This window comes from Diceros bicornis, chromosome 14 (genome assembly GCF_020826845.1).
Source record: "Diceros bicornis minor isolate mBicDic1 chromosome 14, mDicBic1.mat.cur, whole genome shotgun sequence".
NCBI lineage: Eukaryota > Metazoa > Chordata > Mammalia > Perissodactyla > Rhinocerotidae > Diceros > Diceros bicornis.
Genome location: NC_080753.1, coordinates 32005069 through 32077157, shown reverse-complemented (window position 1 = coordinate 32077157; position 72089 = coordinate 32005069). Strand labels below are relative to the sequence as shown.

Sequence of the window (72089 nt, the reverse complement as noted above, 5' to 3'; positions counted from 1 at the left end):
ATCTGGTCTTGCATGTTGTCTACTTTTTTCCATTGGAGCCCTTACCGTGTTAATCATAGTTATTTTAAATAACTGATAATTGCAACATCTGTGTCATATCTTTGTCTCATTCTGATGCTGACTTTGTCTCTTCAGACTGTGTTTTTTCTTGCCTTTTGGCATGCCGTGTAATTTCTTGCTGAAAACCAGACATGTTGGATCAGGTAATAGGAACTAAAGCAATTGGGCCTTTAATGGGAGGATTTGTATTAATTTGGTAGGAGGTGGACTGAATTTAATGTTTGCTGTAGCATAGGCAGTAGGGGCTTTAACTTCCTCTACTATCCTTGTATTTTTCTCCCCTCTTGGCTTTGGGGCTTCCCTATATACAAGTCTTCACATTGAGTCTGTGTCATGAAGCTCTGTCAGGTGTAATCCACTGTTACTACACTGGAAACTTGCTGCTATGTAGTAGCATCTAAGGATGGTACAGAATTCTGGAATCTTCTCATTAAGACTCTTAGTGGGACTGTATCTCGAGGTTGTGGACTTCAAAAGTGTTTTTTCCTCAAGTGGCATAATGTTTTTTCCCCTCACTCCCTTCTTCTTTCCCTGGCTGCAGTGTTCCTAATCTATTTTCTTGAAACTCTGTCTCCTATTGGCTATATTTCACTCTCGCTCACCCTCAGGTGAGATAGGAAGGATAGAGAGGACTGGAGTGGGGAGGAATCCCTTCTACCAGCTGGGATAAGGTTTCGGAATTATGGTCTGATGAAGTCCATTCCCCTGAAGAGTAGATCTTTGGTATGAAGTAGGATCTGGATGTGTTTCAAAGATTACACCTCCCCTCTCCCCTCCAGGAATATGAAGTGATCCTTCTCTAATACTTATCATGAAAACCAGGTGAAGTTACTAGAGGGAAGGCCCACAAAAGTGTGGGGGCTCCCATAAGACTGAAACCCCCTGGAGTTTCTTACTCACAATTTAGCCCATGCTCCAAAAATTCATCAAAATTGCAACTTAAATGTTCCTACCAGTTTATGGCTCCAGTGGCTTATCCTCCAGGTAAGCAAATCTCAGATGCTGTGTCTCTCTGGATGCACATGTCTCTCCAGATCTCAAGGTGGTGGTTGTTCCTTAAGACCTCAGTTCTCCAATTGGTCCAAGAAATGTCATTGATTTTGGTTTGCTCATATTTTATTGTTGGAAGGGTGGTAATGATGATTTCCAAGCTCTTTACATGTTTTTGATGAAAGTCTATCTATAGACTATAGATGAAGTCTATCTATATATTTTTAAAATAATTATTATAAATCATCTAAATTAAGAACTAAAATCACTTGAGAAGCTTCCACTGTGTCCCTCTCTGAATGTATCCCCTTCACTCTTCCCAAAAGTACCCACTCTTTTCACTTGTGTGTTAATTTTTATCTTACTTTATTTTATTTTATTTTTTTTTTGTAGCTGTATCATCTGTTCCTAGGGTGACCAATCATTTCAGTTTTCCCAGGACTGAGGAGTTTCCCAGATGTAGGACTTTCAGTGATAAAACTGAGAAAATCCCAGGCAAACTAGAATGAGTTGTTCACCCAAGGTCTTTAAACAGTCTAAATTTAGTTTGAAAAACCAAGTAGCAGGCTTAAGCCTACTTTTAGAAAGAAAGGACAATATTGTAACTGTTACATGAAAGCTCTGAAGATAGAATAAAATGAACAGAATTTATTGGCCATAGTATAGTAAAATGCTCTCTGACAGTTTACAAAAACACTTTGTGGAGAAGTCAGTGAGCAAGATAATTTATAGAACAATGGAAACATCAAGATAGGCATCTTGCAGGCCTTAAAATGTTTTTATTCGACTCTAATACTTGATTTATTATTTGGCTGGCAATAGAAGCTTGGGTAAGAAATTATTTTCCTTCACTGTTATTTTCTTTCCAGTGGTTCTGTTGTGAGGTCTAAATCCTCAGTGATGTGTCTTCATATGAATATATTTTCAGTCATTGTGCCAATAATTTGGTGTGCTATTTTATATTGGATATTTATGTTTTTCTGAACTGGAAAATTTTGTCTAATTATTTCATTTATGATTTTTTTCTCTTCTACTTTTTCAGTTCTTTCTTTCTGTCACACCTATCATTCACGTGTTAGAACCCCAGGACTGAGCCACTGATTGTACAATTTTCTTATCTTTTCCTGTTATTTTCTATTTTTTCTTTTTTTGTTCTCTAATATCTGGGAGAAGCTCAATTTTATTTTCTGTACCTTCTGTTGGGTTATTCATATCTATTGCCAATTTTAAAACTTCTCGCTTTATATGATTGACCTATTTTTATAGTACCTTGCTCTTGCTTAGTGGATGCAATATCTTTTGGATCACTCTGGTAATATTGATAATAATTTCTTTAAAAATTTCTTTTCCATGAATAGCCTCTGTTTCCTTCAAGTTTTTCTATATGTTGATGTCTCTATTTTCCATGATGGAAATTTTCCTCTGATACCTGTTAGTCTTTTGAATTTTTCACACTGATTCAGAGCAGGGGGATTATGCTAATTAGAAAGTCTGAGTACACAGGTGGATCTTGTTGACATTGAACTTCAATGTACGGTGATTTTTGACAAATCTTTTGTTGGATGTCAGTATCTTTAGGTGTTTCCTCTTAGGAAAATCAGATTCCCCAGAAAAGGGGCTTCCAAATTGTTACATGGAGTTTACAAATCTGGAATATGGAATTCTTGAACATATTGGCATTTTATTACCCTATTATCTGTTTCTATCTAGTTGATTGTCTGTTTTCTCCCTCACCAAAATGATCAGTTTATCCTCTCCAGACAATATACTCCAGATTTCTGCCAGTATGGAAATAAGGGTGTAGTGAGTGTGGGGGGGAATCTAGGCATCTAGCTCCTTAATCCAATTAATCAATTAAAAAAAAATTTATGGAAGGTGCTTAAGGTGTTTTATTTAAGAAATTTTTACCTAACACAATGCCATAAATATTTTCACCTATTTGTTTCTAAAAGTTTTATAGTTTTAGGTTTTATAATTAGGTTTATTATCCATTTGAGTTAATTATTTTTATAGCTGAGCTATGGACCCATTCTTTTTCCTTTTGTATATGGATAGTTCTAGAACAATTTGTTGAAAAGATGATCCTTTCCACACTGGTTGTCTTTGCATCTTTTTGGAAAATCAGTTTTACATATGAGTGTGAGTATATTTCTAGACTTTCTGTTCTGTTTCATAGATCTATTTATACTCATACATCACTGTCTTGATTACTGTAGCTTTACAATCAGCTTATATTAGTCCTCCAAATTTTTTCTTCTTTTTCAAAGTTGTTTTGGCTATTCTAGAGCCTTTACATTTCCATATGAATATTAGAATATACATGCCAATTTATTTTTTTTAAAGCCAACAGATTTTTTATTGGTATTGTATTGAACCTATAGATAAAATTGGGGAGAATCAGAAACTTAATAATATTTAATTTCTCTCAGCAAAGTTTTGTAGTTTTTAGTGTACAAGTATGTACAACGCTATTTTAATGATATTGCTTTATATTTCAATTTCTGATTATTTGATGCTAGGAATACCATTGCTTTTTGCATATTGGTCTGTATTCCACAACTTTTTAAAACTCACTTATTAGTTCCAGTAGCTTTTTGGTAGAGTTCATAGAAATTTTTAACTAGAGGATCATGTCATCTGAAAATAAGGACAGTTTTCTTTCTTTCTTTCCCATCTGGTTGCCTCTTAATTATATTTATCACCTTATTACACTGGCTAGAACCTCCAGCTTAATGTTGAAGCATAGCAAAAGAGAACATAACTGTTTTTGATCTTCTGTTACAGAAAAAAAAATCAGAATTTCACCATTAAGTATAGTAGTACTATAGATTTTCCATAGTTGTCCACTATCAGGGTGAGGAAGGTCTCTTGTTTGCTGAGCTTTTTTTGTGCGTGTGTGCAGAAGATCAGCCCTGCCAATCCTCCTCTTTTTTGTTTTTTTGTTGAGGAAGACTGGCCCTGGGCTAACATCCGTGCCCATCTTCCTCCACTTTATATGGGACGCCACCGCAGCGTGGCTTTCCAAGCAGTGCGTCGGTGTGCGCCCAGGATGCCAACCAGCGAACCCCAGGCCACCCCAGTGGACCGCGTGCACTTAACTGCTTGTGCCACCAGGCCGGCCCCTGCTTAGCTTTTTATTGGAAATGGATGTGGATTTTGTGAAACACTTTTTCCGCAGTCTATTTTTTTTTTTTAGTTTGCTATCATGGTGAATTACATTGATTAATTTTTTATTGATTTGCATTCCTGGCATAAACACTACTTGGTCATGCCTATTTCTCATGTTGGTATACTCTTGAATTTGATTTGCTAATATTATGTGAGACATTTTGCAGCTATGTTCATGAGGGATATTAGTCTGTAATTTTCTCTCCTTGTGATGTCTTTGTCTAGTTTTGGTATCAGGGTAATTATGTCCTCATAGAATGAATTTGGAAATATTCCACCATGTTCAAATTTCTATTATATATTTTGTATTATATTTTACTTAAACGTTTTGTAGAATTCACCGGTGAAGCCATCCAGGCCTAGATTATTCTTTGTAGGCAGGCCTTTAACTGCAAATTTAATTTCCTTGGTAGATATAGGGCTAATCAGGTTATCCAGTTCTTCTTGAATACACTTTGGGAGTTTGTCTTTGAAGTAATTTATTCATCTACATCATCTAATTTATTGGCATAAAGTTGTTCAGAATGTCCTTGTACTATCCTTTTAATATCTGTAGAATATGTAGAGATGTCATCTCTCTACCCGTTATATTGGTAATTTGTGTCTTCTCTCTTTTTTCTTAATCAATCTAGCTAGAAGGTCATCAAATCTATTGCTCTTCTCAAAGGAATAGCCTTAAGTTTCATTGATTTTCTCTATTATTTTTCTATTTTCTATTTCATTTATTTCAACTTTCAACTTTATTATTTCCCTCCTGTGCTTTCTTGGGTTTAATTTGGCCTTCTTTTCGTAGTTTCTTAAAGTACAAGCTAAGGTTATTAATTTAAAGCCTTTTTGTTTTATAATATAGACATTTAGTGCTATAAATTTCCCCTAAAATATTGCTTGAGCAACATGCTACAAATTTTAATATGCTGTGTTTTTATCTTCATTCAGTTTAAAATGCATTCTAATTTCCTTTTTTGTTTCTTCTTTGACCCAAGGTTTATTTAGAAGTAAGTTCTTTAGTTTCCAGATATGTGGGGATTTTTCCAGATATCTTGCTGGGTTGGTTTCTAATTTAATTTCACTGTGAATAGAGAAGATACTTTCTACCATGTGAATCTTTTTAAATTTATTGAGATATATTTTATGCCTCAGAATGTGGTCTATCTTGGTAAATATTCTGTGTAAACTTGAAAAGAATGTGCTTTCTCTTGTTGAGTGGAGTGTTCTGTAAATGTCAATTAGGTTATGTTTGTTGACAGTCATGTTCAAATCTTCTATATCCTCATGATCTACTTGTTCCATCAATTATCAAGAGAAAAGTATTGTAACCTCTGACTGTATTTGTGGATTTCTCGGTTTCTCCTAATTTTATCAGATTTTTGTTTATGAATTTTGAAGGTCTGTTAGGTAACATTCAGTATTTATTGTTTATATTTATTGTAAATGTTTTAGTATTGTAATGTTCTCTTGATGAATTGACCCCTTTATCAATATAGAATGACCTTCTTCATCCCAGGTAATAGTCTTTGTTCTGTAATCTACTTTGATATTAATAGAGCCACTCTAGCTATCTTTTCATTAATGTATGTATGATATTTTTTTTCTATCCTTTTACTTTTATCCTATTTTTACCTTTATTTAAAGTATATTTCTTGCAGGCAGCATATATTTGGATATTTACTTTCTTAAACAACTCAACAATCTCTACCTTTGCATTTAAGGTCATTATTGATATAGTTTAAGTCTATCATCTATTTATTTTTTTGTTTGTCCCATCTGTACTTTGTTACTTTTTCATCTTTCTCTGCTTTTGTTTTGATTATTTTTTATGAGCCATTTTATTTCCTTTTTTTGGCTTAATAGCTATAATTCTTTTTGTTATTTTAATGGTTGTTTGTAGTTTATAACATTCACATTTAACTTATAACATTCTAGCTTCAAGTGATATTATACTACCTTATGTCTAGTATAAGACTTACAGCAGTGTATTTTCATGTCTTCCTTCCCGGCCTGTGTGCTGTTGTTATACATTTAAATTTTTCCTCTGTTATAAATCTCATACTTCATTGTTATTATTTTTGTTTAAAGAGTCTATTATCTTTTAAATTTTTAAAAAAATAAGAAGAAACCATTCTATAATTACCCATGCAGACACTATTTCCAGTGCTCTTCATTCCTTTGTATAGATCTCAATTTCCATTGGTTATCCTTTTCCTTCTGCCTAAAAGGACTGCTTTTAGCATTTCTTATGTTTTGGGTCTGCTAGTGATGATTTTTTTTCTGCTTGTCTATAAATGAAAACGTCTTTATTTTCACTGGGTATTAAATTCTATTCTGACAATATATTTTTTCAGTACTTTAAGGTGTTCCTCCACTGTTTTCTCACTTGCATTGTTTATGATGAGAAATAAGCTGTCACCCTTATCTTTGTTCTTCTGTACATAATATGTTTTTTTACTCTGGCGTCTTTAAATCTCTGGTTTTGAGAAATTTGATTTTTGTGTCCCATGGTATTTTCTTCATTTTTGTGCTTTAAGTTCATTGAACTTTGCTATAGACTGAATGTTTGTGTACCCCTAAAATTCATATGTTGAACCCTAATCCCCAGAATGATGGTATTTGGAGATGCGGCCTTTGAGAGTTGCTTAAGTCATAAGGGTGGAGCCCTCATAAATGGTTTTAGTACTCTTATTAAAGAGACCCCAAAGAGCTCCATCACCCCTTCAGCCATGTGAGGACATAGCAAGAAGGCAGTTACCTATGAACCAGGAAGCTGACTCTCATCAGACACCAAATCTGAAGGCAACTTGATCTTGGACTTCTCAACCTCCACAACTGTAAGAAATAGATTTCTGTTGTTTATAAGCCCCTGAGCCTGTGGTATTTTTGTTAGAGCATCCCAAGCAGACTAAGACAGTTTTTTGGATTTGGAATTTATAATAATCAAAATTGGAATATATTTTTGCTCTTATTTTCTGAAATCTTTTTTCTGTTTACCTTATCCTCTCTTCAAGGACTCCAATTACTTTTGTATTAGGCCCTTTTAAGTTTTCCCACAACTCATTGATACTCTTCATTTTTTTTAATTCTTTTTTTCCCCATGTGTTTTGTTTTGGATAGTTTCCATTTCTATGTCTTCAAGTTCACTAATCGTTTATTTCTCCAATGGCTAACCTGCTGTTAATCTTATTCAATATAATTTTCATCTCATACATCATTGTTTCCATCTCTAGAAGTTCAATTTGGGTCTTGCTTTTAAATGTGTATTTCTAGTGAATTTTTTGAACATCTGGAATATAGTTATAACTTCTGTTTTAATGTCCTTGTCTGTTAATTCTAACACCTGTATCAGTTCTGTGTCACATTTAATTTATTGATTTTCTTTTCATTATGAGTTGTATTTTCCTGCTTCTTTCTGTGCCTCGTATTTTTTGATTGGATGTCAGACATTGTGAATTTTACCTTGCTGAGCTTTGCTTTGGGATGAAGTTAAGACACTTGTAAGCAATTTGATCCTTTCAAGTTTTGCTTTTTTTTTTTTCTTTTTGATGGGGAAGATTGGCCCTGAGCTAACACCTGTTGCCAATCTTCATCTGTTTTCTTGAGAAAGAATGGCTCTGAACTAACATCTGTGCCCATATTCCTCTATTTTGTGTGTGGGACGCCTCCACAGCATGGCTTGATGAGTGGTATAGGTCTGCATCAGGGATCTGAACCTGCAAACTCGGGCTGTCAAAGTGGAGTGCACTGAACTTAACTACTACACCACTGGGCCAGCCCCAAGTTTTGCTTTTAAGATTTGTTCATCAGTACTGGATCAGTTTTTAATCTAGAGCTAATTATTCCCTGCTACTGGAGTAAGACTCTTCCAGGTACCCTACCCAGTGTCCACTGAATTTACAAGGTTTTCCAGTCTGGCTGGTAGGCACACACTCTCTTCTTACCCCTTTGAGCACTGGGTACTGTTTCCTGTAACATTTCATTTTAACGTAATAGATAGTTTTGATTGGAGAGAGAAGAAGAAGGGCCCTTCCTTACCTCTGCTAGTCTGCACACTTAGAATTTCCAAGAATATAAAATAGTCATTTCCCTCATTAATGTCTTAGGCAAAGCAATAAAATGTCTCTCTCTTCCTTCAGTAAGAGCAATACCTCAATAGGCTCTCACTTCATTCTGGTTCCCCTAGACCTTTATCATGTTGACATCATCACATTTGTTAGAATTGGATTGTGATTGGTATTTATTTTTTCTTTCCTCAAATTATCCTTGCATTTAAGATATAGCTTAACTTGTTATCAAATTATGGTTTAACTTTTCTCCTTCAACATTTGAAAATAGCACTCTTGTCATTTTTTTTCACTGTTGCTGCTGAGAAATGTGAGGAGGTTTATCTAATTTTTATTCCTTTGAATATTGCTTTAGCAGTACTACTCAAAGTGTGGTCCGCAGGCCAGTACCTATATATAAACTGTTTCTTGCCAGTTCTTTATGAGGCAAATACAGACATAGAGTATTAAAAAGCTTTTAGAGAAAATTGACAAAATAATTTTAGGCATATTGAATCAAATCATAAAATAACTACCACTTGTAATTGTATATCTTTGTCTTTTATTCACTTCATTTTTCCAGTAATTCATTTAAGAAAATCATCAGTCTGTGATATATCAGATATAAAGCAAGAAACATCATTTATAACAATAACAAAAAAAATGATTCTTCTCTGCAGAACATTTAAGAAACACTGCCTGACATGGTCAGAAACTCAGGTCATGGAGACCCTTGGAGCCTTAGACCAAGAGGCCTCATAATCAGTGGGTCTGAGGCCACCCATCAGGACTGAAGTCCTACGGTTTACAAAGAATGGGCTACTGTCTTCATGGTATAGGTACTTCCTCTAAGTTACTTAATATTGTGAGGATGAAGAGATTTCCATAGATTTAAATTTGAAGTAAGGATAGAGAGACCCAGAGAATCTTGCCTGGGTGAAGGAGAAAATGTGGGTACCATCAGTCATGTTGTAGAAAGAAATGTCACTGTCCTCATAATCCAAGAAAATCACAATCTTTTGTGGACACTTTTCTATCAGGAGAGTCTTTTCTAGAGAAATGTCTTGGAGACAACAGGCAAGAGCCCTGTATTCACATCCCTTCTTCTCTAAGACTCTGAATGTCTTCTTTTGGGGATCTTTGATCTTCTCTGTGGGCTCCTCATAAATGCCTAGAGTCCACTCCTCAGTGTCCTCAACATCCTCCTCCCAATAATGTTTCCCTGAAGTGAAGTTTTCCTGATTAAGTGTGATAAGGTTGCAGTCTTCTTGCTTATTACTAAGAGATAGATACTGTGTTCCGTCCCTTAAGTTCTCTTTTCTCCCTGGGTCAGAATTGTTCTGGTGAAAGATTTCATGATTGAGAGTCACAACTGCTGTAAGGGAAAAAAAAAAGGAAAGGACCAAGAAAGCTGTTGTACAGGAGAAACCTTAAGGAAACAGGGCAAATGTGGATCGAGTGGTGAAAGAACACCTCTCCCCTGAATATGTGTGTTGAGGGAGGTGAAGTCGGGGGGTTAGATGTGCTCTCACCATGGGTTCTATGCTACTTATCTCATCTGATCTTGTCTATGCTACTATCAGTTTCTTTGCAGAGTGCCAGAGTGAGTAAAGGACTTGCAATATTTACTTGAGAATAGTGTTCTTTTCATGTTCTCTACAAATTGGACGTATATTCCTCAATTAGTAATGGGCTCCATGTGAGCCGAGCTCTTTAAAAAGAGAAGCTGAGTTACTCTTGCCACTTTGAGCATTTTTTACTAGTTGAGGGTCTCCTCAGCTGAAGGGCTATGAATTCCTGTTTCAGAACCAAGTGGACTCCACAGACAAAAAAGCTGGGCCAATATATAAAGGCGGGAATACAACCAGAGGAGCTAATCCTAGCAGCAATTTCAGTTCAGGCTATCATTTAATGATCTTCATGTTCTTCCTTCTCTTTACCCAAATAATGGTGCCTCTGGATCTTCAATGGGATATCACAGGGCAGGTTGGAGGGAAGCCAAAATGATAAAGAACCACTCACCAGGCTGGAACTGTTCCTTCCTCCAGTCTGAAAAAGAGCAATATAAATTGAGACCTCGATGGAAGTATATCCAGGGAATGAAAAGGAGGCAAAATGATTCCTTCCTTGGCTCATTGCTTTCTCCTCTCAACTCTCCTCACTTCCTCCTCTAAGTCCCTCAAACTCTGGTAGTGTCCAGAAACTACAGGACACGTGGCATGCTTTCTGTGCTCATTCTCAGGTTAGGAACTATCCCAAAATTCAGCCTGATGCTGGGGGAATAACCTTCTCCCGCCTGAGCCGGGTTTGGAGAATACCTGGAGCGGGGTCTGGTTAGCGTTCCAGGTGCTCATGCTTTTAAGACTGTTATGGCCCTCCTCATTGAAGATGAGTGCTGTGAAATGTCCTTTCATTTTACTTTATTTTGGGGTTTTTCCAGCCTATGACCTCCTCAGAGTAGAGCTTAAGCTTGCGGCTAAGGTCTTTAAACTGACTCCTGTTATTTTGATCCCTGTAGTTAGATTTTTCATATTTTTCTCCAGAGACAGATTCCTCATGAGGAATAGGACTGCATCTGTTTCTGCCTGCAGCCACTTCTGTTATGGTAAGACTTGTGATTTTATTTAAAGATTGGATATTCTCATAGAGTCTTGAGGCAATAGGCAGATAAGAACATATCCGTAATTCTGAACAGAAACAGCACTGTGATCTCTCACTGAACTGCCCTCCTGTAAGAAGTGTAGCCCTCTGATGTATAGAATCTATGAATATATGAGTCAAGAAGGACATCTCAGATCATGTATTCCCATCTCTCTCTCTTAGAGATAAAGAGACTAAGGTCAAGAAAGAGAAAATGACTTGGTTTCTCAGCTGTAATTGGTAGACTTGGAACTAAAACTCAAACATTCTCATCCTTAGTACTTTGCTCTCTCTTCACGAATCACGGGAACATTTTTAAGCAGCTCATGAAGAAAACTATTAATAGAAACTGCTTAACCAACTTTACACTTTGGGAGGGGCTCCTCTGATCTCCTCTTATCAAAGCAGTTATCAGACTATGTGTAGTTGCCTGGTTCCTAGCTTACATCCCCCAATGGACTTTAAGTTTCACAGGGTCAGAGATAATGGCTTATGCTACCAATATCTAGCACAATGTCTGGCATATTAAAGTTGCACAAATATATATTCAAGAAATGACATAGTAATTCTAAAATCTATATGGAGCAACAAAAGACCTCAAATGGCCAAAGCAATTCTGAGAAAAAAGAACAAAGCTGGAGGCATCACAATACCTGACTTCAAAATATACTACAAAGCTATAGTAATCAAAACAGCATGGTAATGGCACAAAAATAAACAAACAGATCAATGGAACAGAATTGAAAGCCCAGAAATAAAACCACATATCTCTGGACAGTTAGTCTTTGACAAAGGAGCCAAGAACATAAAATGGAGAAAGGAAAGTTTTTTCAATAAATGGTATTGGGAAAACTAGACAGCTACATGCAAAAGAATGAGAGTAGACCATTATCTTGCACCATACCCAAAAATTAACTCCAAATGGATTAAAGACTTGAATGTAAGACCTGAAACCATAAAACTCCTAGAAGAAAATATAGGCAGTACACTTTCACATCTGTCATAGCAGTATCTTTTCAAATACCATGTCTACTAAGGCAAGGGAAACAAAAGAAAAAATTAACAAATGGAACTACATCAGACTAAAAAGCTTCCACAAGGCAAAGGAAACCATGAACAAAACAAAAAGACAACTCACCAACTAGGAGAAAATATTTGCAAATCATATATCTAACAAGGGGTTAATATCCAAAATATATAAAGAACTCATACAATTCAACAATAAAAAAACAAACAACCCAATCAAAAAATGGGCAGAGGATATGAATAGACATTTTTACAAAGAAGATATACAGATGGCCAACAGACACATGAAAAGATGTTCAACATCACTAATCATTAGGGAAATGCAAATCAAAACTACAATGAGATATCATCTTACACCAGTCAGAACGGCTATAATCACCGAGACAAAACATAACAAATGTTGGAGAGGATGTGGAGAAAAAGGAACCTTCATACACTGCTGTTAGAATGCAAACTCGTTGCAGCCGCTATGGAAAACAGTATGGAGATGTCTCAAAAAATTAAAAATAGAAATACCATTCAATCCAGCTGTCCCACCACTGGCTATTTATCCAAAGAACTTGAAATCAACAATCCAAAGATTATGCACCCCTATGTTCATTGCAGCATTACTCACAATAGCAAAGATGTGTAAACAACCGAAATGTCCATCAATTGATGAATGGATAAAGAAGATGTGGTATATATATACAATGGAATACTACTCATCCACAAAAAAAACCAAAATGGTCCCATTTGCAACAACATGGATGGACCTTAAGGGTATTATGTTAAGCGAAATAAGCGAGACAGAGAAAGACAAACACCACAAGATCTCACTCATATGTGGAAGATAAACAAACATATGGACAAAGAGAACAGATCAGTGGTTACCAGAGTGGAAGGGGGTCAGGGGGTGGGCAAAAGGGGTAAAGGGGCACATATATATGGTGATGGATAAAAACTAGACTATTGGTGGTGAGCACAAGGCAGTATATACAGAAACTGATAAGTAATAATGTCCACCTGAAATTTCACAATGTTGTAAACCATTATGACCTCAATAAAAAAAAATGACCTAGTATGTTTTTGAGGTCCAACTCTATATTACACATGCACACGGGCAGGCGTGCGTGCGCGCACACACACACACACTTGTAAACCCACACAATACATAGAGACAGACATTAAAATGTATAAAAATAGCCAATTTCCTCTACCACCAGATAAACATATTTTTACAAATGATATAAAAATATTTTAAAAGATTGTTTTTCAAACATAAATCTTTGTGCCTGTATATTGAACTTTACTTTTTTATTTCAAATAGGTAAAATAAGTAAAAACATAGTTAAAATATCTTTTTTCCAAATATAAAATATAATACAGTATCTGCTCTTTTTTTTTTTTAAAGATGAGATGTTTTGGTTTTCTTTCTTTCCTTCTTTCTTTTTTTATTTTTTTTTGAGGAAGATCGGCCCTGCACTAACATCTGTTGCAAATCTTCCTCTTTTTTCTCCCCAATGCCCCAGTATATAGTTGTGTATCATAGCTGTAGAGTTGTGGCTCTTCTATATGGGACACCACCTCAGCTGACTTGATGAGCAGTGAGTAGGTCTGCGCCCAAGATCCAAACCAGCGAACCCTGGGCCACTGAAGTGGAATGCGTGAACTTCATTGCCGCGCCACCAGGTCGGCCCCAGTATCTGCTCTTTTAAAAGTTACTTTCAGTATAGAAATGCTGACACAATATAGGGTATTCTTTATTCTTCCAAAATCTCATCAAAATCACTCTGAGTTCTGTCCTTTCCTTCTACATAGTGGATGGGCTCCCATTTCATGTTGAGTTCTACCCTAGCCACGTTGTGGAATTTACCAGTTAGCAATTATATCTCCTTTATCCTTAGCTCTGGAAAACAATTTATTATTTGAGCCTCCAAATACAAAATACTACATATTGATACCAAATAAATTTTCACACCCTGTGGTTGGATGTGTGTGTGTGTGTGTGTCTCTGCTTATTATACTCAGTATACCAGAGGCACATGGCAGAATCTAAGGCCAGAGAGTTACTTACCAGGATATAGCAGGGCCTTCTTCCAATCTAAAAGAGAGGAAATCCAGGTAAAACAAGGTAAAACACTAATCTGTGGCCTCGCATTCCTCTCCCTTCCCCTTATTTTTCTTCCACTAATCATCACTAAACCTTTTAGTCATTTCCTCTAAGAGGTGGAAGCTGAGAAAGTGTTGAGCATCGGGACATCGGGTGGCGAGGGAAACCCGGAGTCTCTTCCCTTCATCATATGATGCCTTTCGCTGCTCTGCAAGAAAGAACACTCAGTGAGAGACCCAGAACAGGTGTGAAAAGGGAAACAAATTCTACACAGGGCATGAGAAAAGCAAGACTCACCAAGCTCTGCCTTGAGGTTTGCTGAAAGAGGAGGAGATATAAAATTCATCAACTTGGGTTTTAGCTGCTCCTGAGTTCGGGGAGTAGCTAAATGAATTCAATTTGGCCTTCCCTTAAAAGCCTCATAGTTAAGTAGGCAAGAAAGATTAGCAAACGTGCATGTCAAATCTAAAATGACAAGTGCTAAGAAAAGTTATATGGGAAGCGTCATGGGGTCACAGAGGAAGGAGTGCCCACGCTTCACAGGAGCTAAGATTTTTTTAGGTGTTTCTGAAGCTTATTTTTGAAGGACGAATAGGAAGAGAAAATTAGGAAGACAGTTCCATGAGGAGAAACAGCAGCACAGGTTGGGGCACAGAGGCATGAAAGGGCCTGGTGTGGTTTGAGGAGTCCCACTTTAGAGGCCTCATGACCACTGCCCACACATCTCCAAGCTTCCCACACGGTTTTCTCCTTTCCATAGGACTTCCAACTCTGTGGAATTCCTGGTACCCTGTGTTTTCCTTGGGGTCCTTGAGGCAACTTGTCATTTCCCCATCTGTCCTACACTAGCTGCATCCCCAGTTTTTCCGTGAACCTCTGATTTTCCCTGCTGCCCTGATTTACCTTTGGAAGTAAGCGCCGTTTCCTTTTCCTTCCTCATCTGCTCTCTTTCGTGAGATTCTTTCTTCCTTTTCTTTTCTTCTCTCTCTTTGGCTTGATGTTCTCTCCAGCCAGTGTAGCTGATCCCGATGAGGAGGAGCCCCAGCACAGGGAGTGTCCCAGCCAGGGCTGCCTTCCATGGACACGTCCTGGGGAAGAAAGGCTCTGACACGAGCATGTGGAGACATAGTGAGGACTGGCCTAGAGGAAGCCCTGCCCTCTCTCCAAGATTTCCCCCAGCCCTCCTTCCCTCCTCTTTGCCCTTACCACACTCCCAATTCTGCCTTGGGGTTTGTGCCTCACTGACCTGGAAGGAAGATGGCTGACACTTTTTCTCCGTCAGACAAAGGATTCTGGATGGAGCAGGTCACATTGCCCAGGGAGCTGTCTGTGACCACAAGAGATGCCTCCACATGGAAGAGCCCATCTCCATCTTGGGTTTGAGACTCAGAGAAGGATGGTAGCTTCACTCCCGCCGTGTTGCTCTACTGCACCCTGGGTTTTGGGAACCAGCCACCTGAGGAGCACAGCACTCGGATCCCGCCATCCTCAGGCCCCATCATGTGAACATGAGGGGCAGAGCCCAAACCTGAGGAGAAAAGACATGTGTTTGAAGCCTGTCATCCTCGGGGCTTAGGAGTCCTTAAGTCTGAAGGCTGAACTACCCTTCTCTAGACTGACTAATGAGTAAACTAAAGCTCAGAGGTCAAGAAACCACTCACAGCCAGTGTTAGGCTAATCTGTGCGTCAGTGTTGAAATTAGCTTAATGCATTTGCATTATATTAGGACTAAGAGAGCTTTGGAGTCATTCCAAAGAGAGAAAAAAACATGCACAATTAAAGTTAAAAAAGGAATTTAATTTTGTTGGTTGTCTTTCTCTCCTGATTGGGTAAAAACTAATGTTTGGAGGTGTCAGTACCTATCTGAATTAATACTAGGCAATTAATTTCCCAGAGTTTTTAGGATACCAAAACACCTTCGGAAATATTGCCTTCTTTGGTCTTTAAAAGCAAATAGAGTATGCAGTCTTATCCTCACTGTACAGTTAAGGAAATTGACATTCTGCAAGACAAAGTAGCATCAACAGATGGAAGATCACAAGAAATTCTGGTTAGGAATCCAGACGTCCTCATCTTTCTCTTTGCCTTACACCATGACATGTACACTCTGTGTCAAGTTAACATACCTGTAACATGCAGCTCCACAATGGCCTCTTGGGACATGTGACCATCCTCAAAACGACACTGGTACTGGCCATTGTCAGAGGCACAGACCTGTTGGATCAGCAGGGCCACAGCCCCCTTGTGGATGGAGTCCCCCACCAACTCCGTCCTTCCGCGGTACTCCAGCATTTGCTCCCCGCCTTGTTCCTGTCCATTCTGGTACACGAGCACAGCAGGGGAGAGCTGGGCTCGGTACCACCGGATATGCATGTGGGCTGCACTCTGCTCAGGGGACAGCTGGCAAGGCAGGGTGGCATCTTCCCCTAGCAGGACATTGATGGGCTCAGCTGGTCCTTTCACAGAAAACTCAGACACTACATGAAAATCAGAAACAGGTTAGGGGGAATGAGTGAGGGGAGATGAGACAGAAGACCCATCTACATTTCTTTATTTAGGGACCCAAACATATTTCTTTCTTATTTGTATTATTATCTAAAAAATTAATATATATTTTAAAATTTACTTATATATAAAAATCTAACTTCCTCAACTCTATTCCTCAGAAGTAACAACCGTTGATAGTTTGGCATTTGAGAAGACATATTTTTTCCATGCACTTACAAATAGTATTTATATGTAAGTTACGTAAAACCTATGAAAAAGAGATTTATTGAGAATTAAATATGGCAAAGTAACATTAAGCAATTATCTTTTTTTGTGTGGTGGCAGGAGTAGGGCTATTGGAAGGTACTTCTTTCCTCACTCATCCCTTTGTCTCTGGTCCTAGGAGGGTAAGTAGATGTTTATGACCTTGAGATTTAGGTTACCGTGTGTTAGGGCAGGAGGAGGATTAATAGTGTTTTATCCCAAGGTGAAAAGTAGAATTTATAAGGTGAGGTAGGCCTTTTTGGTTTTTAAAATAACTATGAAGGCTAAGAATCACAGAGAAATGTTTTTCATAAAAATCATTTTCCTGAGAGGGGTGCAAGACTTGGAGGACAGTGGCTCCAGATGTTAAGAGGCAGAGCAGTCCTTACCAGAGAGGATGGTTGGATTCCCCAAGGGAGGGAAGGAGGATGCTGTGGGCTAAAATGGGAACTTAGTCTGAATTATAAAATATGCTCTTTCATCAAGTCACTCACAGCCATCTGCTTGAAAATTATTTTACTGTAGAGATCTGTGATGACTAAAAAAACTGACTGGTACCCCCTGGGGAAAACTGCTTAGCAGAGGACCAGAATATTGTGGATCCTGTGAATGATGAGGACTTAGGTCCTGCAAATGCAGTGACTCTGTGGGGCGGGAAGAGTTCACAAAGGCATGGCTGTGTGGATGTCCAGGAGGGGTGAGCACAAATGTCGAGGATGTATGAGCTTAGAGGACGGAGCCCATGGCCGGTCTGTCTCAGGGAGTGTGGATCAGGCAGTTCTGGGCAAGGAGCATCACATTGGCTATTAGGCTGTACTGAGTCTGTGGTCCCTCCTTCATTTCCATTCCTGTGTAAAACCCAGGGTACTGGTATAACTCAATAGATGTATGTCCTTAGCTAACTGATACTGGGCTGTTGGCCATACCTGTTACACAAGACATGGAAGCAACCCAAATGTCCCTTGACTGATGACTGGGTAAAGAAGATGTGGTATATATAGATCATGGAATACTACTCAGCCATAAAAAAAGCCAAAATCACCCCATTTGCAACAACATGGATGGACCTGCAGGGTATTATGTTAAGTGAAATAAGCTAGAAAGAGAAAGACAAACAGTGCATTATTTCACCCATATGTGGAAGATAAACCAACACACAGACAGATAGAACTCTTTGGTGGTTACCAGGGGCAAGGGGGGGTGGGGGCTGGGCACAAGGGGCGGAGGGATGCACTTATATGGTGACTGATAAACAATAATGTACAACAAAAATTTCACAATAAAAAAAATGCAAAAAGGAGAAAGAAAAGGTATTTGACATTACTTATAGCCACAGTGTAGTGGAAAATATCATTCTGTTTCACATAAATGTGATTATTATATACAAATTTCCACAATAAAGAACATCCAAACATTTTAGTACATATAGTCAGCTCTACCTGATTATATGCATGGGAGAACTTTCCTTTAGGACAAATTCTTGCAGAACTGCTGATTCAACATCTATGGGAATTAAACATTTTATACTCACTGCCTAATTGTCCTCAAATTAAAGAGACAATAACAAAAAAAGTCATTATTGTGATCTCATACTAGTCTCTCTCCAAATCTGAAGTCTGAAAACTTCATACTGAGGGGTCCTTTCATTTTATGAAAGAAGAATTCATATCCCAGAAAGAATCAATGATTTGTCCAAGATCATAACAAGATAGAGTTCAGGGATCCTGCGTCCAAATTCCTTGTACTCAGACCTGGGTTTTCTTGGCAGTGTGAACATTACAAAGTATATTTTAACCAATAGTTACATCAAAATCAAACAGGCTAAAATCTCCCATACTCAATCAAGATTTGTAAATATTACAGCTATGAGTTTTATGAGGTCTCCCCAAAGGAGGAAGGGGCATTGATATGAAGGAGAACACTCCCATTCTTGGCCTGACACTTCAAGCGTCCTGTTAGTAGCAGACACAGCCACAGAGTCTCCAGGATATAACTGCTTTTGAGAGGGGGTAGGGTTGTGGCTGACGGATGACTCAGTTTTTTCATTATATGAGAAGGACCATTGAAAACAAGCCAATAAATAAAAAGCATGAGACAGAATACTGACGTGCTGAGCACCATGTAGACACCTGGAGGAGAAGAGGGAGGAGGAAGCCAGCAGGAGAGTAGCCAGGAAAACTCACCATCTTCTTCAGAGCAGACAGTGGAGCATGCTGGAAACACGAACTGTTCCCTCTGACAATGAGGTCCATGTCGGAGAAGGTGGTGAGAAAGCCAGCAGAGTGAAAGTTCTTAGGAAAAAACAATCTCCTCTTCAAAGATTTACTTTTATACACAGATTTTTGGCTGTTTTCCCTCATAGACCTTAAGACAAACACCCACCAACTCCCACCCCACCCTCAATGGGTTTTCCTTCCCTCTCTTCTTTCTGAAAGCTGCTGTGTCCCCAGCAGGTGTAGAAAACTGTAAACCATTCTCTTGTGTCCTGTGCACTGCCTTGCTTATCCATGGATTCACTCTCCCACCAGAGCTCTCTTGAAATTGAAAACCCTGAGTTCAATGTTGAGAAATAAAGTCAGACACAAAATTGTCCACTCCTCTCAGCTAATCTGTCGTCCTCCTTCCTTCATTCATTCATTCATACATACATTTGTTTATTTATTTTGACCACAAATTGTCTTGTGGCTTAACTTCCAAAAAGGAAAGGAGTTTTCTCACCATGGGACCCAGAGCTCAAGCTCTTCTTTTTTTCAGAACCCACATCTCCCACAGACACACCTGCACATCACCACACATGTCTCTCTCACCATCCAGATTGAGCCGAGGGGTTTCCAGGAAGCTCCTGGAGTCCTCAGTGCACCTACAAGGCCCAGTTCCAGAGACAGTTTGCACCTAGTTGTTCTTGTGGTCAGCATCCAAGCCTGTGGCGGCAGGGGCTGGGAGCAGCAAGTTTCTCACCCATCTCTGGAATGGAAAAATATTATTCATAAGAGGGGAAAATAGGGCTGCCAAGAGGCACTGGCATTTGAATGCCTCTCCTGGAATGGGTCTAACGAGAAAGTCACAGCCTGCCTCCAGTTCTTCTAGTTACTTTAGAAGTGGAAGTAGTAAAGGTCATCCCAAGGGACTTTGGACTGGGCTGAGTTACAGAATGATAGGAAATCTAAAGTTGCTTTTCTTGAAAATGCTCAGTGGAGCTCTCTCCTCTCACCTGCAAAGGGCTGAAATCACATTATTGAGGGAGAGAGAATCATCTTCCTATATGATATTCAGGTCTTCTGGTCATCCCAATGTTCAACTCACAAAGTTAACTGATGTAGAGAATAAAACTGAGAGAAGCACACTTCCTCTTCCCACACAATAATTGACATTGGAAGCCATGGGCAGAACTGTGCAGAGGAAAAGAGACGTCGGAGATGGAGGGCTCCGGGCTCCAAGAACCTTAGGGCTATATTTCCAAGAACCTTAGGGCTCCCAATAGTAGAATAGAAATAACAACACAATTGTACAGTTCCAGACGTAGAATGTGCTCAAAAGGCATTTTCTTTCCATTTCACATGATTTCCTAGTTTAATTCATGTTTCTTCATGTCAGACAAGGTTTACAGATAATCAAGGAAACAAACAGTAATTGCATAAATATTAGTATGAGAGCCACTAACAATCTGGCCAAAGGGATACCAAGATCCTAAATAAATATTCTTTAGAGACAGTGAGGTGCATTCAGCTTTTTAAGAAATTAAATTTATTGAGATATAATTTGCATACAGTGGGGCACATGGTTTTGAAATGTACCTTTCAAGGAGGTTTCACAAATGCTTACTCTCACGTCATCACCACCTAAAACAAAATATGGAATATTTCGTTCTTTTGAAAATTTCCCTCATGTTCATTGTCAGTCCATTCATTCCAGGAAAAATAAATAGCATCTGATATAAATCATGATAGTTAATCTTGCCTATTCTAAAATTTTAAAAACAACAAATAAGGAATTATACAGTATGTATGCTTTTGTGTTTGGCTTCTTCAGCTAAACAAAATGTTTTTTGAGATTCAACCACGCTGTATGTATCTGTACTTTTAAATTTTTATTGCTACATAATATTTCATTGTTTTAATATAGTACAATATATTCTTCCGCAGTTCTCTTCAGGACTACCTCTCACCTCATGCTTGCCCTCCTTTTTCCACTCAAGCTCTTTCACACCATGCTGGGCAGCCCTCCTCCCTGAGGTTCTCCTGTCTCACTTGGGCTGACACCTACCTAATGGTTTTGTTCTGGAATGTTGGGGACTGGGAAGGGAAAACTGACGGGGAAAAGAGAAGATTTGAAAACACTACTTGCCTCTTTTGTTTACTTTGAAATTTGTGATATATGTTTGTGTGTGTATTCTACTACAAAATGTAAATGGATTAATATACATTTCCAGCAATACTGAAAAACTAAATTTGAAAAGTTCATATACGTATCTTACATATTTTCCTCAATGATAGAGAATTGTCTGAGTAAAGCCAACTAATCTGTGGAGAATATTTTGAGAGAGTTACATTAAGCACATAACAATGTTTGTGTGTTTAGGAGAGAAAGGTGAGGCGGGAGAGAGAGTGAGAAAGAGAGAGAGAGAAAAAAACTACAAGATATTATTGATTTCAAAAGGCAGTTTTTAAAATAGAGTGCACAGTATGGTCCTATTTGTTTAAGAAATATGGAAGGATAGGCTTCAAAATCACAAAAAATAATGATAGGGTATCTATTTCTGAGTGGTACAAATATGGGTGTTTCTATGTATTACTTTTGCTTATCTCTAATTTTCAGATTTCTTTAACATGAAGAAATAAAGAATAATGTGTGGATAGAGATCTTTTTTTTAATAAAAATTTGAAGTATAATAGGAAGGATTCATTCATAGGAGATGCCAGATTGGAGAAACAATCAGCATTCTTGGGAATGAAAAACTAGCTTACAATAGAAACCAAATGGAAGGGTCAATTATCAGAGTAGACACTGCTGAAGATCAAAATATTGGGCTAGAAAAATGAAGTTACTGGATTCTCCCAGAATATGGTGCATTAAATCAAAGATATAAAATTCAGGAAACATAGGTTGAATTAATCACAATAGATCCATAACTTCAACATTCATCTGACAGGATTTCCACAATGGAAAGAAGGAAATTAGCGGCAAGAATCAGGTCTCTGGATTGAAAGCACACTTCAAAAAAAGCTGGATTATTGGAGGAAAAAAATGAGTTATTTATACATGAATTCTTGTAAAGTTTTAGAGCTCCAAACAAACAAATAAATAAACAAAAACCTCAAAGACTCCAGGGTCCAAAAAATGTGTTATGTATAAAACAAAAAGAATCAGATTCCATCATATGTCTGTCATTCAACATTCATTGCTAGAAAACAATTGAATGTAGTCTTTACCACCCTGAATGGAAACTAGGATTATCTAAGCAACAAAACTAGTATTTAAGCGTAAGGTCAAAAGAAAGAAAGTTCTGGACAAGCAAGGAATCAGAAGTTTTCTCCTCACAAAACTTCTCTTACATGAAGAGTGGAGGTTACAGGTTTTGAACGCGGGGACTTGGAGCAGGGAGAAGGTACAGACACTTCTGGGATCCATCCCATGCTCTGTTTACTTCTACCCTGGTGGCCACTGTTATTCGTGTTGGGGTAAGGTGGAAAATAGGAGATTCTGCAGATGTTGTCTGTTGAAGTTAACCACCTAGGAATGGAGGAGTCATCTGCTGACTTGATTTGTTTTCTTCTTTTTCTGGTAGCCTCTTCCAATAGAGTAGTTGTCTCCAGAGAGACTGTGTGGGTGTCCTGTGGTGGTGACAGATATTTTGGTATTTGTTTATATAGGCAGACCTGGGAAAGGTTTGGCACTTCAAGCCCAGTGGAGGAAGGGGTTAGATAAGTGTCACATTGAGTCATTCTTCTAATCCATCTTAATTGCCTGATGTGGATTTATATTAATGAAAATTAAGAGAAAGTGTTGGATCTCACTGAGTCATAAGGTAAAAGATTTGATATAGCATAGTTGTTATGTTCTTTAAAACCTCTATGGAACAAGCCCTGATGGCCTAGTGGTTAAAGTTTGACACTGTCACCGCTTAGGCAGCATGGGTTTGGTTCCCAGTCACAGAACCACACCACTCTTCTGTCAGTAGCCATGCTGTGGCAGCTGCTCACATAGAAGAACTAGAAGGACTTAATGACTGTGATATACAACCACACACTAGGGCTTCAGGGAAGGGAAAAAAAAGAAGAAAAAAGAGGAAGATTGACAACAGATGTTAGCTCAGAGCAAATCATTCCCTGCAAAAAAAAAAAAAATTATTTCTCGATTTCTGTCCTTACTTTAAACTAAATTTTTAAAAAGCCTCTATAACTTCATTTGTATGTTTCATAATGGTTCTGTTCATTTCTGATTAATTATGACTGTAAACTTCTTTTTGAATTCAAATTTATTTTGCATTTTTTAATTCTATTGTATGTTGTTAGCACTACGAAATCCTTGAAAGTTATATGTTCTTAATGAATGTCTCTATTTGAAAGGGCGATCTTATTTCTTTGAATGATTTCTCTCTGAAAGTTATTTTTATTTTAAAAGTAATATTGCCATATTTACAATTTTGTTAGACTATGTCTGGTTTATATTTATTTCTTGTTTTCCTAAGTTTCTTATAAACCATATATAGATACTCAATCTTAGATCCAGAATTTCAAAAATGTGTAAATTAGAGCTTTCTTAATTATTTCAGGCTCTAACTCAGAATTTCTTTCTGTCATTCTAAGTGAGAAAAACAATTATTCTGGGATTCATAGGACTTGAAGGATCTTTAAAACAAAAATGAATTACTTCTTCTCACTATTTGCAGCATGGAAGGAAGATGAAAGATTCCAGAGAACAATCTTGGAATTTTAAACTATTTGTCTTTCATCGTGGTTGAGATGGATATCACATCAGTGGAGGAAATTTCTACGTCTGGGAAAAAGAGAATCAGAAAGTATGAATGTCTTTTCAATTCCCTGTCTAATGGAATGAGGGGCCTAACTGGCAGATGAAAACTTATCATCAGAATGGCAGATATATTGAGATGAATTGAACAAGACATTAAAATAAAAATTGCTAACAGAAGTTATGATGTTACTGACACTCTTCTAAGTGTTTTACATATATTAATTCATGTAATCCCCACACAAAACTTAGGGTAGGTACTATTATTAAACTCACTGTCAGATGAGGGAACTGAGGCACAGAGAGGTCGAGTAACTTGCTCAAAATCATGAGCTTGTAAATAGCCTCACCAGGATTATAACTCAGGCAGTCAAGTTCAAATGTCTATGCTATGAACCTGGATAATACATTTCCCAGAAAGAAAGAAACCACACTTGTTTTTGATCCTCTCTGTAACTTGTAAGTATGTAATTATTAGATTTATTATCCATGCCAAGTCAAAGTTCTCTCTCCTTATCTTATTTTACTTTCGGGTTTGAGTACGTTAGTGTGGCTGAAGATAAGCACACTCCTGAGAGCTTCCTGTGTAGGGGCCATCTTTCTTTCTGTTTTCCGAAATCCTTTAAGGGACCACCCAAGGCCTCCTCCCTGGCCAAGAGTTTTCTAACATCTGATATCCCCTTGATATCTTGGAGCAAGTCTCACAGGAGAGACCTGTGGGCAGCCGAGAGCCATGGTAACTGGCAGAAAGGGCAGAGAGTATTCCTGGTGCCTGCAGCAGTGAAGGTGAGGAGTTCCAGGATGCCTTCGTCTCTGTAAAAGACGTGAGTGCTGCATTTGCGGCTGATGGGCAAGAGGGAGGGAAATGAGAGAATCTGGACAAGGATCCCAGGGGATTGATGGAGGACAGCCAAGTTATATCTGTGCCTTCATCATATGGAAATGTGTAGGGAGAAAATTTGTTGAGGCCAGAGAAATGTTCATGTTAAAGCCATCTCAGCGGCTGCTCATTGCCTCCTCTCTATCTCTCTGTCCATTGGATAAAATGTTCTTGAATAAGAGAAGAGTTTAGAGAGACTGTGGACAGATTTATCACTGCAGAACATGGCTGTTGAGATGAAGACTGTTTTCTTGGAAAAAGGAAACAAAAGGTCTTTTTTTGTGTGAGTGTCAAAGGCTTCCCTGATGTTCCCTGAGAGACGCTATAGTTATTTGAGAGCTTCAGGAGGCCATTTCTTTAGAAGTACTGAGAACCACCTTAGCTATGACTTCTTTACCTTATGGGTTCCATTTTTATCTTTACTCCAGCTGTTTTCAGGACCCTCCTCTGTGTCATACTGTTCTTTGCTCTGGGAAAGATGGTGGGTTCTCTGGACTTCCCTCTGCCAAGAGACCTCTTCTCTATCCTGCTTCTCCAGGTGTCTATGTGGGGCTCAGGTTAGAATATTTTATATTTTCTATACCTGGTTTCTCTTGTTCTCTGAAGAAAAGGATTAAATCACTCCATCACTTTTCATACATACCTGGGTTAATTTTAAATCCTTTATTTTTATATAATGATTTATTTACCCATACATGAGGGCAAATAAATCATTATATGATTATTTTAGAGAGAAAGACCAGGTAGAATTACTTTACTAATGCCTTCTAATTCATTCAGGTGTCAGCTTCATGAGGAATGCATTTTCTGATGCCTAAGCCCTGATTAAAAACTCTAATTTTATGATTTCTCAGCCCTCTTCTCTCCTCCTTCATAGAATTTGCTACCATTGCAATTAAAAAATCATTTGTTTAATATGAGATTAACGTTGTTTGTAAGCTCTGCAAGGGTAGAAATCTGCTTTGCCTTGTCCACTACCACATCTTCAGTCTGAATGTGTGTTGCAAATCATTGGTGTACGAATGAGAGAATGTCTATGGGGCTCTACTGGGCCAGTAATGATGCCGTGTTCTGATAGTCTTTTCACTTATGGCTCTATTCCAGATTCATTCTCGGTGATTGGCCCTTCGGAGCCCATTGTGGCCATGCTGGGGGCAGACACAGTGCTGCACTGTCGTGTGACCCCAGCCATGAGCGTGGAGAACACGGAGTTGCGGTGGTTCCGCTCCGAGTTCTCAGAGGCTGTGTATGTGTATCAGGATGGAATGGAGCAGGTGGGAGAATAGCTGGTAGATTTCAAAGGGAGTGCAGAGTTGGTGAAAGATTACATCACTGAGGGAAGAGTAGCTGTGAGAATCCACAGTTTCCGGGTCTCAGACAATAGGATGTACAAGTGTTTTTTTAAAAAAGGCAGTGATGGGCCAGCCCTGTGGCTTAGCGGTTAAGTGCTCGAACCCGATGCTGGGGGCCGGGGTTCTGATCCCGGGGGTGCATTGACACACCGCTTCTCCGGCCATGCTGAGGCCGCGTCCCACATACAGCAACTAGAAGGATGTGCAACTATGACATACAACTATCTACTGGGGCTTTGGGGGGAAAAATAAATAAATAAATAAATAGTTAAAAAAAAAAAAAAGGCAGTGATTATGAAGAAGCCATTTTGGAGCTAAAGGTGATAGGGAAGTAATTACCTGAGAACACAGACCACTCTAAGGGAAATCTAAGTGTTCTGTAGTTGATTTGGGGGGAGGATGGTGAACAGGACAGAGACAAAAAAGGCAAGTATGCTTGAAGCTGGTCAACATCCTAGACACCCCAAATGCTCTTAATCTACTTATACATTTATTGTGCTATACTTTAAAATTAAACAAATCCCATAAATATCTACCATAACAATAAATTATTTGTGTCCCTCTTATGTCTGTCTTCACACATTTTGAAGGAAGACACCATGATTACAATAATGTACCATTGCTCTCAGAGACCAGGATCCCAGTTGGCTACTGTGATGGAAGGAGACTCAACCAGCAGTGACAGTGGTTGAGTCTTGAATGCACTGTTTGGAGGAAGTGACTCTGAGGATTATGACAGGATGGATTGGTATTGTAGAAAAAAAAAGTTGTCATCAGAGGATTGAGGTCAGAAAATAATCAACATTCAGTAACTAAATGAAGCAGAAGTAGAGAAAACCATTAACTGAGTGGCTTTTGGGGAAAGAAAAAGGCCCTGAAGAGAGGGGTCGGTGTGAAAGGCTGGAATGGACTGAACGTTGATCCATAGAGCACTGAATTGAGCACTGTGAGTTTTATCATCATTGGTGCTCTTTCATTTTTATTTACAATAAAATTATAACTCATTGTATCCAATTCAAACAGTTCAGAAAGGTATAAAATATAAATTGATAATCCTCCCTTTCCCTTCAATATTCCTTTTTCTCTTCTAAAGTAGCTTTTATACCAGATTGTTCTATGCCCTTTCAGTTATCTCTCTTTCTTTATATAATATATTTATATATAATTAAAATTATTAACTATTACATATAATAAAATATATAATATTATAATTATATAATATTATATGTTTATGTAGCAGATCTTAATCTCTGTTCATAGACTAATCTTCAAAAATGTTCATGTTAATTTATTTAAAAACAAAATTAAATCTATCTTTGAGCCCTGGGCCCATAAGGCTGGTGTGAAGTTATGTGTTAGTTCTTATTGGAGCTTCCTGACCCACAATCCCTACAGTGATAATTGTGCAAAGTTCCTTGGTGTCTAATGCAGCCTATAGCATTTGGGATTCAGCAAATGCCCTGCAGTCTTGGTCCCTCACTGGTTAGTGCTAGGGTGCTTATCTTTCCAGGCTTTGTTCCATCTCTCCATGTTGATTCCAGAAGATAAGTCAAGAATATTATTAAAGACTTTTGATGCAACTCTTCAAGAGGCACCTGAAGATCTCTGTCTCTTCCTTAGGTTTTAAGAAACCTCCCCTCCACTCTGTCAAAGCTTCTTTCTATTTCCCTTAAGGACACTAGCTCATCAACATTCTTTTTCCCACCCATGTTACACGATTGCTTTCACTAACTTATACATTCAACAATATAGGAAGAAGGACCTTCTTCATGCAGTTACTGCTTCATGCCAAACAAATAGCCCTGAAGCCAAAATACTATAAATGGAATCAGGAGAGGGAAAACTTTAGAGGAAAACTCAAGTACCAGTTATCTAAGCAGAATTAACAACATATTAAAATGTTAAATAATTTTCTGCTCCATATACATATACTCATATTTTTATTTAAAATATCTCACAATATCTTTTTTCTGTAAATTGCCTTTTCCTCCTTAACAATATATAATACACAAATTACAAAAGATTGTATTCCTTAATGATTATAAATGTTTCCATTATATAGAAATTCTGTAATTTATGTGAATATTTACTTTCTAGTGAGTATTGACTGTTTTCAATTTTATATCATGGCAAAAATAATTAAATACACATATTTGCACATAAATCTCTGCAGTGATATAAGTTGTTTCTTACAAGATAAATTTCTCAAATGATTAAGTTTATATCCTATAATTTAACAATTCCAGTTTCAAGATAATCTTAAAATTCCTTTGAATTTATGGATAGTCTAGTAATTGTTCCAGTTTATACTCCTAACAGCACTACATGAGGATGAACATTTCTTTATACTTTTGATGACACTGAATATTATATTTGTTTTTCTTCATTTTTATCAATCTGATAGGTAAAAAATGATATCTCATAACAAATTTGTATTACACTCATAACAAATAAATTGGATATCTTTTCACGTATTTCTTACCTGTTTATATTTTTTCTTCTTTGAATTTCCTGTTTATGTCCCTTAATTAACGGGATTTTTTGGAGACAGGACTTTTTTTGAAAATTTTTCTATTGATTTGTGGTAGCAATTTTACTCATAAACGTTGAAAACACTTTTTCCTAGTTTGTATTTGTCTTATAATTTTTATGGTATCTTTCATTTATAGACCTTTAAAAGTATTTTGCAGTCAGAATTATCAACGTTATCTTCCATGTCTTCTTAGTTTTATGGTGCTCTTAGATGTGCCCTTGTATACCAACATTACAAAAATATTTTACCTTCCTTTCTCCTAATACCTTTTCTGTAAAATATATTGAAGTGTAACATACATAGAGAATTTAGTACTGACTTGAAATGTCTCGCTCAGTGAATTTTCATGAAGCGAATACACCTGAAAAACCAGCACCCAAATCATGAAACAGAGCTTAATTAGAATCCAGGAAAAATCTGTTTTTCCCCTCCCAGTCACGATTTCCCCAAGGATAATCGCTATTCTGATTTCTAACCTCATAGATTAGTTTTGCCTGTCTTTGAATTGTATTGATTGCTTATAGTTGTAGTTTGTTTCTATCTCTTTTTTATTGTTTTGCTTTTTACATTTAGATCTTTAATCTATAGAAATATATTTTTGGTGTAAAGTTTCATGGAATGCTCAAAATATTCTCTCCTGGTGTATACTCGCTTATCTCTATACTATTAGTGAATAATGTAGAAAATCTCCACCAATTTAGAAATGCATTGTTTCTTATAACTTCTCATAGATACCAAGGTATATTCTCAATTCTCTATGTGGTTATAACAATTTACCTGTTCATTTCTTTGACAACATCATAGTGTTTCCATTTTTAAAACTTTATACATACTCTCTGCCCAAACAAATGTGTTGTTTTTTAAATTTTTTCTTTTTCTTTGAATATGTTAGGCCCATTTTTAATATTTCTCATTTAATACTATCTGACAAGATATCTATAGGCTGATTTACCCATCTTCTTTATGTGTAACTTTAATGGGAAGAAGTCAAATCCATTAGGTCTTAAAGGAAAGAGCAACAAACTCACCTGAGCCATGTTACTGTGACACCACTTTGGTATCTTTCCAGTAAGACGTCAAACATTTTCACAGTCCCCAGAAATAACCTCACTGGAGTCATAGCATTTATCAGTACCTTTCTCATATCACTTCATTGACGTATGGGTGTAAAGATAAGTCCAACATTTAGTAGCAGTTGGTTGATTATATATCCACACTTATCTTCCATTTAGTTAACCTTTGCCTAGTACAGCCACTTCTATGCTCAGGGATGAGTATCTCTTCCTTTTTCTCTTTCTCAACATAAGTCTGCTTATTTCAATGTGGAACTTCAATGGCTATATTCTTCCAGGAGGTGCCAGGTCTATTTGGTCTATTGGTTCTTGCTTCCTAGGCTTTGATCTGCTTCATTTTGCTCAGGACCAGTTTCACTCACTTATATTCATTTCCTTTATTCTAAAGAGTTATCAGCTCCCTCAGACAATTCTGAGAAGATGGATTATATTTCAGACTGCTTTCTGTTTTCCAGAGTGTGTCCTCCCAGGCAGGTCAGGGCTTGGTAGTAAAAATTATTAGCTGTATTGTAATTTTTAGCCAAAAAAAGACAATTAACTGTGGTTCCTAATATATTTCCTACATCTGAGGAACTGGAATGGGACTGAGCCAGACATAGAGGATTCCCATTCTTTGTGATGTCAAGTTTAAAATACACAAAATAACATGCAGTCTTAGAAGTCAGGATAGCCATTATTCTCAAGGAAACAGTGGATTCTTCTAGTATTCTGATAATGTTGTGTTTCGATACGGGTGCTTGTTACATGAATCTACTAGTAGACCCAGCCTCTGCAGAGTTGAAGAAGAGGAGAGGTGGTAGAGGGAAAAGGAAAGGGTGAGAGTGCAAACGTAAAAAACACCTTAACTCCTTTATGGACTCACTTCATCTTTCAGATAATCTCTACTCAGAGGAAGAAAGAAAATTTGGAAAAAATTACAGAGACTGTTTAAGGAAGTGACTACAAGAAGTCTCAATTTAAGCACAGAAAGATAGTCTTCCTTGAGACTCCAATAAATGGAATAGATAGATAGATGATATAGATATAGATATAGATACATTGATGTTTTTTCCTGAAAGAATTCAACATTGACAAATTTTACTCTCCTCCTTTCCTATTATCCTTCTATGACCAATTGCAGATATGCTTGGATAGAGAATATATGACAGGCATTAATACACATTCTAGTATCAGCTTCAAATCTCTTGTGATTTCTGAACCACAGATACCCATTTATCTCATGGGAGAAGAAAAGAAACCCCCTCCTTTCAGTGAGAACTATGGTGCTTCGTCCATCTCCCCACTGGTGTTACTGAGTAACATTAGGGAATTCTGGATAAAAAGAGTTCAGGTCTCAGATGAATGACTGTCTCTCCGGGTTTGGGTTCTGGTCCTCATATTTTCATGGTGGGTCCAGAAGATGAAGGAATAAGGCTGACATGCACAGGCAAGGGATGGTTTCCCCAGCCTGAGGTACAATGGAAAGACATAAGAGGAGAGAAGATACCATCTCTCTCTGAGGACGAGACCCAAGATGACGATGGGTTTTTTCAGATAGAGGCATCACTCATTGTGAGAGACAGCTCAAAGAGAGAAGTTTTCTGCTCCATGAAGAACCCCTTCTTTGGACAAGAGCAAGTGGCAACTATTTCTATCCCAGGTCAGTGTTGCTCATTTTAGGGACAGGACAGAAGGAAGGAGGGGATATTTGGGACCTGGGATGGGGTAGACTTGCTTGATGTATGTTTTTGATCAAGTTTTGGGGGCCCTGTGTCAGAAACCTTATTCCCTAGGACCTCTCCTTGGAAGATAGCATTTGCTGTGACTTTCATCATCCTTGAGATTTTTGTGGGTGCTGTTGTATTTTTGGCCTGGAAAGGACGGCAGGAAAAGAAGAGAGCATGGGAAGCCAAGGAGGAAAAAGTGAAAGAATGTAAAGCCAAAGGTAAAACTGTGAATCAGACTTGGTGGGATCTGTGAATTTATGGGTTTGTTAGCATGGCTGTGCATATGAGTGGCATCTGTTGGAACACAGAGACATATGTAGTACTGAGTTAGAGCCCCAAGACCTTCAACAAGACATAGAGTCCAGGACCTCCATGACAAAAATATTATAATAGAGTTAAACAGAGAGAGAAAACTCACTGGTATAAACATGCAGTTTGAAAAAATGGTCATAGTAATTCTCAATTAAGGTAAATTTCTTGTTCTAGGTATACAGAAGTAGCATTCAGGATCTGGGCTTAGTAATATAGTCTAGAAAATAAATCTTGGATTTTTATTTCTGTAAAGTCTATTTTGTCATTTCTTTTCTTTTTAGAGTCACTTGAGAAAGAGCTTGATAAGTTGTCCATTTTCTTTGCTCTAATACGGGAAATAGACTCCTTACTCTATGCTGTGTACTTTGCATCTCACAGGTTGTTATTCTTTTTCAGTCAGAAGGAAGGAATTATATCAGCAAGGTGAGTTATATTGATGTTACAGTTGGGCCAACTATCTCATCTGCCCCTGTGTTCTGATTGCTTCCTCTTCACCTTGTTGGTGAGGGAGAGATCCCCCACCCTAAATAGAATAAGATGGTCAGACACACAACACCCTAAACTGGACATATGAGATTGACAGCAGTTTATTGATCACATATATTCACATCCTGGGGGAGGAGGACACCACAAGCCATGCAGGACCACATGAGGGTTGCACTTGGATGCAGAGTAGAATAGCAAGGGCCATGGGAGTCAGGCTTTGTAGTAACAAGAGGATGAGGTGCCCCTGTTGTCTGTGGAAGTATGTGATGGGCCTGTTTGAATAATTTTGAGGCTGACAGGGAGGTAAAGCCCATTAGGTAGAAGACCAGGTGGGGTTCAGCTGGCTTGGCTGATAGGGAAATTAGCTGAATGGGGAGCTTTTTCTGCTAGATGGAGGGCATATTCTGGTGAGAGAAGGGGAACTCAGTTAGGCATTTGGGGCCCTGTGAGGCTCAAAGACGTCAAGGCAGCACATGAAATTTTAGGCTTTACAATACACTCTTAAAATTCAAGCCTATCTTCTCACAAAAGAACCGGACCCTCATATTTTATCACAGATGTATTGGGGGAATGTGGAAAATGTGAGAAATAGAATAGGAAATGTAAAAGAAGTCAAATACCTCAGAATTCTTGTTGAGGTGATGAATACAGAAATATAAGACTATCAAACACCTTCATATTTCATGTAGTTGCTACAATTTCATGCTCTGAAGTGAAGGTCCTACGAATGGGAAAGTCTAATTCATTTGTTTTATTTCAGACTGGAGGAAAGCAGAGTTATATGCTGGTGAGTAACTGATGTTGTCTTGGGGCTTCAGGCACCCCTGGATTTCATGAGGCATTTCTAGGGCATTTATCAGCAATGTGCCATCTTCTGGAGTCTTTATTTTGTTGATGGGAGTCCAAAAAAATACAGAGGATAAGGAATAAGTATCCCATTAGTTTAGAAGGCATGTTCTTGGCATAATTCCCCATATGATTTTTTTTTGTTTTAGACTGGAGAAAGGAACAGTTCAAAGCAGGTGAGTCATCTTATTATTTTGTCCCACATAATCTCTTCTATACAAATGAGAAACTCTTGCATTTGTATAAACTCCCAATAATACCTACTCGTAGCTTTCATTTCAGTCTCAACCTCATGCTGAAATGTTAACAAATTTCTTACCATTCTGATACCATTCGTTCATTCATTCAGCATAAATTAATACAACTATTTATTCAGTGCCAAATAAATAAAGCAGATCTGATCTCTGACTTCATGAGAAAGTGCGTGTACAAATTGTGATAAATGTTATGAAGGAATAAGAGATTTCCATGAGAAAAAACGACGGATTAAAGGAATTTCCCGGATGAATTAATATTTAATCTGTGACTTAAGTGATATGGCCGATTTATTCACGTGAATAGCATTGAAAGAGTACTTCAGTCAAAAGGAAGTCTATTATGTAACCAGCCTGAGACAGAGAAGAGCTTGTTGCATCTCAGTACAAGCAGAAAATGGCCCCTGGCCATCTTAGAATCTTGCCAGAATTATGAGTTGATAATCAACTTCTAGTGCAGACTACTTTACTCTAAATATCCCTACATCCACAAACATTTCCTAGTTAATTTAATTCTCTACAAATTAAAACATACTCTAATATCCCACATACAAATTCCTATGAGAAAAACTTTAATTATTGAAGATATTTGGTTTGACAAGAGTCAGATTAATTACTACTAGTATTAGTACTATTGCTACTATTATTACTGGTATTAGTGTTACTATAACTATTGGAAGCTAAAATTTACCAAGTGTTCATCATGGACAAGACATAGTACTAAGTTCTCTGCACATTATGCCATTTATTTCTCACAATAATCCTATGCTGAGGTATCATAATTATGTGCATCATGATGAGGGTAAAGTGAGGCTGAGAGAAGCAAAATAACTTCATGAAGATCACAACTACTAAGGACAGAGTGATTATCAAAATTCAGATCTTTCTGACCAAATCCTGGGATTTCAACCATTAGAAACATAGCAAGAGTGTGTGAGAAGTGGATGACTTAGTTATTACATAAGCCCACAGAAAAATGATACCAAAGGAGCTTAAATGAAAGTAGAGACACTGCGATTGGGAATATGATAGGGTGTAATTATTAAGAACAAGCATTAGAATAACAGGCATTTGAAGGAGGATAGAGGGACCCCATCCTGAAATACCCGACCTTGGGGATTTTCAGATGAGACAGCTCTCTTGGTCAGATGGTCTTAGCCCATCTGGAACAGATGGTTACCCAAGGTCCTGTCCAACTCTGGCCTTCTATGATTTACACATCGTGTGTCTCCTATGAATGGACACAGGATAAAACATAAATTGTTTTACCTACTCCTTCATTTCTCTTCTTCTTGTTTTCCTCCATTATCCTTTCCTAGTATTTGCATCTTTTCTAAGGCCAACCAGTCTCCATTATGAAATGACCCTTATTTCTTTTTCCCCACACTTACAGTGGCTGTTACTCTGGATCCAGATGTGGCTCATCCCAACCTCATCGTATCTGAGAGTGGAAAACACGTTTCTTTAATAGAGAATGTTCCTCGGAACTGTGACGCTCCAACACGCCAGGGCCAAGGGGAATCTGAGACTATTTTCAGTGTTCTGGGCCAGAATTGCTTTACTGGAGGGAGACATTACTGAGAAGTAGAAGTGAATACGAGGGCAGAAGCTGGAACTGGGACTAGGTGGGCTCTGGGTGTTTGCTCACACACAGTGAAGAGAGAGGGGTGATTTGTAGAAAGTCCAGGGAAGAATTTCTGGGTGGTGGCATTTGAGGAAGGAGAAGTCAGGGCTCTCACCTCCAAGCCACAGTCTCTATTGCTGAGGCAGCACCCCCACCAGATAGGAGTTTTCCTGGACTAGGAGGCTGGGGCTGTGTCCTTTTACAATATGGTTGATGGGTCCCACATTTATTCTTTTACTGAAGTCACCTTCTGTGGGATCCTCTGTCCTTATTTTAGCCTTCAGGGTGCTGGCACATCTATAACCATCTGCTTAGCTTCAGATCACACTGAAAACAGTCCAGATTCTTCTCCAAAGACCTTTATAACTCATTTAATGAGTTGTGATATGGATGTCCCCCAAGAAGCTAACTCTCTATTACCTCCATAAGAAGCAAAGTGTCAGCACCTCTGCTACCTCCTTTCAGGCTTCTCATAGGTATGTTCTCCAAGAAAGCTGTCCATGTGTGGAGAGCTGATCATTTTCACTAGGTATGATTTCAGCCCCTTTCAAGGAGTGAGAGGCAGAAAGAGAAATGAGACAACTGAAAAATATCTGGGGGCATTTCCTCTAGTATTACCTTTGGGGAAATCCAGTCTCTTTTTGAGGAGCAATAATTTGTCACAAAAAAACTCCAAACAAATGCATGGCCTCCCTTCCGTTCTGGTGCTCAGTATGTATTGAAGTAAATATTTTCACAGCTACATTTAAAAGAAAATTTCTCTTCTTACTATTTTTGTTATCAAATATGGAGGAGGCGGTGGTGTTTGAAGGGATGGGTCACAATTGAGTGAATTCTCAATACGTGTTACTACTGTTGGAGATACACAGAAATCTGTTCAAGTCTTTTGAAATTTAGTAGCTCAGCTTGCCCTTTCTTCAGGCTCTAGTGTCCATTGACGTCTACACTTGGGCTTTGCCAAGGGGTGGGGAGGACTGATATATAACTATAATCCATTTGAGCAGGAGCCCAAGCTTTCTGGGAGGGAAGAGTCCTTTTCTTTAGAAAAAGGAATTGATGTTGCAGTTCATGTTCTCAGAGAAAAAGAGGTCAAATAGGAATGAAGAAACATCTACAGCCTTGATGGAGAAAGAGCCATTGCTAACACTGACAATTTTTTTTTCTTTCTGACCATGTACTTCCCACTGTTGAGGGTTTCCTTTGCCTTTGGTGCAACTAAGCCTTCTCCAGCAGTTTATCACCAAGCTTATGTCTTCAAGGATATAAAATATGAGCTTCTCCTGTTAAATAAGCCTTCTCTTCCTGACAATAGAAAAGATCCATTTAGATTCTTCTACAATCTTAACAGATCTTTAAACCACAAGTCCCTTTAATAACCTCTCTTGGAAGATGTATCTCCTTAGCAAAATGTCCCTGACACACCAAGTGGCAAAGCCAGTATTTGAACCCAGGAAGAATAAATCCATAGCCTAGAATATTGACTTCATGACAGTAAAGGGAGGGCTTATATAACAAGCAAGAAATAATAAAGGGCAGGAGAGAGGTAAATGAACATTGAACAAATATTAGTAGATATAATCAAATGGACATGGTGGATGAGGAGGGATTTCTGGACATGAGAATCCTATACATGTTCCTTGTACAACAAAAAGGAACAAATGGGATTGGCACTATAATATAGAAATATAGAACAGGAAGGATAATGAGTTCAGTTTTGGATATTTTACTTTTGTTATATAATCAGGATATTCAGCATGAGGTTTCCAAATGAATTTTTAGTATCTCTTCTGCAAGAACTAAATTCATATTTTGTTCTACAACAGGATTCCTCCACCTGTCACTGCTCTACTCATTTTAATGAGTTTTTGCTCTTCTGAACTTAGGGATTGGGGAGCATAGGCTGGAGGCAGGCAATGAAAGAAAATATGAAGGTAGATGGTCTATTGGAATCAGAGTTGTAGACATGTCAGGGATAACATCTTCCATCATGTCCTCATCTCTAGCTGTGGGTAAATCAACAAGCAGTGAAGGGTTTCCAAGTAACCCATGGTTTCTGGCAAAGTAATGACCTTGAATCCACATCTGACTCCATTAATTAATTCTTTATTGCTGGACTACTCTGGCAATCTCATTTTGAGTAGAGTGGAGTAGAGATCATAAAGATATGATAAGACATTCAAAAAGCAAAGATATTTCTCCAGAATAAAGAAATACCTTAGGGCAGGAATTATCTTATTAAGCATGTTATCTCTAGGGCCTAGCACGGTTCACTCTACAGATAAGGCATTCAATAAGTATCCTATTTATGGATCTATTCACGCATTTCACAAATGTTTATTGATCAACTAATATATGCCACTTTTCTAGGTTGTGAGGATACAGAAAAAAGAAGAATATCACTGTCCTAATGGAATTTATAGTCTACTGACAAATGAGGAAAAAGTCCTGCAGGGAGGTTAAGAAATTTAGTCTCTCTAGTGCTATTCCTTGAACCTGAGGTCTATCCAATCATACATCTATTCTGAGAGTTGCCATGCCATGCTTCACATGACTACAACCAGCTGTCTATGCATCAGGTGTGAGAGGAAACTAGATTCTTGAAGGGCCAATCCAATTACTCACGTATTAGCCACAGCGACTATTTGGTGATTGGGGCATCTTACTCAAGCTACCAATCATTCTCCTTCCCTATGGTTTTTCTAACTGGAATTGGAACTGAGAAAGTGTATTAATCCCCAATTTGGGAAGCTAAAAAAAATATGTTTCTTAATATATAGTGAAAGAATTTGGCTGATAAAAAAACACATATTCATGAGACTTTCCTAGGGAGAGCCTATATAGTTATATTTTGGGCCTGCACAAGCACACAAGTCTAACAAGCAAAGAATTTGATTGATTAGGAAGGAAGACTCAAAAAAGAAAAAAGAAAAAGAAAAAGGAAAAAGACAGTTAACCTTCTGACATTATTAAATAAAACACTTTTAATTACATTAAATCAAAATAAACATCGAACTTATATTAAGGCAAAGCTAGCATATTTACTAATAAATTTGTCTTCAAAAACATAAGGGGTATATAAGATATATAAGTGTATATCTATGTATAAAAATTGTGTAACTCATTTGTCAAACCCCATAGAATGTACAACACAGAAAGTGAACTCTAATGTAAACTATGGACTTAGTTGAAAACAATGTATCAACATTGGTTCATCAGTTGTAACAAATGTACCACATCAATGCAAGATGTTAATAATAGAGGAAACTTTGAGGAGAGAGATGAAGGATATGAGAATGCTCTGGATTTTCCATTCAATTTTGCTGTAAACTTAACACAGCTCTTAAAAAATATTTTTAAATCTTTTATTTTTTTAAAAAAAGGAATGAAGAACTGGTACATGCTACAACATGGATGAACTTTGAAAACGTTATGCTGAATAAAAGAAGCCATACACAAAAAATCCATGTATTTTATAATTCTATTTATATGTAATATCCAGAATAAGCAAATTCATAGAGACAGAAAATAGATCAGTGGTTGCCAGGGGGTGAGGAGAGGGAAAAATGGGTAGTGACTGCTTAATGGTTATAGAATTTCATTTTGGGATAATGAAAGTATTCTAAAACTGGATAATGATGATGGTTGCACAATATTGTGAAGATATGAATACCACTGAATTGTACATTTTAAAATGGCTGAAATGATGAATTTTATTATGGGTATTTTCCCACAATTGAGAAAATTTAAAAACTAAATAAAATAACTATGTAAATATTTGTAGGAGAATAATACATAAATTTGTGAGTTTAAAAATAGAGAAAAAATACTATGACCTGAAAGAGAAACTCCAGAATGCTGTAGATAAGTCATCTTTAAAGGATAGCAATAACTGTCATATCTGAGAAGGCAGCAGAATGTCATTTTCAGGTATTCCTCATTCTCACTTCAGAAGATATTAAGACTTTTTCCACATCTTTTTTCACATTCTTTTTTCCACATATAGTTTCTCTTCTTCAATTCATTACAACTTTAAAATATTTTTACTAAGTGTTGCATTTACTGCTTATGTTTATTCATTTTATAATTACTAATTTTAAATTGTGTGCTTTGTTTTATAAAGATAAAATTGACATTTTCATATACATGATACATAATTTTTCTCTTGGACAAGAATTTCTAAAAATTTCCCCCACGCTACGTCCTCTATTAACTTTCTGAAAAAGTCTGAAGCAGGGGTTCCACAACCCCCTGAAAATATGATTGTCATGCTGTATTTTCTCTTGCTCTGTTTTTTAACTATAAGTTTCATTTTCTCAGCCTTACTTGGATAACTAATGGTCACCTTCTTAAAGAAACTGATCAAATACTCAATCATTTCTTGCATTTCCTCATCTAGGCTAAATTGTATTTCTCATTGGATTTTCCAAATGTCTTTGGTCATCAGATATCAGACTCTGATCAGTAGGATATCAGAAATCTTGGATAAGCTAGGTCTCTGTAGGAATCAGTCTCCAGGTCAGATTTGAAGCCTGAATGAAGTTAAAACACTATAGATTTGGTATTTGGATGACTGTGTGAGTCTCCTTCAAGCAGTTGGTGAAAGGAAAAAAGATCTGGCACTTGGAATATAATACTGGTTTCCAGAATCCAAGGTTGATATTTTCTTTGGAGGTATTGCAGAGGCCCCCCTGGGTATAGGAAAGATGTCAGGAAAACCTACAGTAGGAGACCAAAGAATGAAGAGGGGGTGTCCCGTTTCTGAGAGGAAAATTTGGGGGAAGGTGTAGGTAGGGTACTTGCTGGTCATGTTAGAAAAGAAGAGGTGGGGGCTGGCCCGGTGGCGCAAGCGGTTAAGTGCGCGCGCTCCGCTGCGGCGGCCCGGGGTTCGCTGGTTCGGATCCCGGGCGCGCACCGATGCACTGCTTGGTAAGCCATGCTGTGGCGGCGTCCCATATAAAGTGGAGGAAGGTGGGCACAGATGTTAGCCCAGGGCCGTCTTCCTCAGCAAAAAAGGAGGAGGATTGGCGGATGTTAGCTCAGGGCTGATCTCCTCACAAAAAAAAAAAAAAAAAAAAAAAATAAGAAAAGAAGAGGTGTCCAGAGGCATAGTCAAGGGAGAGTCTGACCTGTCCTGGGGCCATCTTCAGGGAGAGAAGGTTTGGAGGAGAGGTAACGGCTCATTATTCATTCCATAGCAACCAATTACCTGAACCCATTCTCAGGTGACACAGAGGTGACTCTCTCACGACACCGTCCTTGGTAACACCTGGGACCCATTCTGTCCTGTCCCCAACCTCCACCTCTCAATACCACCTCCCTGACATGAGCCTCTCCTGGCCCAGGTCATAGAGGAAGCCATCAAATCTCTGTGGGACATCTGGCTCAATGAATGTCCATGGGTCACACACTTGTTTCCCTCAAAAAGGATCAGTTCTGGGTGACCTATATTTGGATTCAGTGTCTCATTCACTGTAGAGAAAAAAAATCCATTCTGATAATAATCAATATGAGAGATATTAAAAATATTAATTTCATAATATTAACATCCAAAGAGGCAAACAAAAGTTACAGTGACAAGAAATTTAAAGTGGAAGAACTTTCTAGCACATGCAAAACAGCATCTCTATCAATATGTGAGAAGTCCTGCACTGGCAGAGCAGGAATAACCAATAAGCAGGTCACCATATTTTCAAAGATCTTAGTGGAATGTTCATGCCAACAGAATTGCAGTTAAGTCTCAGGTCTCAACCTTCAAAGCAAGGATGACTATGCCACCAGCATTTTTTCTTCCTCTCCCTTAACTAGATCACTTGGGAATGTGCACTAGGGGATCAAATTACTGTCTTTTAATCCCTTTGCTTCTATTATCACTGTAAACTCTGATCTCATTCAGCACTGATCCTCGATTACATGAATGTAAGCCATGTTCATATTTCATTAATTATTGGACATTCACTGAATGCCTGCCGTATGAGATTGCTGAAAAGAGAGGCTAGGGAAAGTGCACAGTAAGTTTCCCACTGCAAAGTGTGCTCCACACTGTGTCTGTTTACCTGACTTACCTTTTTTACAGCTCTTTCTCCTGATCAGGCCTGCAGTCCCAGCAAGAAGCAATCCCAAAAGAAGCAGTATCTTCCATGAAAAAATCATCCTGGACTCTAAAATGGAAACCCCAGAATCCCATTAAATCACGAAACTGGAAAAATTTCAAGATAGTCCTTTTCATCTAAGCAGCTCCTGGGCTAGAGAGGAGGATGAGAACTGGGCCTCTCAGGGAGGAAGTTGGTCTGCTCCTCCCTGCTCTGCAGAAGCTGAGGAGAGACTAGAAGTTTATACTAGCTTTGCTGTTTGCTCCTCTCAGAAATACACACACACACACACACACACACACACATTTCTTCCCCTTCTCTTTTCCAATTATATCACCACAATCACTGGAATAACAAGGGTGGCAAAAAGATAAAACTACCCAGTCCCCAGCTATGCAGATGGTGTTAAGGAAAACTAATTTCTAATCCAGAAGAAAATCAACCAGGAGAAAAAAAACAGTGATGTCATTGTTTTCACATCAGAAGAAAAGAGTTTGTAGATAGAGTGACAATAGAGTCAATTCTTAGAATTTAGTATATAACTACGTAACGATGTAACCTTAGGGCTTTAGTTGGAGATGTCAAGGAGAAACTCAGAGCAGTGGGATCTCTAGGTGTCCTGAAGACCACTTTTACCAGAGGAGCAGGAGACTTCATTGGAAAGAAAAAATAAAAAGTAGAAGAGCAGTCAGATGAGTAAATCTGGTTGGTCTTCATATTTATTTTCCGAAGGTGAGAGGAGTACGTGGAGTCACCAACTTGAGAGAGAAAAAGTTGCCATTTTCTCCTCGCCAAGAAGGGGGTTGCTGATGGAGCAGGTCACATTCACAACAGAGCTGTTTGTGACCAACAGAAATGTCTCCACGTGGAACAGCCCATGGCTGCCTTGAGTCAGGACCTCTGAAAATGATGGTATTGTCTTTCCTTCCATGTCCCTCCACTGCACATGAGCCGTGGGAACCGCTCTTCTGAAGTGCACATCAACTGTGTTTCCCCATCATTCAGTCCCTCCATGGTGATCAGCGGGGAAGAACCCAGTCCTGGGGGATAGAGATCAAGGAGTGAAACTTAGAGTCTCTGCAGGTGGTCGTATGGTGAGTGACTTCACTGAGAGGGAAGAGGGGGATTCAGAGGCTTGCGGAAGAGAACAAAGTTGGTGGGGGAATCACACTCCACTTAGGGATGAGACTAGCTGGAGTGGTTTCTTGTGTTTTTTTTTGTTTTTCTTTTCTTTTTTATTTTTTTATTGAGATATAATTGACATATAACATTATGTTAGTTTCAGGTGTACAACAGACTGATTTGAAATATGTATATATTGCAAAATGATGACCATAATAAGTCTAATTAACATCCATCACCACACAATTAAATTTTTTTTTCTTGTGGTGAGACCTTTTAAGATCTACTTTCTTTGCAACTTTCAAATATACAATGCAGTATTATTAACTATAGTTACCATGCTGTACATTATTCCCCCAGGACTATTTGTTTTATAACTGGAAGTTTATTTTGTTTTGTTTTCTTATTTTTATTATTATTTTTTATATTCCTAAAATCATCCTGGGGGGCCGGCCCCATGGCTTAGTGGTTAAGTGCACGCACTCCACTACTGGTGGCCCAGGTTCGGATTCTGGACGTGCACCGACGCACCGCTTCTCCGGCCATGCTGAGGCCGTGTCCTACATACAGCAACTAGAAGGATGTGCAACTATGACATACAACTATCTACTGGGGCTTTGGGGAAAAAAAAGGAGGAGGATTGGCAGTGGATGTTAGCTTAGAGCCGGTCTTCCTCAGCAAAAAGAGGAGGATTGGCATGGATGTTAACTCAGGGTTGATCTTCCCCACAAAAAAAATAAAATAAAATAAAATCATCCTGGGACAGATTAAGGGATATAATAAATTTCAAGTCCAATCTTTTTCCTTCTATATCTTATTTTGACCAGGGCATGGATCACATGGCCAGGATAAAAGAAAGTAAGAGAATATTTTCAAAGATCAAAATTTTATAAATATGTATGTCTAATAGCAGAAAATGATGGAGTCCATTTAACTTCTTGAAATGTGTTTCTTTGGATATTTCCTTAATATGCTTATTAATTTAGACACAAAATCAGTGGGAGAAACAAGTATATTACCCAAGATTTGGGCCTATGTCCTCAATGGCATTTACTAACCTTGGAAAATGAATTCTAACTCAGATATAGACAGTGGGAAATTATGATGCAGGGGGCAATTTTGTCTTTCCTCCTCCATCCTGTCAATATTGTCAATAGTTATGATTTTTGTTTGTATGTTGGATTTAGTTTAGTCTTCAAATCATTACACTTCCTAGTAACTACACATTTACCAAAATTTCAATAACACAAATGAGTGAAGTAATGAGTCTTGTGTAAAGTTATGGAGCAAAATTCTCAGATTTCACTAAATGTATGGTCACTTTTTGGAGATCCTGGGAAGGATACAAATTCTATACCCAAAGAGTGAAGTCTGGTCAATTTGGGTTCATGGACTTTAAGAGTCTACAACAGTTCCTGCACATTGGAGGGTTCAATATAAATTTGGTGAGTAAATGGGCATTAAGAAAACTACAGTTACCGGAGAAATTTTCTAGGAACTGGCATGTTACAGCAGTAGGAACAGATGTTGAATACAAAACATCATCTAGAATCCTTACCTACTATCTTCAGATCCAAACTGGCCTCCTGGTAGACACCATCTTTTTCAAAAAGGCACCAATACTGCCCATCGTCTGAAGTTCTGGCATTGTGTATCTGCAGGGTCAGTCTCCCCTCATTGATGGCATCACTCACCAATGCTGTCCTCCCTCTATATTCTGCCATCTGCTCTCCATCCACATGGTCCTCATCCCTATACACATAAACAGCAGGATAACGGTGGGATCGGACCCACCTCACCTCCATGCTTTGTGCATTAGCCTTGGGGGAGAGGTAACAGGTTAATTGGATGTCTTCTCCCACTATGACAAGGATGGGCTGGGAAGGTCCAATCACTTTTAGGGAAGCTATTAAATAGAACAGACAAAACACAACAAAAGACTCACAACAGAGAAAATAGTGTCATCAGCAAGAACATCTCCAGTGCAGTTTAGAACCCAGGGGCATCTCAGGGGAGCTGTGAGGCTCAAGGTCATCCTTTGGAGAGGGAGAGGTTTGGTGAAATCAGGATAGGGGTTGTCCTGTTTCAAGGCAGAACCATCCCATGATGTGTGTCAGTTGGAAATAAAAATCACTAATGTAACCCACACCTGCCCTTACCTATCATTTTATTCAGATTACAGCCCAATAAAATAATTTTGCAATTAAAACTCCCAAAATATAATTAACACTTTATCACTTCAAATATGCATGACTTTAAACTATTTCTTAATCTGTGTATGCATGAGTTTCTTAAACTGTAAAACAAGTATATCATTATCAAAATCATAAAATTGTTCTGAATTTAAATAAAATAATCTATGTAAAGCTCTTGGATGACCAGGAAATATGAGTGGAGGCATGTAGACTGAGACTTGAGGGCATGGGAGCCAATGCCACCCTCGGCTTTGATAATGGGAAGGGGATGAAAATGAATCTCATGTGAATTTTTAGTAATGAAACGTGAAGAAACCTTCCCCTAGTTTGTTTCTGTAATACCTTATGTCAGATCCAGCCACCATATTTCAGTTGCCCAAGGTCCCACATATGTGGGGCTCTAAACACACACCAGGTTCAATGTCCTCAGATCATTTTTGAGAAACAATATAAGACCAAGATTGGAGAGGTTGGAAAAATACAAAACAATTATGAATCACAGAAGGAGTCTAATCCTCCCGTTGTGGAGAATGAACCCTCTGAGGCCTTTCCTGGATCCAAGCTATTTTACACTTTCCGTTCTTATCAGGCCCTGGCCATGCCAATTTTTCTCTATTCTAAATTGAGAGTCATCCTTTTCTATAAAATAGTAAGAATGCTTTCACACATGTTGTGATCATTTATAATAGAAATCCAGGAATAAGTTTGTATATTGTCTGTATGGCAGTCAATGCCCAAAGGCAAAATGTTCTCATGGTATATTTAGCCAAAATCTGCTGGGTATTTCTCTAGGGAGGAAACTTGCTGTCAACACAATTCTAATTTTCAGATTATTCCCTTCTATTCAGCTAAAATTTGACTCCCAGTTATTTCTAGCATTTTGTTTGCTTTGTCTTTCAATTTTACCTAAAACAATATTATCTCCATTCCATATGTATCCATTAAAATCTGAAAATAAAAGTAGGAGTCAGAAAAAATGAACTAGGGTTTAGTTTGCTGCTATTTCTCCATCCGTGTGTCTTAAAGTAAATTATTTAATGAAACAGACTGTTTCCTTGTCTCTGTTACCCATTGGAAATTTTTTTCCCCTGTCCATGACCTATGGTACATATCAAATCTCAAACTGGATTACCCTGCTAGACACAGGTTAATTAAAAGCTAAAATTGATTTTAATGGGGGCTAAAGAAAGCAAAATGTAAGTATGGAGATTTAATTAATTAGGTGCATTATAAATATATGAAACTCATGTTTTTCTGAAATCCAAGTAAAAATAGGTTTAAAGTACTAGAAAAAATCATGCAGCCCTATTTGTTTATAATTAATGTTCTACTGATATACAAGCTCTTTGATAATCCCCTTTTACTATACAGTTTTGTATACGGCCTTCCACAAAATTTGTGCTCACATTTATTGTTTTGTTTCATATTTGAGTCACTGAAATGTCTTCTGAATATCCGCTGAAAAGTTAAATCCTTTATGGAGTGTGAAGTACACGGAATTATACACTCATTTCTTAAAACCTGATAATCTCGTTATCATACCATATAATCTTCCTTCAATCAGCATATTCAATTAAGTGGGCTATCTCATTCCCCAAATACGCTATATCCTATCCTATCATATCCTATCATATCCTATCATATCTAGACTCATAGAACCTGATGCTACATCAGAGATTAAATTCAACATCTTCATGTTAACGATGAAAAAAATAGGGGCCGGCCCAGTGGCGTAGTGGTTAAGTTCTCCAACTCCACTTCCAAGGCCCAGGGTTTGCAGGTTCGGATCCCGGGTGTGGATCTACACACACTCATCAAGTCATGCTGTGGTGGTGTCCCATATACAAAATAGAGGAAGATTGGCACAGATGTTTGTTCAGGGCCAATCTTCCTCACCAAAAAATATATATATATATACATATATGAGAAAAATAGAGACCAATGATTTACTAAAATCACACATAAGTGAATAAGAACTAGTGTTCTTAAATCAGATAGACATAGGTTAGAAGGCAAACATCACAATTTCCATAGTGGTTTTTGGCAAACCACATATGTCTCTAGATTATTTCCCAACTGTAAAGTGAGGATAAGTCTATTAACTTTTGTAATTATCATAAGAAAAAAAATAATAATTCCTGTAAAGCACTTAGCACAGTGCCTGGAATATAATTAATATTTCAAAAAAATTAGTCATTATTTTTATAAACTAATAACATTATTTGCCAGAGTGGGAACTGGGATTTCAGTCTCGGGACTTCTATAGAGAGCTAATTTGCCAGCTGGCCCTTTGTGGTGGGACCTTGCCTCTGAGCACCAATTCATGAGGATAATACAGAGGCGGCTGTGAAGCTCCTGGTCTCCTCAGTCAGCAGCACACCCTCAAAGCTTCTGAGGGCACAGCCCTCCTCCCCTCACCTGACGGGGAGCCAAGGGAAGTTCCGTCCTTTTATCTTGTTTTATTGTGGTTCCAGAAGGTCAGCACAACTAAGGAACACCACAACATCGGATTGTATTTTGTGTGCTGGGTCTCCATTGGGCACGTTATGTTGGTTGAGATAATTCAGAGGAGTGACTTTTCACCTAAAATCTTCCTCAGGGACAGAGACACTTGTCAACCTGCCCCAAACACTGGTTTGACTTTCTGATCTGTAACTAACAAGCTCTGCTGGTTAAAGTTTCTGTCCAATAATGAGCAGATGCCGCCCCAGGCAGAGGGGGATCCGACTTAGAAGATAAGGCTTACAGGTGCGAAGCTCTCCTCAGATTGTGGAGTTACCTTTGACCTTCCCGAGACCCTTCCTTTTATCTTTATGGCCCAATGGGGTCAAAAGTGTCACACTAGACTCTGGCAGAGATTGGGGTGTGTCTGTCATGCTGATTTTCCTCATAAACTCCTACATGGGCTGAAAAGTGTGCTAAAACTCACCTAATGTGCACATATGCACACACACACATTCCTGTAACAGGTGACTTGAAGGAGAGTAGGGTATTGATGGAAGGAGGTAATGAATGATACAAGTTCATATGCATCTGGGCAGGGAGCAGGCTGGTTGCCATGGGCTGGGAGAAGAGGTCACAGAAAGGAGGAAGATGGTAAAGGAGAAACCAAAAGAGGCTCAAACATCAGTTGGTTATTTTTTAAGCCACTTATCTTAGGTACAGTGAAATAATACCTGCACTCTAATTATTAAAAAAAAAAAAAGAAAATTATCCACCCAGGTACAAGGTCCCAGGCTGCATCTGGCAAAGTAACAGCTCTGTCCCAACAGAGAGATTAGGGCCTACAGGGGTGAGGAACAGGTGCAGAACCCATAGCAGGGCAAGAGGGTGGAGGTGGTGGGTGGTGACCTGCAGTTATCATGATTACACTGCCCTCGCTCACACTAGAAACTCACACTATGGCCTCCAGAACCCAGCCAGCTGTCCTGTGCCATCCCTTACACACTCCAAAGGCGGCTCCCTTTCCTCATGCCCAATAGGGCAGATTACGTCTGTGCCCCTTATAGTTGTCCATCTGAGACTCACTGGGGTCCCTGTGAACACTGAAAGTAGCAGGTTACACAGTGTGAACGTGCCAGAAGGAGGCTGTGGAGGCCTGCGCTTTGCCAGTCCCCTCTGGTATTAACTGAATGTGCGATTTGGTAAACTCATGCCTCAGTTGCTCATCTGGATCACAAGGTGTCTCGGTGGCTCCCACCCACTTTGTCCACGGAGCACCGCCTCCCTCTGGGGAGGGCAGAGGCTCATGTACACTGGTGCATGCCGCCACGTCTACTTACCCAGCTCAGTCTGGAGTTTCCCTGGAAAAAGAACGAGAACAACATATTAAGGAATTTGGTCTAAGGGAAAGGAGAGAAAATATTTCAAAAAAAAAAAAAAGCAAGTCCTATATTTTATTGGAAAGCTTGATTCATAAAAAAGAAATTAAGCACAGAAAAGTATTAATTCTTTCCCGTGCATCACCTGGTGAGCCAGCTGCTTTTCTTTCTTTGCACAACAAAAATGCCCTCGGTTCTGCCTCAGTTCTGCCCTCAGTCCCGTGATTCTGTTTATTTCCGCTGATATTTAACATATAGATACTTAGCTATCTTATAAAAATAATACATATTCTTTTCATAAATGCATGGAAAGTATAAAAATATATGGACATAGGCAATTATCACCTATAATTCCAAAATGAGAGACAAAATATATATATATATGTTTTGCAATGATGATATATATATACACATATATATAATTTGACTCCTTTTTTTAACATTAACGTATATTTACTTTTAATTTTTTCCTATATCCATTTATATGAATAAAAATAACTATATACTTATATCTTTATACCTAAATATAGAGTGTCTCAAAAGTCTTAGTGCAGTGTAAGTTATTTAAAGCCAATACTCTTTATATGATTGGAAATGTCTATTTGTAGATTAGATAGATAGATAGATAGATATAGATATAGATAGACAGATAGATAGAATGTTTATCACTGAATAGTCCATCATAAGGATTTTTAAACCATTAAAATTATTTCAAAAAATCATTTTTCATCAAAGCTATAATTTATAGTAACATAAGACACAATGCTCCACTGTTGTATTGGGTTTTTTTTGGCTCTTGTTTTTGTTGTTATTTATAAAAGAGACTATAATTAAGATGCTATTATATAAATAGTTGTCTCCATCTCTGATTATCTTCACATGATAGGTTCCTAGAAGTAATCAGCACAATACAGCATAGGAAAACATTTCAGTGGAAAGAATATGGTATTATTTTCTTCACAATGTGATGCATACTGGTGAGTAAAGAAAATAAATGCACAAAGAAGAAAAGGCAGAACTTGAAAATAACTGAAATGCCACTAACAGCTATTCAATCAAAACATAGTATAATATTTCCAGTCATAAATGTTTTATAGCTTCTAATACATATTACTAAATGTTAGAGATTTTTCTCGATAAAAAAATATTAGGTGCTATGGAACAGTCCCTGGAATCTTGCCTGTTAATCTGAGCATCTTGGTCCTAGAGGCAGAGCACTGACCTGGGATGGAGATGACTGACCCCTTCTCCTCAGTGAGGACGTGGTTGTGGATGAAGCAGGACACAGTCTCTACAGAGGCATTCCTAACGACACGAGTGGCTTCCACTTAGAATAGGCCATATTCATCTTGGATGTGATTCTCAGAGACAGTCAGCAGCTCCTCTCCCGTGATGTCTTTCCAATAAACCTGGGGCTCTGGGAACCAGCCTTTTGCAGTGCACACGAGCTGGACTTCAGTTTCCACAGGTCCCTCCATGTGGATGTTAGGGGCAGACCTGGGTTAGTGTTAGGGTTAGGAAGGAAGGAAGGAAGTCATAGCCCAGAGGCCTGGAGCCCTTGGAAGCACAAATCATAGAAGCTGAGACCCCATCAACATTGCTCATAGGGAGAGGGCAGGAATTCAGGGATCTGAGGAGCAGAAAGTGGTCCAAAGTCTTCTTCCCACTCAGTTGTAGTGCACATGCACTTTATTTGTTCCCCAGTCTGGATCTTTAAATTTTAGTATCTGACCAGTATTTTTCTTTAGATCCAGACAGGAGAATAAGAGAAGGGAGACATAATGACAGTTTGCTTATGTCCCTAGTACTGCAAACAAAGATGTGATGTAGATTATTCATGGAATCCCCCATGCTATGAACTCTGACTTTTTCAACTTAATATTACCTGTGTAAGGCACTGTGTCTAATATTTTGACTCTAATCTAAATAGAATATTTAATATCAAGTCAGAAATCATCTCCATGGGGACTATTCTTCCCATTCCTTTTGTTGGTGGTTGTGATCTTGGGATGCAAGTAGATATACTGGAGTGTGTGAAATAGGAAGGTCCATGAAGAGTTCTTGTTTCTAAATATTCCATTCAATGGGAAAATGCTTTTGAGAAATCCTAGTTTTATATAATCATGAAATTATTTCTCTAGTCAATGCAACTCTCAAACCCAATGGTGTCTATATTTTCCATAGATGGGAATTCTGTCTTGATCACTTGCTGAGGGAAAGAGACACTCTCCCTTCACCTAAAGCCTTAGAAAATGTGTGGCTTATTTTCAAATGTCCCTGATAATGAAATGCCTTAGCATGTGCCCTCCCCACTCCACATCTCAGAAATACATGGGTTCTTTCCTCCATCTTGAATCACCTTGAACATTAATAATAATAATAATAATCATAGTCATGAGCATTAAGAAAAAGGTGTTAGGAAACATCCTCATGGGGGAGTAAAGAAGGAAACAGCATCAGCCAGAGATGTTAACATCTCCAGAAAATTATTTCCCTGATAAGGTACATGGACTTGCCTGAATGTCTCTTTAGCATGTGGAAGAGTTATTCCTGCCAGGAAACCATGTGAGAGTTTACTTTTCAGCTATTTGTTTTTCCTTAAGAAAGACCCTTTCTTTAGTCATCCCCTTTTTCTGGACTCTTTCCTACTTTGCTAATACAAAAGCATCACGCAGAACCTTGCCACTGACAGTGGGTATGTCCGAAAGCATCTGTGAGTCCCCAATTCATTGACCACTAGTATACGATAATCTCCATGAAAGCACAGTGTTCTTCCCTTTTCTGTCTCACCGCTAGCTTTCTGATTGTTTACACAAGGAAACAGTTTTCACAGCTCAGTTACTGCATATTTGAGGTTGGGTAAAGAACAACTATATCCATTGAAATACAGATGCTGGGCAGTCAGCTAGACTCACTCACTCAGCAATTGACTTGCCCTTGCACACTAGCTACGTGGCACAAATTCGTGCATCAGCAAAATTGCTAATAAACACATGTCATGGATTTCAAACAATTGTCAAGAATAGTCAAAATTGTGTAAGTTAAACTTGGGAAAATTGTTTATAAGTGAGCTTGCTTTGAAGACTTCAGAACTATTTGCCTTCAAATGAATGAATCAGGATAGAGGACTGGGCATTAAGAATTGCCTTGATGATTAAAAGGAAATTCTTCAACCAGCAAAAGCTTACCACACAAATTAATACACTTCTCCTTCCAAGACCCTATGTCTTTTCCCAGATACTCACCTGCTACTTTGAGCAGCAAGCTTGTTTCTCCACAATAGTTCCCCTCTTGGAAACGGCACCAGTATTGCCTGCTATCTGATGGTTGGATGTTGTACATCTTCAGGGCCACACTACCCTGAGCAATGTTGTCCCCTATCCATTCTATCCGGCCTCTGTACTCCTCCATCTGCAACTCGGTCACCTCAGCTCCATCCCGGTATGCAAACACAGGTGTGCTGGGCTCTGAGCGGTACCACCTCACCTCCATGTGCATCGCCATCCTCTTGGGGAAGAGCTGACAGGTTAGTAGGGCATCTTTCCCAACCCTGGCAAGGATAGGATGGGCAGGACCAATAACTCTAAAGTCATCTACAAAACAGAGTAAAACAGAAGAACCAGGAAATGTCAATTGGAAGATTAACACGCTTGCTTTGGGATGCCCAATCTATCAAAGTAGAGGCACCTGGAGGAGGGAGGGCTTTATTTTCAATGTTTTAGAGAAATCCAGCATGATGATTTGCACATTTGGCTGTTACAGAGACAATTCTGTGTACTAAAAATAACATGCAGTTCAAAAATTTGAGTGTCAATGCTGAATCTGTCACTAGCTGTGTAATTTGGGGGGCAAAACCATTATTTTCAGTCAGATTTGAGATTTGGAATCTCAATTTCTTAAGATACTAAAATCACATCTCTGGGTGTTTTTATTCTCAAATAAGTTAACATGTAAATTGATTTTTTTAAACTGGGAAATGCATTAGTTAGTGATTTATTTTACAGTTAGTGATTTCGCTTTATATTGTTAGTGACTGACATTGTAATCACTTTTCCTAACATTTAAGTAATATATTCATTCATTAGATTTTTTAGCTTTTTGAGATTGCTCTTGTCCTAGGTAAGGAACAGAGTTTGTTTGTTTCTTTTTTCCTGGTCTGGAGCAAGACTCCAGCTACTGGGGCTATATGTACAGCGCATTTTTCGCAAGGACATTTTGTGATAGGTTAGGGCAATGGTTTATCTAGAGAGTTTGAGCCTTCCAATCAAATTCTTAGTCTTGTTTGACCTCTTCGTTATCTGCAAATTGAAGAAATGTTTAATAATTCTATCTGTTATTATGTTTAATAATTTCATATGTCATGTATGTTATGTTCCTTCTCATCCTAAAATGCTTCGGGGCCATTTGGACTTTGTGCGGATTCAATTCTCCTAGGAAGGAGCCTCATCTTGTTTATTTGCTGCTCAGTATCAAATAGATACTGCTAAAAGGTCACTATAGAACTTAAGCAGAGGTCTGCCTGCATTCTTTATTGATGGAGTCTGACTATGAAGCTAGAACTGAAGTCATACCATCTGATTGACTTCTTTTACGGGTTAGGAAAGTGCAGCACAGAGAAGGGAGGGCAGTCTTACAACATCACACCGTTTCTGGCAGCACTCAGCCTGGAGCCTGTGCCTTTGGGCGTCCTGTCCATTGTTTCACCATCTTGCATTTTCCTTGGGGCTCTGATATTTCCTTCTGACATTGAATTTTCATAATCCTTTTTCAAGGTACAATGTTGTGTGTGCGTGTGTGTGTGTGTGAGAAAGAACAGGCCTGAGCTAACATCTGATGCCAATCCTCCTCTTTTTTTGCTGAGGAAGATTGGCCCTAGGCTAACATCTGTGCCCATCTTCCTCCACTTTATATAGGACGCTGCCACAGCATGGCTTGACAAGCGGTGCGTCAGCGCGCGCCTGGGATTTCAACCTGCGAACTTCGGGGAGCCAAAGTGGAGGGTGCACACTTAACCACTTGTGCCACCAGGCCATCCCCCAAGGTACAATGTTTTGACCAACAAAATTCAGCTACTGAAATTTCTAATTCCATTTCTTGCTTGTTGTTTCCAAGTATTTTTATGCTGTTTAATTTATGGTAAGAAGCAGTCACTTTTCTTGCCCCCAAAGTGCTGTTCTGCATAGAAGCAGGAGAATGAATGAATAACTTTGTGTGTTCCGGGTACTGACTCAAGTGCAGCCTCATTTAATCCTAAAGCCTGTGAGATGTAGGTATGTCATTATTCTTGTCATAAAGGTGAGGAAACTAAGGCAGAAGGTACTCAAGTAACTTCCCAAAGGTAACACAGCCGGAAGTGGAGGAGCCCTTTTTTGGAAGACAGACACTTGGAACCCTGGACCCTCACTCTTAGTATTGTACTAGCCCTTTTGATTTAGAACTCTGCATCCAGACCGGATATCTGGGACACTCGGGTAAACAGTAAACGGAAGAAGGGCATCCTACCTGACTGCTTCGTGATGAACAGTATGAAGAAGGAGGCAACAGCACCAGACAGACTGCATCCTGGAAAATCCACCATTCTCCCTGGAGCAAACACAAGAGAAAATATGACATGTACCTAAGTGAGGCTGTAATACAAGCATACCCCATGGATTCCTATGGTTATGCAGTAGTAACGAGGAATCGACACCAATCACTCCACAATCAAACAATGAAATGGACATGGCTCCATTTCTCTGCAGTTGTTGATCATTTCCCATCCTTTACCCAGTGTGTTAGACTTTAAGCGATTTTTTAGGCCTGAAGGAAGATTTCTGATTAAAATGAAAAGCCCTCCTGGGCTAAAGGGACAATAGTATTTATATTTTTTAAAAATTTCCTTTGGTCCATCCCTTTTGAACCTGCAGAAATTATAAAGCAGGCTTCAAATATTGTTTCTCATTCTCCTCACAGTCCGTCCCTCAAAGTCCTTCATCACTACAGTTTCCTAGTGTAGAGGAACGAGCAGGAAGGCTCTACATCCCCATGCTGCAGCCAGGAGGCTATCATTAGTACCTCAGGGGAACCCAGGGGCAAGGAGGTGCTTTAGAAAGTGAAGGAAAAAGTGGTGGAAATGGTTCTACAGAAGGAGATGGCCAAGGAAACGACCCTAAATGGCCTTTTAGAATCATCTTGAGGACATATAGGAATGAATAAAAGAAATAGCCCAACCATCAGAGATGGGCAAGCCCCACATGCCCATCTTACCAGCATTGTAAAAATACTTCCTCACAGCTAAAGAGTTTTAAAACTACCAGGACAAAAATAGAATGCCAGCTTTAGTTTTGGAAAATGAAAAATTCAGAGTGAAAGAAGTCTAAGACTTGTTCTATCTGATGTGTCAAGTATCTTATTGAAAGAAAAACTTGCTTCATACCAAGTAGAATTGTCAGCTCAGGAGCAATGATAAGTTGGTTACTGCTTCTCTTTCCCCAGAAACTAATATCGGTAAGATTTTATAGGGTAGAGGAAAAATCAACAGTCATCTGAGATGGAGATTATGAATCAAGTGGTTCAGGAGGTATTTTTACTCTATTATTACTCTATTTGCTTTCTAAAATGACGCATACTTTCATTTAATATAGCTCTAAGGAAGCTGATAAAAACCCAGTCACAATACCCAGATCTGAAAGGGTGCTTAAATATTTATATGAAAATGAGACTGAGCACTAGAGGACAGCACAGACTGTTAGTAGCTTGCCGCTTGAAACGTATCAGTCACTTCCCTCAGACTGAAGGAAGTCACCAATGCCTCTTTGACTCTTCTTGTGAAAAGCAGAAACATTTTGTTCCACCAAGGAAGGGCAAAGAGAGCCCGCAAAGCCCGTGCCAATCACCATCACTGAGTCACGTGAACTAAGAAGGACCCATACTTGATACAAGCCGGTTTATAGGTTTGTGTTCCTTTAGGTCTTTCATGTTAAAGCAGGGAGAAAACCTAGAAAAAAACTGTACAAATCAGTGAAGCTTTGAAGAAAGTTGTGAAAACGCATCTTAGCCTTCAGTGGTGCTCGGAGAGAGATTTGTGAGCGAGTATAAACAGGCAGAATAACAGCCTTAGACCAGGATTCTCAACAGGGAAGGGGGCAGTTTTGCCCTTGGAGGACATTTGGTAATGTCTGCAGTCATTTTTGATTATTGCAACTGAGGGGGAGGGGACATCTAATGGGTGGTAGCTGGGGTGCTGCTACCCATCCTACAATGCACAGGAAAGCCCCTACAGCAACGAATTATCCAGCCCAGATTGCCAATAGTGTCGAGGAAAAACATTACCATAGACCATCTGCTGTCAGCGTGCTGAAAATCTTTGGCAAATTTTTTGTAAATAAATAGCTGGACTTAAATTGTAAACTTTAAATCATTTCATTTTAACTGAGATTTTTGACATCTCTATTTTACCATTTGAATGTAGGCCATGAATCTTCTGAAACTACCATTAATATTAACTATGGTAAACTTTGATAGTGTCAAGAAATATGATCTAAAACATATATATATCATAAAATTCTCAAAAACTCATGCTTCATTTAATTTTCTGGACAAAGTACAAGTGTTAGGATGTGATTATAAGTGGTGGTTTGTGTTTAGGCATTAGGTGAATCACAACTCTGAATCCCAAGGTTTATGCATGCACTCTTAAAATTCATGCCAAAAAGGCGCCGGCCCAGTGCTGTAGCAATTAAGGGCGCATGCTCTGCTGCAGTGGCCCAGGGTTTGTGGGTTTGGATCCTGGGCACACACGGATGCACAGCTTGTCTAGCCATGCTCTGGCGGCGTCCCATATAAAGTAGAGGAAGATGGGCATGGATGTTAGCCCAGAGTCCCTCTTCCTCAGCAAAAAAGAGGAGGATTGGCATTGGATGTTAGCTCAGGTCTGGTCATCCTCACAAAAAAAAAAAAAAAAAAAAATTCACACCAAAGAAAATTACAAATTACTACATGTTATGGGCTGTTAGAATTTTATTTTTTTCAGTAAAAACACCTCAAATGTTAAATTCTCAAAATGCCGAGTGACCATAGTAATTAACTGATGAGAATAAATTTATTCAGTTCATGAAGTTTGAAGCTTATATATCTATATAAATTTTAAAAATAGATATAGTTTATCATATGTTAAAACAACACATTTTTATAGAAATAGAGCAAAGTAAAATAAGAGTTCTAGGAGACAAGGGGACTTTGTGTTTACTTCTGTGACCTTGAGAATCTCACTTTACTTTCATGAACCTCTCCTTTCTCTCCTCTGGTGGAGACAATCATTCCTAACATTTTTCCACCTGTATCATCAACATGTGACGGACAAGGAAACCGAAGCTGAGACACAAGCACAACATCATGCGTGACAAATGAATAATGCGATACTGGTCTTCTGAGTTTTAATCTAGTGCCCTTCCTCATCCAGCCTACTTCACAGCAATAATCTGAGGATCACATGAGATATTATAGCACTTTGAAAAACATAAAGTAGCATATGAGTATAAATACAAGGGGAGGCATTACTACAAGTGGCAAGTTTCCCTGCAGGGCACTGACTGTCTACGTGCCCCACTTGCTCAGCTTAGTCAACTCCCCCAACTTCCCCCGGCCATCCTCCCCTAGGGACTCCCCAAACCACTCACATCAAACCAGGGGCTGCTGGGTCTTCTCCTCACTTGGTCCCAGGTGTATCCTTCATCCACACAGCAGGTGTTTAAGGACAGGTCAGAGTCCTGGGGTGCTGACTGGAGAGAGAACTGTGGGACAGCCAGAAGGGGTGGAGGCAGCCTTCAGTCCCCCAGGCTTTAGATGAAGGTGGATTTATGCTGCCTCACCCAAGCTGAAGGGAGAGCCATATCCCTGAGGCCTGCTCTGAAAATGAGATTCCAATCAGAATAGCATGTTCATCTCTGAGAAGTGGAACTCAGATGACAAGTGGACTTTGACTGGGTTTAGTTATAAGTTCTTGAGACCTGCAGCCAAAACTGTGACATTAGCACTGCTCACCCTTCCCCAGAAAACCAGGGCACTCATGCTGTCCCCAGGTGACACCCTGTCTGCACCACTTCCACTTAGGTCCTCACACAGCATCTCGCGCTGGTGATCTGTCTTTACCCTTCCCTCTACCTCTCCACACATCAAGGATTTCCCACCTAATGCCCAGTCTCCTCCAGAATACAGTACTCAAGGGCTTAGAGTCGGAAGCAGGACTGAATATAAAATACCACATCCCTCATTTCACTGATGAGAAAACAGAGACCAGACAAAGGAATTAACTTATCCAGCATCATAGCACCAGGCCAAGGTCCCTTGCATGCTAGTTTATTGCTTTTTACTTTGGTTCTTTATCTCCTTTTATTGGTTAATAAAGAGTTTGATTACTCTCAGATGTTTAATAAGAAATTTAGTAAGCTTCTCAACACAATGTTTGGGCCCCAAAATTATAATGATAGAAGTTATAGGCACATTTTGTGTGTGTGTTTTTGTTTAGCTTAGATTTTCCTTTAAATTCCCATCAAGTCAGTTTTTTTTGATTCAGAGTGAAAGTACCTCTGGGGATCTGCAGATGTATTCTCAGGGATTCAGGAGTTCTCCAGAATCATTTTAAATTTAATTTTAGATGTTCATTTGAATGTAATAATATAGGCATATGTGACATTATGATGTGATAAGGTTTAAGCTGATTTTTTTCACTAAAATCTCTTTACCTCCTCTGTTATGATCAGCCCATAATTGGGCCACATAACTTGAGATTGCTATTCTTTTATGGTATGTGTGTGAGGAAGATCAGCACTGAGCTAATATCTGCCAATCTTCCTTTTTTTGCTGAGGAATGGCCCTGGGCTAACATCCTTGACCATCTTCCTTCACTTTATATGGGACGCCGCCACAGCATGCCTTGACAAGTGGTGCATCGGTGCGTGCCCAGGATCCGAACCTGTGAACCCCGGGCCACCGCAGAGGAGCACGCACACTTAACTGCTACGCTACTGGGCCAGACCCGAGATTGCTATTCTTAATGTAAGAATTTTTCCCTGCAATTTTCAATGTAAATGAAGACCCTTCCCACTGTGGAGGATGAGGGGTTTGAAGAGGAGAGAAAAATAATTAAACATTGGTGAGAATCTTTTTACCCTATTTCTCTTTCTCAATTAGAGTAGAGGGGGCAGTGCCCCACTTCACCTCTGGTTCCCAGAATGACAGCAGTGCCCACAGACTTCCCTCTCCCACAATGGCACTGAAAAGCAGCAAGGAAAGGGATTATTACCCAAGGCAAGAAGAGGTAGGCCTTGGAAGACTCAAATATTGGAACGAAAGTTTGCTGTCTAAAATGCTGGCATGGAATGATACAGTAAGAGAAGAGTGGTGTTATGAATAGAATGATCATTACCACCAGTATGGGAAGGACTGTGATAACTGGGGGGCACGATGCGACCATGACATATACTAAGAGTCAATACTGAAAATACGGGGAGAGCCTTCTGCATCAACCCTGCACCATCTTCTACCTCAGGACTTAGAAATAACCCTAGTCAGGGGGCTTTTTTTAAATTATTAATTGTTGTGAAAGCCACTGAGTTTACCTGGAAATTAGTAGATTAACTCCTCTGCTATAATACAGTATAGTGCATGACATAAAAATTAGGATCAGTAAGAGGAAAACACAGAATTTATTTTTTCACATCCAAATTTGTTATATGAAAATATTCTACCCATTGCACATATTCTGTATCATCTTGATGATATGTAATGTTGGAATTCTTTCAAGAGTCTTAGCACCCATCTTTGCATTTTGTTTACAGTAGTTGCGTTAGCACCACCTGACCACTTAAAGAAGCTCTGTTTAAATTTTTGTACATCTCCAGAGAGTTCCAAATAAGATGAACCCAAAGACACCCACACCAAGACACATTATAATTAAAATGTCAAAAGTTAAAGATAAAGAGAGAATCTTAAAACAAGCAAGAGAAAAACAACTAGTTACATACAAGGGAAACCCCATAACAATATCAGCTGATTTTTCAGCAGAAACTTTACAGGCCAGAAGGCATGATGTGATATATTCAAAGGACCAAAAGGAAAAATACTTACAACCAAGAATATGCTACCCAGAAAGGTTATCATTCAGAATTGAAGGAGAGAGAAAGAGTTTCCCAGACAAGTAAAAGCTAAAGTTCATCACCACTAAACCAGCCTTACAAGAAATGTTAAAGGGTCTCCTTTAAATGGAAAAGAAAAGACAATAACTAGAAATAAGAAAATTATGAAAGAAAAAATTTCACTGGTAGTGGCAAACACATAGAAAATGTAGTGGATCAACCATCTATGTAGCCAGTTTGAAGGTTAAAAGACAAAAGTAGTAAAATCATCTATATGTACAATAATTAGTTAAGGGATACACAAAATTAAAAAATATAAAATATGACATCAAAAACATAAAATGTGGGGCAGGGAGTAAACATGTAGTACGTTTAGAACTCACTTGAGCTTGTGACCAGCAACTTAAAATAGACTGCTTTATATGTAGGTTGTTACATATGAAACTCATGGTAACCACAAACTAAAAATCTGTAATAGATACACAAAAAATAAAGAGAAAAGAATACAAACATAACACTAAACAAAGTCAACAAATCACAATGGAAGAGAGCAAGAGAAGAAGAAAGAAACAGAGAACTACAAAAACAACCAGAAAACAATTAACAAAATAGCAATAAGTACACAACTATCAATAATTACTTTAAATGTAAATGGACTAAATGCTCCAATCAAAAGACCCATATATATACTGCCTAAAAGAGACTCACTTCAAATCTAAAGACACATACAGACTGAGAGTGAAGGGATAGAAAAGATATTCCATGCAAATGGAAATGAAAAGAATGCTAGGGTAACAACACTTATGCAGACAAAATAGACTTTAAAACAAAGACTGTAACAACAGATAAAGAAGAGTCTGGTAAGCAGTTAATATCCAAAATATATAAAGAACTCATACAACTCAATATCAGAAAAACGAACAATTTGATTAAAAAATGGGCAGAGGACCTGAATAGACATTTTTCAAAGAAGATGGCCAATAGACATATGAAAAGATGTTGAACGTCGCTAATTATCAGGGAAATGCAAATCAAAACCAAAATGAGATATCACCTCTCACCTATCAGAATGGATATTATCAAAAAGACAACAAATAACAAATATTGGCAAAGATGTGGAGAAAAGGGAACCCTCATACACTGTTGGTGGGAATGTAAATTGGTGCACCTACTATGGAAAAATGTAAAGAGGTTCCCCTAAAGAATTAAAAATAGAACTACCTCATGACCCAGCAATTCTACTTCTGAATATTTATTCAATGAAAACAAAAACACTAATTCAAAAAGATAAGTGCACTCCTATGTTCATTGCAGCTTTATTCACAATAGCCAAGATATGGAAGCAACCTAAATGTCCATCGATAGATGAATGGATAAAGAAGATGTGGTATACATACACACACACACACACACACACATACACACACACACAATGGAATAGTACTCAGCCATAAAAAAGAATAAAATCTTGCCATCTGTGACAAAATGAATGGACCTAGAGGATGTTATGCTAAGTGAAATACGTCAGACAAAGAAAAATATCATATGATTTCACTTATATGTGGAACCTAAAAAACAAAATAGAAACAATTCATAGATACAAAGAATAAACTGGTGGTTGCCAGAGGGGCAGGGGCCAGGGAGATGGGCAAATAGGTGAAGGGTATTAAGAGGTATAAACTTCCAGTTATAAAATAAATAAGTCACAAGTAATTGTTACCCTGTGATGTAATGTACAGCATAGGGAACATAGTCAATAATATTGTAATAACTTTGGTTACTAGACATGTCATGGTGATCATTTTGCAGTGTATATAAAAGTCGAACCTCTGTCATACACCTGAAATTAATATAATATTGTATGTCTACTATACTTCAATAAAATAATAAATAAATTATAAACATCTGATTAAAAAATAAGTAAATAAATAGTAAAATTTTTTGCCTCTCTTCTCAAAAAGCCGTTGCATACACTTACTCAAGGGTCTACTGGTTTTGAAATAAAAAACTGTGTCCTGAATTATGCTATGAATTATGAATGTCCATTTTGTGTAGAGACGTGTTAGTATAAGAGAGAGGGGGGCAGGAAGACAAGACAAATGCTGTAGCACTGAGGAGACAGGAAGAACAAGGATCCCAGAGAAGGCACCAGGGAGTCACAAAGGGAAGGAGAGTCATGCATGTACACAGACACCAGAGGGCAGCAGAGACACGCTGACTGTGGGGCCTTCCAGGGCTTTTCTTCAAGACCCTACTCATTCACAGTTTCCTCCTCCAAATGCTGCTGTCCTGTGTGATCCACATTCATGACTCCCTCAGCCAGTAGATGACAAAAGCAGCCCTGAACTTAGGATGTCTGATTTTAATTCTAGTTTTGCTATATATTTGGACAAACTTTGCTTTGGAAAAATCTGTTCATTACTGGGGCTTCAATTTCCTTGGCTTTAAAATAGGGACAATATGTGCACTACTCACATTAAAACATTCTTAAAAGAGTAGTGTGAGAATATAATCATGATACAAAATCCCTATTTATGTATAAGGTTTTGTTATTGGGAGTGGAAAGTTGTGGAAAGAGGGGAGATTGAAACAAGAGAGGAGATAAGAAATGGAAATAAGGAAGCAACACTAATCTAAGAGGACATCAGAAGTCTTGCTGTGAATTTGAAGAAATTCAGGGTGATGGCCGTCAGCTTCTATTCTTCAGGACCTGGTGGAAAGTTTTTTTGAGAGTTGTCACTAGAAAGATAATAATTATTTATTTTATGGAATCTGCTGACATTGGGTCTTATAAATACAGAGTTCCCTCAGGGAAAAGAAAGAAAAATTATCAACTCTCATACCCTAGTCGCATAGCAGCATGTCAATCTACAGTCCTCTTGGTTTGTTTTCTGACTGGAGGGGAAAAGGAATGGCAGAGCCCTGAGACCCTCACTCAAATGCTGGGTCGTGGGCCTGGTGTTCCAAGGGCACTGAAGGAAGAGTTGATACTCAAAGGTGGACGGTGGCCTTTCTTCATAAGTGTGACCACAGTTGAGTCGGCACCTTGGGAAGGGGGTCCCGGTCCTTCTATTCCTCTCCCCTCCATCACCCTCACACCCTGGAACAACTACAGACAGAAAGCCTGACTCTCGTTGTTGTTTAGAAGAAGCCCAAAGCTCTGAAATATTGTTTAAAATAATATTTATTGGATTTGTTCCTCTTGCAAATATATCTGACACAGAATGCAAGATAATTGGCTTTGAGAGAGAGGAACGATCCCCTCAGTTTAAGGTAATATTCGAGCTTGAAATGATGAGTTCGGGCTGCCTATTACAGGGTCAGCAAGGGTGAAGTAGATCCTAGAGGCCTATGTGTGTTGGAGGAAACTGACTAAGCAGGGGCAAGTCAACAACCCTGACCTCTCAGAAGAGTTGGTGTGTTCCCAGGTATAAATAGTCTGAGGATTAGCTCAAATACTGTAGTGATAGAAACAAGTTATTCTGTGTCCATGACTATATTGGAGGCCCCTCTGTGATATCTCAGAGTCCGTGGAGATGGAGGTGATATGGGAATAAACTCTCTGGAAGCAGCTCTGAGGACTCCTGATGTGTATGCCTCCTTGTTCTGCCCTACCTTATCCAGTGTGGCCTTGGCCTCAGCAGGGGACACAATGGACATGAAATTGGGCTTCCCCTCCCGAGACCTCCAGGGCTTAGAGCCACGACAATATTTCTTCAAATCAAAGGGAAGCACAGCATTGCCATCTGGCCAAGGAAGAAAAATAATCAGTGACAAAGTGAGATCCTATGGTCTGAGGAATCATTGGGAAGAGAATGATCATGATTTCTAAAGTTCATTCCACAATAGGGTAACTAATTGCCCCAAGGATTCTCGTCCAGACCCAGTTTTCTTAGCAAAATCTCCCCACACTAGATTTGCCACCAGAAATCAGTCCAAAGAAAGAAAGGCAGTAGAACTTCTGAATAGTGATACATGAAATACCCAAACATTTGGGGATGGGGGACTGAGGTGATTCCTGGTGCTGACAGACCTACAGTCTAAGCTGAAGAGCTCTTTGTACTGTCAGATCCATCGCTGTCTTAGAGTCCAAAACATATCTGACCAGTTCCTTTGAAATTTAAAAATTTTTATAAATTTACTTTTCTGAAAAAGTTACAAAAATGTAAAAACAATCACTAATTATTATCCATGATTTTTGAAAAATAAATGTATACAAAATTGACTCCATTAAGGTTTTAGCCTGTAGGAGTGAGGTTCCTGGGAAGAGATTTAAACATTGGTGAAATTCACACCAGTTGACCAGCAAACTAGTGCAGATGCCTCACCTGCATTAGGAGGGCCACAGAATGTGTATTCATACCTTCACAGTCCTCCCAGGACCCCAGAAAACGCACTCACAGAGATAATCAGGCATGTCTCACACTGGAAATACAGAACTTTCTGAATGTTGAGAGAAAGTGTTGAGAGAAAAGCATACCAACCAAGCAAGCCTCCTGTATTTGCACCCACATACCCTGTCATAGTTCCCTGGTTAATATACTCCGTCCTCTGGACGTCATTCCCAGCAGGGCTATTGCAGTTCCTCACACGGTCAGTAGATGGCATTTTTGTCAAAGACTATGGGCTCGGGATTCAAGGAAGCACAGTGATTTCAGAGAGAGGAAGGAAGGACTGAGAGCCATGTCCCAAAACGTAACTTCCAATCTTTTCCTTTCTTAAATTGTGCTTTTAGATTTTGTGGTAAACTCAGTTTAAAGACCGCTGAATAGGGGCAGGGATAGGAAAATTGCTGCTCCTGAATAGGCTTCAATCTCCTGTAGAGGAAGTCGCTGACTGAACCACTCTGAGACAGGGGTGAGGGTGGGAGAGAAGAAAGGGAGAGAGAGAGGTGGAGAGAGACCCAAGAGGAGGCCAAAGCGAAAATGAAAGGTTTATTGAGAGAGAGGCTGCTTCATTGTCTTCACTTTATTGTTATTCTGTTTTGTTACCAGACACTTTTAAGGCAGCAACGCCGAAAAAAATCTAAATCCAGATCTCAACGGCATTTACAGTTTTAAGAGGAGAAAACACAGGCACTAAAATTGTAATAATTCAATAACTAATGAGGGAGTCAAAAAAATCTTCATGGAGGGGCTAGTGCGTGGGATGGAACATAAGGGATAGCCCCTACCTCACTGAGTGCCGTGAGGCACAGGGGCTGGAGCTGGCAGGAGGTGGAGCACTTTCTATTACGGAAATGGTGCATGTGGTATCAGAGAAATACGTCCTTGTGGACACATATGAGAACAAAAAGTATTTCGGATATTGGCAGCAAGAAAGGAAACGTAAAGGATATCTTGGCCATTGAAAATGATTTAAACTGGAATATGGAAACAACTGGTGACTATGTAGTTCCACTTTCATGGATGAGACATTTAACTAACTGTGTCTGGTTGTAATTGAACATAAAATTAGATATAAAAAACAGTTTTTTAAATATTCCATAAATTTTTTAATTAAGCAAACCTTATATCACAAGATAATATTATTTTTAAAATTAATATGAGCCAAGCAGATTTCACACAATTTCAGACTCCTTTTGGAAAAACAATGAACATTGCAGCCTGGAAAGCATTTTATATATTTACATAGAAAACTCTTAAGAAAGCTATTAAAATATCTAGAATGTGTGAATTTAACAATGGCAATATACAAAAAGCAATTGTAATTCTATAAACTGGCAGCAGAATACTGCATATAAAATTAGAAAGTAATTCCATTACAATAGCAATAAAAACATAAAATACTTAAAGACCATTTTAACCAAAATATGTGTGATGTCTCTACAGTGAAAACTACGAAGTCTTGATGAGAGAAACTAATGAAATCCAAAATATATGGAGAGATGTAATATGTTTGATTTTGAAAGAATTAATATTGTTGAAATACCAATTCTCCTGGACATAATTCTGATCAATATTCCCACTAGGATTTCTTTTTAGAAATAGACAATTCTAAAATTTATATGAAAATACAAAGGGTCTAGAAAAGCCAAAACTATCTTGAAAAAGAAAAACAGAAGGAATATTCAAAACATGGTTGCAAGTCACACTGCAGCACTACAGACAACATGTCAGGGCAAGCGATGTAAGCTAGAGAGATTTCAACAAAAAATTGTACTTAGTTATGGGCATGAATGAGAGCTTCTAGGGAATGAAGGCATAGGAAGTAACGTTAAGAGATGAGCCCTGAGCCCCCAATCATTTAGAGGTTGGGAAGATGAGGGAGACTTGGCAACTTGGCGTAGGAAATTGAGAAGTGACATCAGTCTGGTGTGACAGGAATCCCAAGAGAGTAATGTTTAGGGACAAATAAGAAAATACGTCAATTATGCAGTGGTGATTATGTAAAAATACTTCAAAGATGATGCCTTAGAAACGACCATTGGATTTGACAACAGTGAACTAACTTATGACAATGACAAGAAGGATTTCAGTCAGAGATGAGACTGTAGCCTGATTTGTGTAGGATCAAGGAAGAATGGGATGGAATGGAAATGGCAAGTGCAGCCAACATTTTTAACTATTTCCCTGCAAATTAGGAGTAAAGGACCATTCATTACAGAGTTGGAATTAGGGGGAAGGAAATACTATGGCTCGTTTGTATGCTGATTGGAGTCACCCACTACAGAGGGAAAAATTTTTAGTACACTGAGTAAAGACAGTTAAAGCATATTAAATCATAAAAAGGATTAGTATCCAGATTATATAAAGACCTCTTAGAAGTCAATTAGTAAAGGAATATACACAAATTAATTAGTAAAGGAGTATATTTATCTGAGGAAAAGAAAGTAGCAAAGGCAAGAAGAAACATTCTACAGCAAGGATATATAAATGACACATACATACATGAAAGGTTGTTCAACCTCCTTATTACTAATCAGAGAAACGCAAATCAAGACCACACTGGAAAAACTATAAAAAATGTCAAAACATATCAATTGTGGGCAAGGACGTGGAACAATTGGTTTCTACTAATATACTGCTGATGGGAATATAAATTGACACAGTCATTTTAGAAAACAAATCAACATTACATAATAACATTGAAAATATATATACATTATAATCCTGCATTCTACTTTTGAATATACACTAGAGGAACAGTTGCAAATTCATAACAACTTCATTCATTAAAGCATAACATCGAAAACAAGTATTCATTAACAATTGAATGGGTGAATAACAATATATTTTTATATAAATTATAGCTAAATTTATAAGCTTAACTTTTTTAGTGATGTTGAAATGGTCTTCACGTAGATTTTCTGAGTGGTGCATATTTCTGAATTGGCTTTCTCCCCTTGGCTGTTATGTAGGCCATTAGAGTCACAGTAACCAGTCACTTTCTGATGATTATAGAGGTGGTCACCCCTAGAAGAACTCAACAGTCCCACAGTTCTCACTCCTTGCCTAAATAAGATCAGTTTATTTGAAGTTAATTCCTAGTACATGATGTAGTCAGCATAATCAGAAGGCATAGAAACAGGAAACATCACACCAAGGAGGAGCATGTCCGCATGGGGAGAGTATTATTTATAACTGTTGTGATGGCCAGATTTTTATCTGGTCCAGATAAATAAGGGCTAAAAAACCATTGATTTAATCAATAAAACAATTCTGTAAAAACACTTGTTAAAAAACAATTGTGTCCATCATTTGTTTTTCTCTTTAAGAGAATAACAGCGAGTCAAGTCCAGGGAATAGTTGGTGAAATTAGGCAGGTCTCTATGGTAAATTATATGTTTTGCTTCAGTGTTCAGTCACGTTATTTCTTTCTGGAACCAATTCCAGCTTCTGTCTTTAGTTGCAGCTCTGCCTCTTCAGCTACCAGCAGCTGTAAGCCCAGGCCAAAAGTCCTTCACTCTAGGGCCCCTCTGCTTCCCCTCCCCTTCTTCATCGTTACTTTTAACAGCTGCACTGCACTGCACTGCATTGTGTGGCTGTACTCTCTTTGTTCAACCAGTGACTTGTAATGGACATCTGGACTGTTTCTAGTCTTTTCTTATTACATATAATTGTGCAGGGAATAGCCCCACATGCCCCTTGGGCAACTTTCAGTGTGGTAGGACTGGGGGGCAATAGAAGTAAATATGGAAAAAGTATGGCAGAAACTTTGTCAGGAAAGTACTGCAGCCCCCTGCAACCCTGACATGGATCCTAGCACATCAGAACTACTCTTAAAGCCAATTCTTTTATAGATTTATGGACCTTGACTTCCTGTATCAATATTGCCCCAACTTGCCAGAGCCATTCACTTTGAGGCCTGCGGAGCGTGTAGGTAGTGCCACCTTCCTTCTCAGATTTTCAAGGATGAGAGATGCCTGCAGAATTTGAATACTGTCCCTAGAACAGGCCTCTGTTTCAGGGCAACTCACAACAAGGTACCAAACCCTTCACAAAAGAAGAAAATGTATGTCTGGGGTTCCCACCTCATCTCCAGTGTCTCTTGAATTGTGTACTGGACCTCTGGTGAGACCTATCCTTATAACTCCAAATTTGGAGTCTGAGTAGGCTGGGTGGGAATGGGGGCCATTGGCAGCCCTATCACCTCCCCTCCACTCTTTATCTCACCACCTGGCGCTGCACATCCATCCTGCTTGAAACCTTGTCTTTACACCTTCTCTAGGTGGGAGCCAGCCTAAAGGAGAAGCTCTGACTTTTTGTACAGTTTCAGTGCTTAATTATACTGTTGGCTTTCCCTCTTGGTCTCTAGATGTACCCACAAGGCTCTGCATTAGCAGATATGGGTCTCTAGCTATTGGCCATGACTATCAGTTGCTTTATTGCCTTGTCCATGGCAAAATAGCACACGCTGCAGCTGGATATGTTATTTTCCCACTCATGACATCGGTTTCACAGCAGCCTGACAGAAACTCTATCCAAGTGCAACAGGAGTGCCATTGAAACCAACCCAGTGGGAGGGGACATGGAGACAGACTAAGGGCTATGAAAGATCCTACCCAATACTAGAACCTCCAGGTGATGGACAATACATACCTAAAAGATTAATGATGGTAACTCTATTTCATGTTTTTCATAGGAGACTCCCTGCTCGCTGTGTCCCCCAACTCTTTCCCCAGAATCCCAAGGATAGTTGCAGAGCCCAGGTGGGCCCTTATTCCATAAGAGATGGAGGACCCTTTTGCCCATGCCTTGCTAGGGGAGGTCTAGAGGGCCTTTTAAAGAAACTCCCAGCTTTGTACTAGGGTAAGAATGCCAGCACTTCTCGCTGGCATTGAGCGTCAAGACAATGACAGACAGGATAGCCCTGGAGGAACAGGTGCTATGAGTGCTTTCACAGTAGACACAGTGTTTCCTGCAATCCACATATACTGAAAACCTAAATTATCCATCCAGATAAGAGCAAAGCAATTCAAAAATAGAAGTGCTAGGATTTCTAGATTGCAAAAGCAGCATTGATAGCCAGCAGGAGTGACGTTATGCAAAAAATAAATTCATAGGAGTCTAAAGAATAGAAATAGTATCTTGAGGGCATTCCAATGCTGTTTTTTAAAACTGATAGTTTTATTTAGTGTTTTCGTGTGTTGGAGGTTGGGACAAATCAAATAAATACAAATATTAAATGTCACATGGTGGTTAAATCCATCGATTATTGGACTTAATTACGAACATATGGGGGAACTACCTGCCCCAAACCTTCTGCCACTTTGATGAATCACAAAATTGTGGTGATAAGGAGACTTGGTTTGGACTGTGGTCTGACTATTGGAAAGTGAGGGAAGAGTGATCAAAGCAAGAAGAAACATTAGTAAACCCTTAATCTGTGTCAGTGTAGAAGCTGACACTTTAGGGGCCCTTTAATAACACTGACGATCTAGAGAGTGAGACAAATGGTCATTTGAAATCAATGACAGAGCCAAGATCCATTCAGAGAGAGCTCAAGGGAGGTTTAGAGCTGGAGACACAGGCTTGGGTGTCTTCGAGGCTGCATGTCATGGCACTTAACAACCCCTTCACTAAAAGGCGCTACTGGCCTCAGATGTTACTAATTTTCCTTTACTAGTGCTTGCAGGCGCAGACATCTCAGTTGGTTGAAATTGCTGGAGAATGGCAGGATGGGGATTTACAACTGGAGCAAAAGTTAATTCCCTGTCCTGATAGAGTCATGTCCTTCCAGCTGACATAACCATCACAGCTCTGGGGCCCACGGGGCTCCAGGCCACAAGTCCCTATATCTTAGACCCTGACTGTATTTTCCTCCACATATTGATATCCTGAGAGGTGCTCTGCTTCTGAAATTGAGAACTGCTTGGTAAGTGTCACTTAATGCCTCAGTCTAGAAACAGACACTGAAAAATAAATGCTTCTGTTAGGAGGAGATGGTGATGTAGGAACTGACATGGACTATTTGTTGAGGCAATAAATAGATTTTGGAATAGCCCTAAAATAATCCAGGTATTTTCGCTGTAGAATATGAGAGCAACATTGTAATTTCTGAAGCTTCTTCTATTTCTTCTTCAATCAATGAACCTAAAACGTGTTTAAAATCAGCATGTTTCCTTTTCAGTCAGCTGAAATTTCCTTTTGTTCCACACCCTACTGCTTGTCTCTATCGCCTCCTGCTCTTTCATATTCCTTCTGATTCCAAGGCAAGTTAGGGACTGTTCTCTGTTCCACTGGTCTAAGAGTTTACTTCTCCATCTGCACCATCCACTGTTGGGCCATTTTAATTCTCTGGTGACCATGATAAGGATGGGGGGGGAGGAGCCTGTGGAGATCCCCAGGTGTGACCTGACTCCATCCCCACAGTTGTCCAGGTGGCAGTCTGGGCCCACCTGGTGGTAGTCGGTGCCACCCCCAGGCTGCTGTGTGTGAGCTCATGAGAAGAGTCATCACTGCTGGACCTGAGCCCTGCCTAGGAAGTAAGCTGTACATTCTCCTTTTCTGAGGAAAAAGTAAAGTTTCCAGTCCATGATGACAAACTTTAATTTGTATGGTTGAGTTCTAATTATAGTTTATAAAAAACTCACCCTGTAGTGTCCTCCACAATATTTTTTATCTTATATTTATTGACAGGTAGTCAATGGGAGAAGTGGAGACATTAGGAAGAACAGACTGCAGATTGGGAGGCATTTGCCCTTTTATTAAAGGTCACTGTCCTGCAGAGGGAGTGTTCACTTTTTATAGCAAGTTGTTCCTGAGTTAAGCTGGTTGCTTCCCTTTTCCTTCTTATACTGAACTGTTGCATGATCGCAGCTCTCTCAGTATTGTGTTCACTGACTGGTTTCTACTCATCACCTGCATGATCCCTGCCTTTTGAAATGCTCATCTGGACAAGACCTTTAATGAAAAAAGTGAAGCAAGGATAGAAAAGAATGTATAGAATGAAAGAAAGAAGGGAGAAAGGAACGGAAGAAGGAAGGAAGGAAGGAGAGAGAGAGGGGAGAAGGAAGAGAGAGAGAGTGGGAGAAAGGGAAGAAAGATAAAAAGAGTCAAAAGGAAGAAGAAAAGGAATGGAGAATAAAATAATTCTCATGTTTAATGATTTCCAAAAAATTCTTATAATGATGCTTATTTTCATACACAATATAAAATTGTACCAATTCCTTCCATTCTTGGTTGGGGACAGACAACCCCCCAACTTTAGGGTCACATCCCAGCCTCCCCCACAGCGACATGTCATGATGAACTGATGGAAGCCCACCGTGCTGCCCTTGAGGACAGCATTCCTCACAGGCCATTCACACTCTGCCCTTCTCCCCCGTGTGTCATTCCACATTCGGCTCCAGACTTAGTTTGACCCTCACTGTGTGTCTCTGCCCTCATCACCTGCTTCCTTGATTTCTTTCCCAGTAATTTCTGCTCTCTTAGTGCTGTCAGGGTCACTCATTCACTTCAACGAAATGACTGTTTTAGAGAAATTCCTCTTCTCCACAATTACATTCCTGAAGTAACACGATGCTCATGCCCTTTTCCTCAACATTACAAATTTCAGCTCTTTATGGAGGAAGGAGGCATAGAAAGGGTGTACTCGTCACGTCTAAACATGGGTTTTCAGTCTTTCTTGAAATCCAGGCTGTGCACACACCCATTTTATGACTGTATGTGGGAGTTACTAAAGCTAACAAGATTTTTTCCAAAACTTCTTTTTTTACTGTCATTTGCAACCAAAATTGTTGGCTAACATATTTCATTTTTCAGTTGTCCTCAGGAGTAGTTTTTAATGAGGGATCTGTCACAGAGCATGTCTGCAAGAGAAGAGGCATGTGGGATGACACCTGAAACTCCTCTGGATTCAGGTTATTTTTCTCCTCATATTTTGTAAAGAAGACAAGTGTGAGTGTCTTTGATAATCAGCATAAAAGAACTGAGGGTTGGGGAACAGTCACACAGAAAGGCAGAGGTAGATACTATCTAATAATGATGCTGTCAAAAACTCCTCTTATAAAGTATAAAGAAGGAACTAAGTGAAGAAAAACAAAAGAGGGGTTCAGTAGCATCAAAATATTTTTGGAGCTTTGTTAAAAGGGGAGGTTCTTTGGCAAAGGCTAGAAATCTGAATGTGTTTAACTTTCTGACGATGCCTGTGTGATACAAGCACCGTGTAGCTACAGCCCATATGAACCAGAAACACAGCATCACAAAGGAAGCACCCAATTCCATCTTTAGAACAAAGAAAGCAAACGGATAGCCCCAATTTTGTGCTTCCTTGATATTTTTTCACCTCTTTAGACTAGCCACGTGGGTAGAAACACTGATACATAACAAGGTACAGAAGAGCTCACTGAGCAGGCATGAGAGCACAGGGTATGTGGAGACTCTGGAGTTTTTCAGCTGCTCACCTAGGGCTGTTGGTCTGATACAGGCAGCCTGGAAGCTACTTAGGTGGGTAGCAGGGAGGGAAAGTCTCCAGCTAAAGTCCCCATTGTGGGGGTCAAATACACCTT

At 38.8% G+C, this 72089-nt stretch overlaps 1 protein-coding gene and 1 pseudogene across 1 annotated transcript; one reads left to right on the top strand and one right to left on the bottom strand.

Annotated features, from left to right (window-relative positions):
• The first annotated feature begins 23669 nt into the window (after positions 1-23669).
• On the top strand, positions 23670-36405 carry LOC131413801 (butyrophilin subfamily 1 member A1-like; annotated as a pseudogene).
• A 5231-nt stretch (positions 36406-41636) lies between these two features.
• BTNL2 (butyrophilin like 2) lies at positions 41637-53601 on the bottom strand. The gene is given in 7 exon segments (XM_058553976.1): positions 41637-41836; positions 41839-41925; positions 43566-43913; positions 47985-48005; positions 49246-49520; positions 51244-51616; positions 53526-53601. Coding segments are annotated over 7 exon segments (1380 nt in total).
• Positions 53602-72089: the final 18488 nt, after the last annotated feature.